Genomic DNA, 50,509 nt, shown 5'->3' with positions numbered 1-50,509 from the left:
AGCCTAACCCTGAGCCTGAACTACTTCTACATGTTACAAGAGGTTAAATTCTACATTTATTTTATTGTTGATTTGAGATAGATCAATGCTAAAGACACACATTAACTGTACTTCATATTTATAACATCCAGTTTATCAAAGAGCAGCTGACCTATCCAGTGTTAACATCAGCTTTTTCCATTTTTTAAAATCCATTCGTTGGTGATGAAAAGCAGATTAGAAGTGCTGGTGATGAGCTCCGCTCTCGCTCCCTCACAGCTCAGCACGATGACCCTTTGAGCTCAGACCAGCAATGCAACACCACCCTCTATTGGTTATCCACTGCCACATGCAAACCACAAGCCCCTCTGTGGCACTGAAAATGTGTTCCTGTGTGTGTGCAGACAGTAGACTCTTTTGTTCTTGCTGTCTGAGCCTGTTTGAAAGTGTTATTGAACATGTGTTCTGTGGCTCTGCCTTCATATATATTACACTATACCTACTTGGATTCACGCCCTCTTTGGCTGTTGCCTTGGTTTATTCTAACGGCGTGGAGCGAGCCTCGTTATTATTGCTTCAGATTGGAGTACTAAGTGAATAAAGCGCGACTCTGATAGTCTCTGCATGTGCTGAGGAGTGAGTGTTTGAGGGCTCGCGGAGGAGCGCTAAAGGCCTTAAGCACAATTACCAATATCAAAGTTGAAATTATTCCGTTTAAAGAGAAAATGCTAATGATGGATTTATTTAGAGCAAGTTAGCGCCGCTGAACTCTCATTACGAGTGCGCACGTTTTCACACAAACGTGCACACTCACACTTCAAGACCTATTTTCTCTCTTTTATTCTTCCCTCCTCTCTTTTCAGAGGTTTATTTTCAGAATCATTAATTCCAGCACAATTATGGCAGTGGTTAATGTATATGTTTGTCATTATTCATTCTCATATAATGAGGCGGCAAGAGAGGAAACAAGAAAAAGGATGTGCTCTCAGCCCGACATGTTCTGTCCTAATAAGTTTTGCCTTCAATTAGAATCTATTTGAGTGGACCAGCCCACTTAGGCTGTATACACTGAGTCAAACCTGGAGCTATACACACACAATGTTACACTAAAAATATTTTTTTGGGGGTGAAACAATGAATTAACCAAATCCAAGTCCTACCCCTAACCATAGATGGCAGGGTGGTGTGCTGATGGATGAGGCTGAACCGGCGAATTTCATCACAGAAACATCTCAGAAAAAGAAACGACTGCCATAGCTGTTATTTTAAATATCCGTATGAGCTCCGAGTTTCATAATGTGCACATATAACTGACAGAAATGTGTTTAAACTGTGTCTTTGTTTCTCCAGTCATCCAAATATTTTACTCTCTGCATCAGCCTCAAACATTTTCTAAAACAGCAGTTCAGCCAAATCTCTTCAAGCAGAAGGAAAGTGTGCATTTTCAGGGACTTTGGTGGTTTTAATGACTTTTTGGGAAAACAGAATGTCAAACGGTAAATTCTCAGAAGTAGGGGTTCAATAAAAGTCTATTTCTATCTCTACATGAATAATTACTTAACCTATGTGCACCGCAGCCCAGTCTTTATGGGCCTGCAGCCTTAAAATGACATGTTCTCTTGTCTCTTATAGGTGGATGTAAAGGGTATAAAGTGAAAGGAAGTCATACACACACTATAAAGTCAAAGCACCATCTTGCTCTTGGCTTTTGATGTTAGCAGCAGTGAAGCAACAGCTAACAGTAACACAATTCTGTCATTTGTGAAGCTCAAATGTGCATGTAAATCGTGGCCGAGCCCTCCAGCGGAGAACACTGTGTTGTATATTGAGGCTAATTGAGATCTAAAGCAGGCTGTCCACCTAGACCACTTCAGGACCTCTGAAACCAAAGCCATTCAGCCGCTTTTCACCAGCCACCATTCACCAGCTGTTGGACCAAACATGATTGTTTGTCTGCAGAAAAATGGCTAAATCAGGTTTGTTTGGCAGCCAGTTGACAGGCCTACTTCCACAAGAGTCTCTAGAGAAAGATGGGAGACAAAGCAAACAAATGAGTGAGGGAATGCACACACAGACACACACACACAAACCTTGGCATCTGATAGAGGATCCCTGCATTGCCAAAGCTTTGTATTCACCACAATTAGCTCCATTCTCAGACGTTTATCCTATACCCAGCACTGCTGAGCCAAGTCCCTGCTTTTGTGTTGGAGAACCTCTCGTGTCCTTTTCCTTCTCCAGTGCTGACATGACTTTTGCCTGTGTGACCCACACTCTGCCCTGATGTGGACAAAAAAGAACAATGCGTTGAACATTCAAAGCCAAATCACACAGGTCTTCTTCCGTTTTTAAAAAGACAGTGAAAACAAGCCGTCATAGTGTGAGGCTAGCTCAGCATATAAAGATGCAGAATCTGTGACAGACTGAAACAAGGAAAGCAGCACAGGTTTAGCGCTTGTAGCCCAAACACTGCAGGAGTTCAGTTAGAAAACATAATAAGATGTAATGACTCAAGTTTGTCAGTGTGAAAACGTGCAGATATACACAACAGTAAGTCTTCAGCATCAAGTCAGGGTGTGAGATACTGACGAGTGAACGATCAATACTGAAGAAAAGCAGTTGTCCAAATGTTAGACAACTCACACACACACAAATACACAATGGTAACAGTGTAACTGTGTGAGTCCACGTACATGAAGCCAAAGTTCAGCTCTTATCAGGTTGAACTGTGGCTGACTCCTGTGTCAGACCGAGCGGAGCCGGTCCATCACGACGATGCATTAGAGAAAGAGAAAGACAAAGACATCTTTTAGAAGTAACCGAGTCCTGAAGAACTGGCTTTAAAACAAAACCACAAGCTTGCACACAAACAATAAGCTCAGGACAAGATGAAGGTCATGCTGTCTCCAACAAAAAGACACTGTGAGGAAGAGTTTGCCAGATTAAAGATTTCCACTTTGAAAAACGTTGAAAAGCCATCTAGAAATGTGGATCATTATTTCTAAATGTGGCTGAAAAGTTTAATAATAACAGGATTTGTTAGCTTTTTTAAAACATGGCCTTACAAAGTGAATTATAATTTGAATACAATCCACAAATTAAAGCATATTCCAGCATGCAGCACATGTATATACAAATACAAGCTCCGCACATGCATGCCTGTACACAAACACTCGTGTGATCAACAGTCAAATGATGAGCGCATACCCAGAAAAAAACAACTATGTTAAATAAAAGTTTACCACCATAAAAAAGAGTTTCAGAAGATTTTTTTGAATGACCCACTAACTCACTACAAAACTGTGGTTGCCCGTAGTTCAGGTCGGAAGCCTGGTTGCTATTTTCTGAAGCACTCAAAGACAGGGTGCCGAGCACTGAGTGGTGCATGAGTAAAAATGTGAGTTACAGTATGTAGATGGGGAAAATGGTCATGGGTGATTTTGCAAAAGAGCACCAACACAATGCATTATTGGACTGTTCATTTCTCAGGTGTATGTTGATAATACAGAGACACATGCTGCTGCTGAGTTTGAAAGCTGAACTGGGGACATTCGAAACCTCAGAATGCTGAACTGCTCTGTGTGAAATGATCAAATGGAAACATTTATGGAATGAAGTCCGATTTTTGTGCTTTCCAGATTAGAAGCGGCAACAAGGACCAGAGTTCATGGAGCCAACACTGCATGGCTTGAGCTGGAAGAAGGAAAAATATCACCTTTAACATCATTTTGGAAAATTGTCATAAGTTACACTTCTGGTACACACCTCAGATGCGAGGCTCATCTTGGCTGTAGCTACATGGCAGAATCAAACAGAGTCTTTGTACTTTTGTTTTTAACAGCTTTTGGGAAGCATCAGTGTCACACATCTAACTGTTACATGGTTACAGGCTGCACGGCTGTTGCAACATAGCAACAACAATATCTTTTTGCTTCTGTGTTCGGCAAGCCAGCTTATGAAATGCAACAATGTGATTGTGCCTGGCTGCTATTGTAACACATTAACACACAGACGTGGCTGTCCTGGGTTTGAACCTGTAGTCCGACTACACGTTCCTGCAGCTGTTGTAAATGACATAAAACGATTAGATGCCTGATTTTTAAGATTCACTTCAATATTGCACTGTAATAACATCCTTACATGTTCTACCTCGAATAAGAAGTAAAACTTAAAGTGTTTGTGTAGTGTTAAAGCATGTACAAATATAAGACTGAAAAAGACAATGTTACGGTGCAGTATTGAAAATTAAGTAAAAAACTACATACGAAGTATCTTTGTCGGATAAGACGTAAAAATGTCTGCCATGAGGCTCGCACGAAGGAATATGAGCTTGAAGGGATTCTTAACTTGTCTGATATGAAAATGCTACAAACAGAAAATGTGACAAAAATTGAGAAAATGTGCTTCCTAATATCAAAGTGATCATTCTTTGCCTTCATATGGATCAACTACTAATCTCTTAGCTTCTCTGTGTACTGTATCCTGCTGCTGCTGAGCCTCTCTCAGGTCATTCGGCTGTTTTTTCAGTGTATTTTTCTCTTTATTATCTGTTTGCATTTCTTTCTTTGGTTTTGCATGAACCTCGTAAAATCAGAGTGTGGTAAAAAGATGCCGAGGTGCACAGTGTGCAGAGGTCGACAGTTTTCTGCAGAGTCAGTTACTACAGACCTCCAAACTTCATGTGGCCTTCAGATGAGCTCAACAACAGTGTGCAGAGATAATAGAATGGGTTTCCATGGTCAGCAGCCAAGTGTTGGATGCAGTGGTGTAAAGTACGCCACCACGGACTCTAGAGCCGTGGAGACCGGCTCTCTCGCGCTTCTCTGTCTGGAAATCTGTCGTACGAGTCTGGGCTTGGAAGTTGCCCGGACAGCGGTGCTTGTCTGACTGCACTGTGCAGTCAAGTGTAAAATTTGACGAAGGGGGAATTATGGTGTGGGGCTGGTTTTCAGGAGTTGGACTCGGCCACATCAAGGTCCATAATGACATGGATGAGCGAATTTGATGTGGAAGAATCTGACTGGCCTGCACAGTGCTGACCTCTAGCCCACAGAGCACCTTACAGAGATTACAAGCCCGACCTTCTCATCCTACATCAGTGTCTGAGCACACAAACGCTCTCCTGGAATGGTCGGAAATTCCCATAAACACTACAAATCTTTGTAGAAAATTTCCCCGGAACAGTTGAATCCACTGTAGCTCCAACGGGAGGGTGAATATATTAAACCCTTTGGATTAACAAAGAGAAGTCAGTCGAGTTCAAATGCACGTGAAGACAGATGAGCAAATACTTTTAGCAGTATAGTGTTTTACTTTCAGTTTATAAATATTGTACCATTTTTTAAATTAACACCAACACAATCTGCAGCATTAAAGCAATTTATACAATGATGAATCAATAATTATCGTACAATCATATCAGCTGTGATTCTACATGAGTATATTTTTATTTAATTTATGTGTATTTTGATGTAAAAATGTTTTGTTACATAGAAATAGACTCCTGTGTAAAGGGTCTATACATACACACATATAGATATATAGTATTAAGCATTAAAATAATTATATAATGACGTCTATATAATGATAGATACACTTACTTCCTGTGGCCCACCTTATGTGCCACACGGCTAAATCGGTTTGTTTTTTCTTTAATTGTTGCAGATGTTTTATTAGGATTAAACTCTGACTAAATAGACAATATTGCCCACAGAGCTCTATTGTAATGGTGCATCTGTTAAAGCTTTGCCGAAAAAAGATGCCTGGTGAATATGATGTTTCTTTATGTCCTTGCCGGTCTCTCTGTTGGAGCTCTGCTTGGTTTGCTGTCCTCCACTGCCCTCTCCTGTTCTGTCCTCTCATTGGACGTGTGCCGTCTCCAGGCTCTTCAGCTCGTCTGCTTTTCAGCTTCTGTTTCTTAACCTTCAGAATAAAATGGTCAATTTTGTTTGTTTTGTTTTTTCACCAGTTGTTTGATAAACTCTGGATTAAATGTATGAATACTGAGTACTGAGTTCATTTACCTCCTTTTACTTTCTTGTCCTTACTTCTGTCTTCCTCCCTGTCCCATCCTTCTCTTCTCCTCTTCAGATACTTGGGCAGAAGAGCCCATGGTGCCAAAAACCATCATGTCACACCCCCTCCGTCCACCTGAGCAACCGAGGCCACAGCTGCAGTGATCATTGACGTGGTCAGAGGAAGCACGCATGCACACACACACACACACACACACACACACACACACACACACACACACACACACAGGCAAAGGGAGCTGGAGTGGCAGGTCTGGAGGATTCTGGGTCAGACCTGGGAGGTCTGATGAAGATAAGGTGGGACACCAATACTGGGCCTCTTCACCGCTCACTGGTCAGCACACTGCTGTGCCTGGCCGTGTGTGCATGTGAGGGGATCAGGTCTGATCTGTGCTGATTTTGTCGACTCTCGGTCCCCTCAGCAGCATCTCCTGACAGGCCGTCACACCATAACCAGGACAAAGACCAGAGATGGGGAAAGAGCAGAACAAAGGAAGAGAGAAATCACTCCGAGCACCTGTGTGGCCTGCTAATAAACTCATAGCATAAATACTACATTTTTTTTGGCATGGCTTCATTTAAAATGTAGTCAGTTATAGTCAACGTAACATTTTCATTCATATTCCAAATTCTGCCTTTAAGGATACCATTTATATCCTGAAGAAGACTCTATTTTTCCCATTAGTATTTTCTAGACAGTATAGCATATTGGAGTTCTAAACCCTTAATGTCAAAGATTTGGGATAAAACTGGAGATGGCACGATACCACCTTTTTATGTCCAATAGCATAAATGTGGATATCTGCCAATACCGATATAAATCCGATAGAATCTATTTTTATAATCAATAAAGCTGTTTTTTTTTTTATATCTTGCTGCTTTTTGTATAAGTTCGCACTCAAATTAAAAAAGACAAAACACCAAAACTATTCTGTTACACTTGTATGTAAAAAATATACTGCACCCAAAATATGTCACAGTTCAGCAATACTGATGTTTTTATTGAAACTTTTAGCAGAACTTTAAATCCAAGTATTTAAAGTAATATTCAAAAGTAATTTAAAATGCAATTTTACGCAGATTTAAAAACTCTTTGGTTCTGAAAAATAAGTGCAATATCAGCACAAAATAATGTTTATATTCAACAGGTTCTATAATGGACCCTTTTATACTTAAAGCTGAACATAAACAGACATCCACAGTGGAAAGCAGTGCAAATAAATGCAAACACGGCTTCATGACACTCTACCTGAGACTGAATTTTGTGTAATGTTTACACAAGTATGAAAAAAAAGAGTCTTTCATAGTCTTTTCTTTCAAACCATGAAACTGTTGAGCCTGCAATGCAGCGTTTTTCAAAGTAAAACTTGAGTCTGTTCATTGTACGGTCAGACTTAGCAATGACAACACAGACGTCTGAGCTCCATATATTGGGTGTTAAGCTTAACGTGAGAATGCTTTACATTCAGAGATGAACTTGCTTTACTTCTCTGGGATAGCCTACTCAGAGGCTCCGGACGCTTTCACTGTGAGCTCCAGACCGAGCTATGAGAAGCTTCTTCAGTTCTAGAACTGAAGAATTCATGTTGACTCATTTTTTTGTTCTAAATAAAAATGTTATATTGGGAAATTTTCAGGAGACCTAATCTAGAAAAATGCAGTGCAGTTGGGGGTCCTTTAGGCTTGCAGCCAGAGAATCCAGTGTAGGAATTCTATTCTATTCTATTGTCTACTGGCTGTTAGTCTCTTGCAGCTTGCTGCACTCCTCACAGTTGTTTTCACCTTTCTGCACTCATTCCTGTAACATATCTTGCACATCCATCCCTCTGTTCTCTTCATAGAGGCTAATCATAGTAGCCAAGTTAATCAGTTGGAGAAAACTTGTGCATTGCAACAATAAATCACCATTTTCTAACACAAGCTCTAGTTCTACCACTAACTAATCTTAGAGCAGTGAAAGCAGAACCAGCGACAGCTTGTCTAGCATGCTGAGTCTGCTGTCAAAGACCGGTCGATCGACATAATGCGAGCATAAAAAGCCAGAAAAAACGTATGGCCTTCCAGCTTGACAAGCTTAAGCCATTGTTAACTGAAGATGGACAGGCTTGTGATATGCAGAGACACTACAGGTTCCAAGGAACCATTTTCCAGGAATCCAAGGCAAGCATGCTTTCAGTGACAATGGCCAATTGTGCTACAAGATGGCAACATTGGATTTATGATGGTTGAAAACAAGCAAGCAGCTTAATGACACGGTGCCTTAAACGGAGAGAGATCACTTTGACTTTGTTGTTTTAATTGTCTATTTTTAGATTTTACTAGGCAAGCGCTGCTTGCCTTGCTTGTCCTGAAGGGAAAAAACTGTGACAGAGGTACTGTGAGACCACAATTTTAAGAGTTTTAATTTGAAAATCATCTGTTCAGGGTTTTTTTAAATCAACAATTCACAGTAACAGTTGTCTCAATGTGCTTTATGTATTATAAGGTAAACAACACAGACAGCATAAAAGATGGCTGTAACTTATGGGTCTTATGGGTGCCTTAAACTTGGATTCTTTTTAACAGCCATGACCAGGCAAACCTGGCAGCCGCAAAATGACTTTCGGTTGTATCAAAGTGTATGAAAAACTTCCCTTAGCTTCTTTTCGCTGTCACTTCTGCAAACACTTTATTGATAAGGTTATAGTTTCTGTTGTTATATTCAGGTGATATAGAATTTATTTTAAAAATCATAGTAATTCTAAGTGTAATAAATTGGGATTATTAGCCAGTGAATGTGCAGTTTCTCTTATCACAGATGGTTTCTTTATACTGTCTATGGTTAAGATCTGACAATATTAGAAAGAGGAACCAATCAGATGATCCCTCTGAGGAAGCACTTGGCTCTGATGGGAAGACTGAAGATGCTTGTGGTCAAAATGTAACTTAATGCTCACCCTACCTCTAAGGGGTGATATGATGGATGATAAAAAACGTCACCACACTCCCACTCTAGCATGGAGGTGGGAGTGTGGTGCTGTGAAATGTTTTGCTATTTTGGGGAAACTAATAATAGTAGAAGAAAACGATTTCTACTCGACCCAGAGGTAGAGCAAAGCGGAGAGAGTCTAAGGAGCTTGGAAAGAAAAGCGTCTGGACTTCTTTAGGTTGCTTGAAGACGTTTCACCTCTCATCCAAGAAGCTTCTTCAGTTCTAGGGTCAAATGGTGGAGAGTCCCAGATTTAAACCCAGTGGGAGTTTCCCACCAAAGACCCCCTGATGATCCTCCACCTAATCACATGAGCCAAGGTGTGAAAACGGGTGTAGGTCACAATCAGCCAGGGTTTCGGGTGGGCTCATTGTGAAACCTAGCCCCACCCTATCATGTGATTTCCCGAGGTCAGATGGCCCAGGATGTGAGTGGGCGTTAAGGCGTCTGGGGAGGATCTCAAAACTGGATTATAGATGGCAGACAGACACTTACAGGAGCAAGTTAGTGTGGGCAGAGCACAGGGACAGTTTAGGGGTTGACCCAGAAGAGGAGGAGAAGCTGAGATGAGAAATCCTCCAGGCAACAACTCAGCATCAGCTGTTAAGTTAGGTGCTGGAGGTTGACATAGCTTGGTACGGTGGCCCCTAGAGACAAAGCACGTACAAACTCCAAAACACTTGCAAACTCCAAAACACTTGCAAACTCCAAAACACAACGGAAGTGCTCCAGGACGCTAGGGGCAGTGTTGAGCTTTTGTTACCTAGTAACTACACAAGCCAGGAAGTACCAATGACCGGATTTGGGCTGTATCCCAATTCAGGGTGTGTTTGAACGTGTGTTTGAACGAGCTGACGGTTCACTCGTTAAGCTGAAAGAAAGATGCTTTAATCACAGCAGTCACACATGTGTCCACTGGACCATCTGGGAACTCTTCTTGTTTAGCACTCGTAATAACACAAACACTAAATCCTCCTTCTCTTGTGCTGTTTTGTAGCAGTGTGTACACCTGAGACTGTCACCTGTCTGTCTGTCCTGCACTTTCTCTCTGTTTCTTTCTCTCTGATTGTGTAATAAAAGTATGAACATGTGTTTATAAGTTACACTTGTGTTTGAATCCTGCAGCTTATCACACATTTGATTTCCATGTGTGACGACTGCAAGTGTCCAGAGTGAGGACAGACTGAGGGACCCACTGCTGCACATCATCTGTGAGGCTTTGCACCCCTGATGATCCACCAGGACAAACTCAGCAGTGTGTGAGGAAGAGGAGGAGGAAGAGCCAGCAGCAGCTGACAGATGGAGAGAATAGACAGACTGTTCCCTGTTTGTGAAGGACTGCTAGGAAAGTTTAACATAACTGTCTGTCCTGAATCAGTCTTATTAGGTGATGTTAAAATAATGTTATCATCCAGTGTTTTCAGTGTGGGAGAAAGTACTCAGGGCCTTCAAGTTACACACTATGAAAGGCAGCAACAAGTTTAATGTTCAGAAACCTAAAGTATGTATCAGCAGCAGAATGGAGCTAAAAATAAATGTTTGTTTCAGTTCTATGAAGCTTTGAGTATTTTGGATCAGTAGCTGCTGTGTTTGTTGCATCATATTGTTGTAATTGTTTATATGCTTTATATATTCTGAGGTAAGTTGATCTATAGTGTTACATCATATTCTATAAGGATGTTATGTGTTTGTAGACTTTCTGCCCAGTTTGACCCATTTAGCAGAAGTCAGCCTGTTTAAGGCTCTGATATCTATTCTGTATGACTTAAAGCAGTTATGACATGGTCTGATTTTCTCACCCAATAAAGGAATATTCAATATATCAGTCTACTCTTCATTCTATCAGAAACAGTTTTCACAGCTCGTACATTTTCTTTTTATAAATATATGTAAGCATCCATCCATCCATTCGCTACCGCTTATCCTTTTCAGGGTCGCGGGGGGTGCTGGAGCCAATCCCAGCTGTCATAGGGTGAGAGGCGGGGTACACCCTGGACAGGTCGCCAGTCTGTCGCAGGGCCAACACACAAGGACAGACAACCATTCACACTCACATTCACACCTAGTGGCAATTTGGATTATCCAATTAACCTATCTTGTCTTTGGACGGTGGGAGGAAGCCAGAGTACCCGGAGGGAACCCACGCAGACACGGGGAGAACATGCAAACTCCACACAGAAAGACCCCGGCCTGATGGTGGAATTGAACTCAGGACCTTCTTGCTGTGCGGCAACAGTGCGAACCACCGTGCCACCGTGATGTAAGCAATGAGCCAAATTTAGTAATGCCAACATACTGAAGGAACAACATTTGTCTCTTATATATGATACACCTATATATACACTGTCAAAGACACTTGTCTTTGAGTGAAGATTTAAGGTGATAAGACATATAAATAACTGCAACTTGAATCTGTACTGAGGCTCAGTATTTGACACAGAGTTCATGTTCACTGCTGTAATAGCTAATAATGATTAATATAATAACTATAATATTGTCCATATTATATTTACATTACCAAAGTGATATGACTTTAGTCTCATGAACAACATTAGCTAATTGTTATTTACTAACTAATCTTAAATGACTGTTCAGTACAGACATGAAGCCCAAAAATCATGTTTTACTGTCCTGTGGTCTCAGCCTCAGATACTTATCAAATCACACAAAGCTCTTGTAGAAACAAACAAACAAATGAACAAAATATGTTCTCCTTCATTTCTGTCAAACAAAGTTGTATGACACATTTCCAGCAGTTAGTATCATGGTTGCTAGGCAACCTGGGAAGCGCGACGGCGACTAGACCGTCCCATACAGACAAACTTGCCGTTTATTTTGCAAATCGAGCTCAACACTGCCCCTAGCGTCCTGGAGCACTTCCGTTGTGTTTTGGAGTTTGCAAGTGTTTTGGAGTTTGCATGTGTTTTGGATTTTGCAAGTGTTTTGGAGTTTGCATGTGTTTTGGAGTTTGTACGTGCTTTGTCTCTAGGGGCCACTGTAGCTTGGGTACTTGGATGCTGAGTTGCTGGTTTGCAAACCAGATAATCACGATGAGATTTGACTGCTAGGTTGTAAGTTTGTGGACCAATTCAATTCAATTCAATTCAATTTTATTTATATAGCGCCAAATCACAACAAAAGTCGCCTCAAGGCGCTTCATAGAGGCAGCCATGACAAGGCTTGGTTACTGGTCCTTAGTGTAGCCTCATGAAGCATGGAATTATTACCCAACGGAGGACTCTGAAACAGGCTGGTGTTAACACAAGATGCACCTTTTGCTAGGTTTACTGAAACACCATGAAATACAAAACTCCACAAAGCAAGAGGAAAAAATGAATCCAGAGTTTAAGGTCGATAAGCAGATGCTGAGACAAACACTGAGTGGAAGACTGTATGGGCAGTTATGGCAGTTATGAGAAGTGAAAGCACCTAGGAAACAAGAACAGCTGAAACTAATCAAGAATAGTGAGACAAGGATGGAAAACAAATACAAGGCGCAACAGACAACAGTGTATAAAAAGCAAAGAAACAAAAAGGCACTGGAGACGCTATATTAAACTGACACAATAGACTCGGGGTAGAAACAGAACCCAGATTACAAAAGTAAGAACGAAAGATTAAAAAGCCAATAAATAACCTAAAATACAAACATTACAAAAATGAGAACCTTGGGAACCACATCCAGACACAGTGACAAAAATATTTACAATTTTCCATTAATGGTATTCTACTGAATGCTCACAAATGCTGGCAGTTTCCATTATTTAAATATTTTTTGTGCAGGATCTATCACTGAATCAAATAGAGAATAAAAACAATTGATTGTAGTCTATGGATGACACATGCATGTATGCTTCCTATTGCATACATACAGGCAGCATGTATGTTTATGTACACATACATGCAAACAGAGTACATGAAGCAGAGTGGAGTGCTCCTGGCTGTGATCATCAGCAGGACAGCAGATCTGTCGATCTCTCAATGTAAGCATTAACTACACAGACAAAACAATGACAGCACATTTTTGGTGACTCAGATGTCCTCCACTACAAACTTACCTTGTTAAAGGTATTGGGGCTCAAGTAAGTGACCAATCTACATATCAGGTGACTAAGTAGTGCATCTATCCACACCTTAAGTCAGTTAAGACATCTTTATCCATGTGTGTGTTGGGGAAGGGAACAATGGCAGAGCTGAATAAGATATAACAAGAGAAGAACGACAACAACAGGCAGGCCGTAGCCCACAGACAGACAAGTGGAGGAGCTGATGGTAACTGACAGAAATGTAAATTTTATACACACACACACACACACACGCACAGATAATATTACATCTGTTGGATGATTATTGGTAATTTTTTCTCTAATGCATAAAATTTTATTTGTGAAGAAGTTCATGAAGTCATTACTAGTTAACGTTAAAGGGATGGTTGGCTCAACAGAGCTCTGACTGTTTGTCAGCCTGGCTACAGTGCTGAAGAGAAACCTGGGGTTGTTCTTATTTTCTTCAATCAGTGACGAATAGTAAGATGTTCTGGCTTTAAGGAGGGCTTTCTTATAAAGCAACAAACTATTTCTCCAGGCTAAATGATGATCCTCTAAATTTGTGACACGCCATTTCCTCTCCAGTTTATGAGTCAGCCACAGTTCAGGAGGCCAGCCACGTGGAAGGTGGCGGCGATAGAGCAGGTCCAAAGGTTGTCTGCGCCAGCAAAGAAGTCCAGTCAGCAGCCTGGAAGGTGGCCACCGACGCCGAGCCAGACGTGGACGAGGTTGAGCAGGCTGAGCCGCACGTGGACGAGGCGGTGGTATGGCGACGAGGCAGGATCAGATGACGGAGTGGCAGCCACAAACGATGGAGCAGGTGGTGGCGCTGCAGGCTGGATGGATCCCTCTGACCCTCCAGCGGAGACAGGCTGCTGAACGGGCCCCTCGGCTCTCCAGCGGAGGCAGGCTGCTGAACGGGCCCCTCGGACCCTCCAGCGGAGACAGACACAAAACCAGCAGGGCATTGGCCAGGTGCAGTTCTCAGTGGGCTTCTTGGCCTCCAGGGATCCAGAATCAGCTAAGGGCTGAAACCCAGCTTCTAGGGAGGCCCTGGAGGAAGTAACTGTCTCAAAAGCAGCCAGTTCACAAAACAGCTAAGGTTGGAGTGAGACTTTCTCCCTGCGTAGAATCAATGGGTGAGGATGGTGGCAGAATGGGTGAGCAAGTGGCAACACAGGAGGCTGAATAGCAGGCTTAGCTACGGGCGACGGAGCAGGAAACTGAACTAGAAACGACTGGGCTGAAGGCCGGGCGGCCGACTGGGCTACGGGCTGAAGTGGTGGTTGTGGTGGAAGCAGAGCAGGTGGTTTATTGGCTGACTGAGCTACAGGGCGGGTGGCTGACTGCACAGGGGCCTGAGCTAGTGACCGCACAGACCAAGCAGTGAGGGTTGCCTTGCCTGGACTGCCCATGCAAAACAGTTCAAAACAGAGCCTCGCTCTCAGATCCGTTATTATTATTTTTAATCCTTTAATGTCCAAAAACCTGACGGTACAGGTAGTGGATGACAGGAAGTGCTCGAAAAACACTACCTGTTGAACTCTCTTACAATTGTCCGTGGCATGGATTACGCTCCTGCTCAAGCATTTCCTCCTCCATGGAAAAACCTGAGTCCGCTGGGTCCATTTTATGGTGGCCTTGTTCTGTCATGGTGTGTGCTGTACAGGCAGGAGAAGAGAACCCAAACGCTGGACTCATTGAGGAAAAACGTGAACTTGAAAGCAGCTTTATTGCTGACCAAGAAAAACGAAACAGAAAACCTAAACTGGAAAGCTAGAACCGAAATACACGAAAACATCAGGAGAGACACAGCACGAGGGAGAACTGACGTTAACGACGCAACTCTAAACAGAAGAAAACACAGACAATAAATACCGGAGGAAAACAAGGGAATGAGGACCAGATGAGGAACACAGCTGATACAAATTAACAGGGAGATGCAAAACTAGAAACATGACATGAGACACAGACTTTCAGAATAAAACAGGAAATCCATAGACCAAACCTCAAAGGCACTGAACTAAACTTATATTAAACACTAGAAATAACAAATTACAAAAACAGTACACAAAACACTGGGTCACTGACCCAGGACTGTGACACATACGTAGTGAGGAGGTAAAATTATTAACAAGATGATCGACCTCTGTTGGAGTAGCGTTCAGGTAGCTGCTCTGCTCTGTGTTGGTACAGGGCATTGAAGATGATAACAGTGGGTGGATTATATTCTTAAACTTAGTTACAGCACAGTCAGAAAGACATCTACTGTGATAAAGTCTACTCTCCACTGCTGTGTAATCAATTATTGTAAATGTAAATGTTATTAGAACAATTATTATTACTTTTTGAGAGAAGCCAATTGAGTCTAATAACAGATTAAATGCCATGTTGAGGCTGTCATTTTTAGCATCTACATGGATGTTAAAATCACCCACAATAATTATTTTATCTGAGCTGAGAACTAAATCAGATAAAAAGTCTGAGAAATCAGACAGAAACTCTGTGTAAGGCCCAGGTGGACGATAGATGATAACAAGTAAGACTGGTTTCTGAGTTTTACAGCTGGGGTGGACGAGGCTAAGCATCAGGCTTTCAAATGAATTAAAAGTCTGTCTGGGTCTTTGGTTGATTAATAGGCTGGTGTGAAAGATTGCTGCCACTCCGCCCCCTCGGCCTGTGCTTTGAGGATTCAGATATTTATATAACTCAGAGGTGTTGATTCATTTAAGAGAAGGTGCAGGGAGGCATGTAAGACTGCAACTCTGCTTCCTGGTCCCAACTCTGGAAGGTCACACTTTGTGGGGTTTATTAAATTTGATCAGATTTCTAGAAATTAGAGCTGTAAAGTGGGGTGGATACCATCTCTCCTAACAAGGCCAGGTTTCCCTCAGAAGTTTCCCAATTTTTTATAAAGCCTGCTTCAGAATGCCAAGAAGACTGGGTACTCTGAACTACCATTCAGCACATAAGCACAAACAACAGTCAGGACCCATTCTCCAACCCGACTGCACAGGAAGCCAATTCACACCAAAAGCATCTGTTTGAGGTGCAACATGTTAAGAGACATTTAACCAAATGTCAGTGTGTGTGTGTGTGTGTGTGTGTGTGTGTGTGTGTGTGTCCAGGGACATCCAAAATGAATAAAAACCTTTGCACTCAGTTCTTGTTTTTTAAAGTCATTAAAGATGCATGATGTACAATCATTCCACAGTAGAAAAGAAGTTATTATATACACGACATTCATGCCCAATATGAATCGACTGATCTGGTTGTTATCCAAGTGATATGAAAGTGTAGGTAGAGAAGATGGATTTAGCGACATCACCGGCTCATAAAATCCCATTCTGATTTTAATCCTAGTTTCTTAGGATTAAACAGAGACTGTATATAGAAGGTGGGAATAACCATTGTTGCCATAACTCATTGGTTTCGGACATTTTGAAAGCAGAAAGTTGGTGTTTTGGCAGCTGTCAAGTTATATTTGTTTTTCAATGAAAGTGGAGTGGGGTGCTATCTGAGCTCAGGGGCGGATCTAGAGAAATTTTCTTAGGGTGGCATGAGGGTGGCAAAATCAAAGCCTTTTTCCCAAACACATATGCAGGTGGTTATATATGGTTAAAATGATTCAAATGCAGTAAGTATACACGTTTTTCATATAAATATAGTTTATAACTTAATTATTGTCGGTAGCCCACATAATTACACACTTTAGTTACATAAAACATGTGAGTTTTGATGTTATGTACTGTACAGCCTGTATAATAAATAAATATGTAGCCCAATAAGTATAAACTCCAGAAAGCTACACAACATGGGGCGGTTCATTTACAAACACAAGTCTAACTTAAGTTTCACAGTTTTTTGTTAGAAAACAATCACATTGTTACAGCTTAAATTACACAAAATGTCAGAAATCTGCACTGTCATGAACAAATATTTAAACCTAATTTTTCATGATTTGTTGGATTAACCCTCTGAGGTCTGAAATACAACCGGACATTTTTGACTCCTTTTGAGTTTAGGTTTGTATTTCACCCTCAGATTGTTTCATTTTATTTTCCTCCTTTTGTCTTGTTTGGTATCTTTTCAGCTCAACTGAATTTAGTTGTTTTTTTCACTGACATACTGCATTAGTATTACTGATCTGAAATCACACAAATAACTTAAAATCCTAGTAGTATTTTTTTACTGTAAAAAATTCTGAGCGCATGTAAAACAACATTGCAGGTGCAAGTGTTGTATTTTGAGGAGAAATTTATTTTGAGCGAAGAAAAGCTGAATTTGAGTGAACAAAATTCATTGCTGCGTGCAAAAACTGTATTTCAGTGTTTGCTATTATCCACACACACAATAGCAGCCCCTCTCGCTCAGTTTTTGCATTGTGTTGCTCGCGCTCTCAACATTTCTGCCCGTGCGCGCTCAACTCTTTCTCTACACCGTTATATTTGTGCCACAAAACCAGCCAATCACAGACTTGGATGCAAAAAAACCTGATTGGCTGTTCTGGTCTCCAATCAGCTCGAAATGACGAAATGCAATATCCCAGAATGCATTTCGTCCAAAACTCAAACGAGGCAGTGGCGGAGGAACACAGAGTGGCGGAGTTTGAAATATTACTCTTTCTGGGTCACAAAATAAACTTTAAAGATATTTTCATGTGAGAATGTAGCTGTGTAAACTTCAAATATCTGCTTGATTCATCAAGACATCACATATTTGCATAAGAGCTCTGACGTTTTCGGAGATGCCTGGAAGTAATAAATGCATGAACTAGTTTTTCAGCGTCACTCTGAGACAGGATATTTCTAACTTTAGAGATGTTGCGCAAATGGAAGAAAGCAGTCTTACATATTTGCTTAATATGTGCGTTGAAGGACATGTCCTGGTCAAAAATGACTCCAAGGTTCCTCACAGTGTTACTGGAGGCCAAGGTAATGCCATCCAGAGTAAGAATCTGCTTAGATACCATATTTCTAAGCTTTTCAGGGCCGAGTACAATAACCTCAGTTTGATCTGAATTAAGAAGCAGAAAGTTAGCGGCCATCCAGGTCTTTATGTCTTTAAGACATTCCTGCAGTTTAACTCATTGGTGTGTGTTATCTGGCTTCATGCACAGATAGAGCTCGGTGTCATCTGCATAGCAGTGTAAATGTATGCTATGTCTTCTAATGATGCTGCCTAAGGGAAGCATGTATAATGTAAACAGAATTGGTCCTAGCACTGAACCCTGTGGAACTCCATAATTAACCTCAGTGTGTGAAGAGGACTCTCCATTTACATGCACAAATTGGAGTCTATTAGATAGATATGATACAAACCACTGCAGTGCAGTACCTGTAATACCTACAGCATGTTCTAATCGCTCTAATAGGATATTATGGTCGACAGTATCGAACGCTGCACTGAGGTCTAGCAGGACAAGCACAGAGATGAGTCCACTGTCAGAGGCCATAAGAAGATCATTTGTAACCTTCACTAAAGCTGTTTCTGTGCTGTGATGAGCTCTGAAACCTGACTGAAACTCTTCAAATAAGCCATTCCTCTGCAGATGATCTGTTAGCTGTTTGACAACTACTCTTTCAAGGATGTTTGATATGAAAGGAAGGTTGGAGATTGGCCTATAATTAGCTAAGACAGCTGGGTCTAGAGATGTTTTTTGAGTAAAGGTTTAACTACAGCCAGCTTGAAGGCCTGTGGTACATAGCTGATTATTAGAGATAGGTTGATCATATTTAAGATCGAAGCATTAATTAATGGCAGGACTTCTTTGAGCAGTTTTGTAGGAATGGGGTCTAAAAGACACGTTGATGGTTTGGAGGAAGTAATTATTGAAGTTAACTCAGAAAGATCAATTGGAGAAAAAGAGTCTAACTTAACATCAATGGTACTAAGAGTAGCTGTAGATAATATTACATCTGTGGGATGATTATTGGTAATTTTTTCTCTAATGATAAAAATTTTATTTGTGAAGAAGTTCATGAAGTCATTACTAGTTAACGTTAAAGGGATGGTTGGCTCAACAGAGCTCTGACTGTTTGTCAGCCTGGCTACAGTGCTGAAGAGAAACCTGGGGTTGTTCTTATTTTCTTCAATCAGTGATGAATAGTAAGATGTTCTGGCTTTGTGGAGGGCTTTCTTATAAAGCAGCAAACTATTTCTCCAGGCTATTAAAAAAATAAAAATCAAGTTTTTCATTTTTTTGTAATCTTCGTGATATTGAACATATTTAAGTAACAGGGAAGTTCTTCTTCCTATTATTTTTGGTGTATATGAGGCCTGCAATGGGTTTATGCAGCCGAGCCCAGCACTGGGCCTAACTTTAACCCTTTCAACATAATCAACATAATTCATAGTCAACATCATTTGCTATGAAAGCAGAAGCAATCTAAAAGGGGGAATAATCCAATAATCCAAAGTCTTCTTGTTTATTGCTTAAAATTCTGCATTTCAAAATGAACAGCAGTGTTGATGTTAAAACACATCTGTCATAATTTATGATTGACTGAGTTGAGCCCTGGTGCTGACCTCACTGCTGCACGAGGCTGTTGGTCAGCACAGTGATGTGATGATGCTACCACGCTAACTAGCCTGCACTGTATTCCCCAGGGCAGCACGCTGTCTGGAAGCCTCCATCACCCCTAACAAATGAGCCTCTCTGCTGGGCAGGTGGCTCGCCTCCCTCCTTCCACTGGTGAGAAATGATCCTGGAAGGGTTAACCCCCCCTCAGCACCATCACTTCTCCTTCTCTTGCCCCTGAGTTTATTCACTTCCATCCACCACCAAACACTCCTACCCCATCCATCCTCCATCTCTCCGCATCCATTTGCAAATTATCTAGCTTGTCTGCATATTGTCAGTTGCAGCCAGCTCAGCCATTCATCACCTGTCACTGACTCCCAGTGCCCTCCACACTTAATTGTTCCCTCTCTGACCTGAAGAATAGAGAATGATGTTCCCCTCTTCATGAGAGGAGAAATGGATAAAGAAAGAAAAACGAAAGCTAATCTTGGTTTGTGCAGTCATATTTTCTGTTTCTAGGTCACATGAGAGGAGGACAAAGGTAGAAAGGAAAAGGAGACAAGGAGAGAAGAATAGGAAAGATAAGCAGTCCAGGCTGTAACTGCCTATCCACTGCAGTAAATGTATTTTAAAGGCCTGCTTACTTAAAACGACCACAAACACGAATCATGAGCCCTTAAAAGAATTCCATCTCTACCCTTTTACCCTCCTTCAGTCTTCTTTCGTTTCCACCCTCACGTCTGTTCACACATCCCTGCTTTGTCTCTGCGTCATTTAGTCTCTCTTACTATCCTGCTTTAAGATGTGATCAAGGTTCCTGAATGGCAGTATTTATTTAGGAGTACTTCTCCTAAAACCAGTACTCCTCCTGGTTTTCAGGGTTTTTATTGGTATTTTTTTATCGTTTGGATCGTTTACTCGGTTTCCCTGGGTCTTTTCCTGTGTGTTATGAATAAATCTTTTTTTTGGGTACCAGTACTGGTTTTATTTTGTTGTATTTATCCGCGACACCTTAAAGGCCGTTCCGTTAAAATATTGTCGGACCGTAGTGGAAAAATGGTTGGGGACCTCTGCTTTAGAGTGCCTTCGATTTGGCCTGTGTACTGGCCTATACTGAACACAATCCAAACTACCCGAGCTGCAGGAGAGACACGTCCAGTCGTCATCTGGTAGCTCAGGTCTAGTAAGACTGCCACTGCAGTGCTTACACTGTGCAGGCTGTTCTTTCATACGCTGGTGCATTCAAATTTCATTAGGTCAACAGAGGGCTGCAAGTGTGAGTATGTTTTTATCAAAATTAAATATGATGTATGTCTGTATGTTACTGCATGTTGTGTACATGTTGTCTTTTTTTATAGTGTAGTGTGGTCAGACTGAAGAAGGGCCACAAACACAGTGAATCCACTTCCTTCAACAGCAAACAGTTCACAGCCAGCGTTACACTGTAACATTCATGATCATTGTAACAGTTGCTATTCTTCCCTTTCCCAGGCTGCCATAAAAAACCTGGTGGTATCTGAAGTGCCAACAGACTTTTATAACACGTTAATGTCAGTTTTGTCTAAGCTGTTCTTTCTAAACTGCTGTTTTAGAAGAAACGATGTTATGTTTCTATGAATGGTCTAAATAGACACACTGACAAAGACATGATGTATATGGAAATGTCCCTCTAAAGGTGTAGGGTTCAGTCGTTTGGTTTAAAAAGACAAGAAAAAGAAAGAAAACAGCCCCTTTTTCTTGTCTATATATTCTCTCCAGACCACCCTGACCACCTCATCCAAATCCTGTGCTAGTTTAAACAAAGCCTTGCTTGCAGTCATTTTAAACTACCTGTCCTTGCAGTTAATCATTTCAGGCTAAGTTCCTTTTTCCTCTTCAGCGAGTGCCATTCGAATGTAACCAGCACCCACATGAGGAGTTTGTTCAGAAAGCTCACCTCACGTGCTTTTACTTTTCAAGCAGGACACAAACTTCCCCTCTCATCCACTCGCCTCATCACATGGAGACAAAAAGACAGCCTATATACAGACAACCATTTAAACTCTTGTGATTGAGATTTTACAAAGTTCGTGAAAACATTAGACGAGTAAATTTGGACCTCTAAGAAAAGGCCCTGCCAACTGAAAGGCTTAATATGACCAAAACTCTCAGACACGGTGAGGAAAAACTCATTTAGAATAGTTATATTCAGCACTGGCCATCAACTAAGGTCTCAACCACAGAGTAAATATGAAGTTCATGCTCACATTTTCTATTTGCGGACAGCTGTTTCAAAGAGGCTCATCGTACAACCACAAAATGTGAGCACATTGTAGTGTGTACAGTAGCGTGGCTACATTTAGGAGCACACTCGATGCCCTGGTCTTTCCAGGAGGTTGAGATAAGCTCGATGTACGAATATATTTGACTCACTTGTTACCACAACTGTCTTCCTGAGGGTTGAAAAGACAGAGCCTTGGTCAGTGGCTCAGTGAGTTAAATAGCCCACGAGGCTGAGAAAATTAAAATGCTGTTTATATCAGGGGGGTGCCTTTGCATGTTCAGATTGCACTTCTGACTTGTATTAAAGTGAACTTATAATCAAAAACCCACAGCTTATGGATTTCTGGTCATTTTGAGGGGTTTATTTCCAATATGTTTGCTTTTTTTTCTCATTAGTAGTGAAATAATCAGAAAGCAGTTTAAGCAGCAGCTCCCTGACAGCAGTTAATCCAACCACCACAAATCCACAACAAACCACTTCTAATAACTTTACAGTTTCTGTACTTTGTGATCACAGGACGTGGACAGGCTCTGTCTAAAGGATAAAGGAAGTAAAGCAGTCAAAGAACTCGTAAACACTTGCACTGTGAATTAATAGGCATGGTATTACATAATTTACAGGTCCAGATTAGTTGGGAGTGCTGTTCCCAGGTCAGCTCCCAGCATTTACACCAAACCAGTGCCCATAATAATACTAAATCCAGTGATTAAAGGGTTTTTAATCTTAGACAGACATGAATTATGAAGGAAGCACATCAGAATGTAGTTGCCTTAAATTTAATGATTCAAGATAATGCTACTTTTATGAATTCCTGATATATCCAGGGGCAAGGAAAGAGAGACAACACAAGCAAACTGAGGAGTTGCTGACCGTGTGTCTGTGGAGGAGAAGATGATGCTAGAGGAAGAACACTATTCCACACAAGAGGTGAGAAATGGAAGTTTAATTTGTGATTCCTGGATGATGATGACGGTGTTTCCCTTTCTGTGTAAAGTGAGAGGATGAGCAGTGTGGCTCAGATTGAAAACAACATACCCAGGCAGGAGACGATTAGTTGAGCCTATGGTTAAAGCCGGGACTGTGCTCTCCCACCCTCAACCAGCCACGGCAGATCATTACAATAGCAGAGAGTACATATTAATAGCTGTAAATATGATAAATAAATCTGCTTAAAAATAAAATCACTCACGTTCTGTTCATTTTATATATTAGCTAACAAATTCAGTCAAGCTCAAAAACCTCTGGTCCTCTACTGTCTCCACAAGCTTGTATCCTTACAGACTCCAGTGTTAAAACCACCCACCGTTACTGAAGACATGTGACAACCACTGGTCTCTGGACTCAATGTTAGCATTTTATAAGCTGTGCTTTCTGTAGCAAACCAAATTCATACGCTGTACAAGTGCAATGCATATACACACATAAATGCAATCAGTGCTAAATAGCACACCAATAAAATATAAACTGCACCAATTGCAAAAGTGTCTTGGACACTCTGTACCTCACAGCAGCTGATATTATTGGTCAGTTCCATTAAATGTAGCTCAACACAACAGCAGACACGCAGGTCCAGTAATGTGACCGGAGTTTTTGGCATGAACACGTTGGCTTCATTTTTCATTCCAGTGTATTTATCCTTTTATTCATAAAAATCAATGTATTCACCAACCACACAGTTGGTTTGAAGAGGCAAACTCTCCACGGAGGCCAAAATCAGTTTTTGTACCATGAATATGATTTTTATTTTATTGCAAAGTTGGCCATTTAGACAGGATTAGGAACTGTTGTGGAAGCTCAATGTTGAAGGTTGGTGCTTGCATCAAATATTTAGCTACAGCGAAGAAAATGATGTGTTTATAGCCTGAAACAGCTGTTTTATAGCTAATTTCACTCTTCATAACTGTTACAGTTCATTAGATCAACTTCTGGACACTTGCAGCTGCTCCACAGGTTAGTATTCAACAAGTTAGGAGCATGGCCAGTTTGACTGATAGAATCAGGCTGGCAGGTCACCTACTAATCGGAAGGTTGGTGGTTCGATCCCTGGCTGCTCTAGTCTGCATGCCAAATATCCTTGGGCGAAATCCCAACCCTAAGCTGCTCTATGATGCATCCATTGGAGCGTGAGGCAAGTTGTGTAAAGCGCTTTGAGGACTATTTAAGAACCAGTCCATTTACCAATTGCTTCACCTCGACTGATACCAGTCACTGAACCCTCTCCACAGTGTTTCTGCTGATGGAGCAGTTTTTTTCATCCAAAAGGTTTGTTTCAGTTTCTGTTAAATTCTAGAATTTGATCTGTTTGGCACTGATTAGCAGACATTTGTGTCTTGCACCTGTACAATTAGTGACTGCAGGAGACTAAACAAACCAACCAAAGGCGATAACTCAGCACCCCACCCTACGCCAACATTTTCACTTCAGTTTCTAGAAAATCATGATGGAAACAAATGTAAAGCTAAAGAACTCCAAAGGCAGAGTTCCCCAACCAGTGGGCAACATCATGACGGCTACGCCCGTCCTTTAAATCCAGACTTCTGTTGAGCTGACATGATTAGTGACTCAGGAAAAAAAAGCTGGAAATGCCCAATCAACACATTTCAAAGGGGTCTGGTGCTCATTTTCTCGCAGGCTCACAACATACCAACTGTAGTGCATGTACACAGTGGTATGTATGGAGAGGCTTTAAGGAGCTCAAATCTTTCAGATACAGCTGCGGTCAGCAGGTTACATATATCCATCATGGGCGTGAGTGTCATGGTTATCTTTGAGCTGGTTTTGTTCAGGGCTGGAATGATCATATAAAGAACATCTTTAATGATTTTGAAATGAGGTTTGAATTTATTTAGGCTTTAATGGCACAAAGCCTCCCAGGATGACGGCGGCACACATCATCTGCTCCCTTAACTGTGTTTGCTTGCTAAATATAAACTTGGGTGGGATCCCCGAGTATATGTATGTATATTTTGCAGTTACTTTAGCTTTCAGAAAGGATGGTGCTTTTGCTTTTTGAAATTTGCCACTAACCAGCTCATCGGTCTGTTTCTCCAGTGTCAGGCTGATCCTCTCTTTAGCTCTGCTGATTGTAACAGCAGAACCTGAGGCTAATCTGGATCAGAGAGGAGCCAATATTGTTCCAAAACTCTTTGTAGTAGCATGTATTTCTTTAACAAAGTGGGTGTGTCCTGTTGGTCTCTCCATCACAGGTATAACTTCAATCCAATTCTGTGGTAAACACTGACAAGCTATGTTTAGTCTGCAACTATAATAGCGCTGTTAACTCTAACAGCATTTTATCTTTTTCCACTTCCAAAGAAATGACTGAGAAAAACTGTATGTGCTTTAATTTTTAATAGGAACCAAGAAATGTACTGAGGAAGACATGTTGAAAATAAGATACAATTGCCAGAGCTTGATGCAAAGAAGTTCCTAGGTAACGTCCAACATCTTTGGTGCAGCGTTTATCCAGAACGGATTCATTCAAACAGGTTCTGAGGCCTCGGTCTGCATCCCTGTAAGATCTACCAAGCTGCCACATTCAGTCAGCTTGAAATCACCAGTGTGGTAAGCCCCGACGTCCAGTGTACAGCAGGTAAACTGTTACACTGCAGGCCTGTCAGACTTTCAGTCGTGACCAGCGCAGACACAGTTACTGAGGCCACTCCTTCAATCAATGCCGACCTAGAGAACGACACACACTTCTTCGTTTCCACGTGTCACGTGTCAGTGATTGGACGAGCACATTTTTAAGGCGGGTGAAGAAAAAGCTTCCAAAGGCGTTCCCTCCGTCTCACCGAGTCGCTGCTGCTGTACGGCTTCATCATGTAGTTCTCACTGCAGCCACAACTACTCCTAATCAGTGCAGCTTACACTACAGATTACTTAGTTACTTCTTAAAATGCTAAATAATATTCCAATGCAAAAACTCTTCCAGATCAGCGTGTTATTTTGAACACCTGTGACTGAGCTACAGAGCATTCTGCGTTCTTCCATTAACCAGAGAGTGGTGCACACACACACCAACACATTCACATCACAGGGAGATTTTGGCTTTGTAGAGATATTCAGCTAAAACCTTTTCCTCCTTTTTCTAGAACCTGTTCAATTTTAAATGGTGCCAAATCAACAGTCGCCTCGAGGTGCTGTTCTCCCTTTGGTTTCTCCCCACATGCACTTTCCGTTTACACCTGTGTTTCAAAGGTAACTAAAACTCCAGTGTAATAAAAATATCTTCTGCATAGAAGCCTGGAAGGCAATCAAGCACTAACAAAAGCCACACTAGATGAACACACACAGAAGTTCCATAACTTTTAATTCAATTTCTTTTTTCAGCTATTTTTCTGAGTCCTTGGAGAGACACAAAAATAAATAAACAGCATGGAGTGTGGCAGTTACTGGAATTATTTAAACAGTGTTCTCTTTGGGTTCGTCTTCAGTTCGACTGGCACTTAGGTTAGCTTCTTCCCTTTGGCTCGAACCTCCCATCGAGGCCAAAGCAGAGTTAACATCTGTGCTGACATTATCGTCCTGATCTCGCTCTCCATTAGCCTCTGCATTAGTCCCGTACACCACCTTCATCCCATTCAGGAGAGGACTGTCCTCATCCACCTGGATCTCCTGGCCTTCCTCCACCTTACGCAGGATAACTGGAAGTTTTGCATCCGCTTCAGTATTCTCCAGCAAAGCGATATCACTTTCCTCATAACAAGGCAGCGACGCCCCCTCCTCCAGCTTTTTCTGGAAATACAGACGTTTGGCTCGGCCACAAGCCAGCGCCTTCTCTAGGATCTGCTTCTCAGCCAGGCGGAGTTGGATAGCCATGCGGGAATGAAGAGACAGATCAGGCTTCTCCAGCATGGAGCGGTCCTCCTGAAAAACAGGAGAGAATAAAAATACACTTTAACAGTCACGTCTGCTATTCAGAAGGCTACACAGGAAATATTTTTGCCTTTGAAATACGGAGAAGCTTTAACCTAAACCTCCACCACACTGACCTCTGACGTGGTCTTGTATGTCTTGAGTAGAAGAGCAGCCCGAGTCTCGAGGAATGTCCACAACTTGATCTCGTTCTCCCAGCTCACAGGGAACTCGCTGTTGCCCAGGGTGAAGATCTTATTGATGGCACGCTCTCCGAGCAGGTAGTACTTTAGTTCATCTGAAATTACACACGTTAGTATATGCAGGACCACAGAAGACAAGTAGTAAGAGGCAGGCTCCAAAGGTCAAAGGATGTCTGAGTTCATCTCACTTTGGGAATGTGTCGGCGCCTTACCCTCTGTCATGCAGAAGACTCTTAGGAAGGCGAGGAGCTGGGCTGAAATTGGGGGTTCATTGCAGTGAAGGGCAAAAACATAGGAGCTGAAAGACAGCAGAATAAAGAGTTATTAAACCATAGCAACACCACAGCTCTGCACACAAGTTCTTAAAGCAACAGTTCGCCAGTCTGGGAATGTACCATTTGCTTCCCAGAATACGGGACAGCTTCCACAGTACAAAATACCATTTCATGCAGTGGTAGGTGATGAAAAAACAAGAATCCTGATTCTTATTTTCCACAATTTAACCGGCAATTTAATTAATTAAGAGTGTTTTTAAATTAAATGTTAAAAAATGCGTATATATCTATAAGTTCCTGTATGAAACAACCTCAACTACAAGAAGAGAGCACATGACCTGGATGGTGTAGTGAGAGAGGTACTGAGCTATACATCATGTAACTTCACTGCAATGACACAAAACGAAAAAATGAAACCAACACACAAATCCCACAAAATTGCAGTGAACTAGTAAAGATTTTCTCATCCAAATCAATGTCATTAACAAGACAGTGAATGAAGCAGCATCGTCTTGGGCTGAAAAACATAAAACCAACACAGAAGTGCCAAAAACTGTTCACCCAAAAACACAGTGGGACGACAGAGCTGCCCCTGAGCCTTCCAGCAGGTTCACCGGTGGTTTTAACATCCCTCTCACTCACATGACATTCAGGAAACTTAGACACACTTATGGTATCAATTTGAAAACCATAAGTCATGCGTTTCATGTTCACATATGATCAGAATTAACCTTGGCTAACCATTTCCTGATGCTTTGTATTTGACACTTCAGACAAATATCCATCTGAACATCTGAAGCTGTCCTGATAATAGTGCAAACCACAGAGCCAGCCTGTTTAAGTGTGAGAAATATTTCTGCATGCCTGTCCACGAATGCCTTGTTGAAAGTGCTAAGCAGACACAGCTGGTGAGACAGCTTACGTAAAAATGACCAGCAGTGGCTCGTTCAGGCTCCGGGGTGTACAGCTAAAGATCTGTATCTCATACCCAGCACTGATGTATCGATGCAGCCTTTAATTCATCCACTGTCTGTTAGCTCCCCTCCCTTTGAGACAAATGTAAACCAAAGGTTTCCAACAACAGGTGGGCTGGGCTACCTGTTGTTGAGCACCTGAGGGGACCACATCAGGGATAAACTGAGTATTTACAGCACTCTGTAACCTGAACTCTTGGTGGCTTCACACTGACCTCACTCTTTGAATCTGCAGCCATGTTTAACACAGACCACCGTGAGAACAGTTGGACAGAAAGGGAAAAGTAGAACAGGCTCCTTTAAAAACTAATGGATGTCCACATGTGAGCCTTCACAAAAATCCTGCAAGCCTGACATCTGCCTGCAGTTCACCTCATACTCGCAGATCTGATTTTTCCATTGGCCTCTGAACAATAATGTTAATAACTGCAATTTCCAGTATTCCTGTGGATTGTGAAAGTCAGCAGGAGGCCAGAAAACACGGGATATATTAGACCTTAAGTGACAATATTTCCCTGCCTCAGCAAAGTGATCGATGTGGCGATCAGAGCAGCACAGGGTCAGCATTATTACAACCAACAAATGCATTACAGCTGCCTCCCTACTCTTCCTATTAAATTATCCCTTTGTCCAACGTTGCAGAAGCAGGAGTGCAGCCAGCTAAGGAAGCTTCAGTCTGCGCCCTGCAGCGTGTTTAAAGGTTGTTATTGCCACTTAAAATACCCGCTCAGACTGATCTTCATGTTGTAGGAAAAAGAGTGATGACAGCAGCGACTCCACATGTCACCGAGGTCCAACACAAAATCTGTGACTCGTCCCTTTGAAAATCCTCTACGAGCACATCACCCCAGCAACAACGTGGATTGTTTCACTTAATTTCCACTTTTGAGATTTAGGCTGTCATCAATAAGAGATTAAAGGCGTCTGATTAAAAATGCTGCACTGAGAATGCTGCATAAAATTAAGAAGCTAATGATAAACTGATTAAGCTTCTTGGTGATGAAAGTGTTGGGGTGGATAGTAAATTGAAACTTGGTGGGGGGGGGCTGCAACATTTACATTATGTGCTTTAATTATACCAAAGAGGAGCCTAATTGGTGGAAATATCTACTGCTGGAAGACAGAAGTGCATCTACATGAGTTTATAGTGAGCCCGGAGCTCTTCTTGACCCATATTAAAGTGTGCAGAGATCTGCTGATCGAGCGGTTGAACCTACGCTGGGATGCCGGCTCTCGCCAGAACTTCAGCCTTCATGGCGTAAAGGCGTTCACTTTTACTAACACCAAGCTTGATCTTCACCCGGTCGTGGGCGTTGTCTTGGAAGAAGAAGCCATTGTGGATCACAAACTCGGCATTGGATCTTGTGCCATAAAAGATGTAGATCTGTGGAAAGAGCATGTGGTCAGATTCTACAAAGTACTTGGGAGTCCTGCCCGTAGTGAGCAGGATCTATACATACTGGCAGTATGAACGCAGTATATCCAACTTGGTATATATCTTAAGGAGTTCAACAGTTTGTTTTAAAACCCCTTAGAAATATGTTTGCTTTAGTCAGCTTATTTCTAAGCTACTTGTTTGCTTGTAATTCTTAAAATTTAAGTCAGTTTCACTTGTATTGCCCCAAATCACAACAGCAGCCGCGTCAAGATGCTTTATATGAATGCTACGATGAAAAAACAAACACTGATGCACCTGTGCTATAAATGTCAAAATCCTCGGTGTATTCAGAAAACTGCCATTCTGAGTTCAAGGTCACCGAGATTCAAACTCGCCCGAGACTTTTGGTAGACGACATGAATGTCAGATGACTATGTCACCTCGTTTTTGCATTCACACTATTGGGTGTCCACGCTGCCTGCCCGCCTGTTTGCTCACCCCTCAGCCATAAAAATGGCAAAAACCATCCATCTTCTTATCCTCACCAGGGTCGCCGGGGCTGGAGCCTATTCCAGCTACCACGGGGCGAAAGGCCGAGCACACGGGTGTGTCGCTGGGCCAACACAGAGACAGACATTGGCTGAAGACTAAGACTGAAGCATGGCACTTGATCCGATCTTAAATATGATCAACCTATCTCTGTTATTGAGTGACAGCTCAGTCATTCAGGCCGGTGGTAATTAAGCCATCACTTGACCTGACCTGTCTTAGCTAATTACAGGTTCATTTCCAACTTTCCTTTTAAGGATTCATGAAAGAGTAGCCGTAAAACTGCTAACTGCTCATGTGCAGAGCAGAGCGCTTGCTCCTATGGGCTCATCCATTTGTTGGAGTGTTCTCTGGTCATTAACTTACAATATAACGAGCCTTGAAGCAAGTGTTGTTGTCATTTGGTGCTGAACTGAATTTAATAACATAAAATATACTGTTAACATACTATTTTCAGAATATTGAAACAATGTGCACACAGGATTGTGGCTGCATGACTGACAATCATCATCAGACGCCTTCTTGGCAACAACTCTCAGTCACATGTTGTTAGCGTTCATTTCCAGACTTCAGGTGCTGTCACTACACAAAGAAAACTAAAATATTATACAAGAGTTACCAAAGTGGTTAAAATCTCTGCTGATGGAAGATAAAATGGCAGCACAGCGATATAAAAAAGGCACATAGAGTTTGTACTGAGTCTAACTTAAAGCTTAAACAGTCACCTTAATTAGATTCTATTACTGAGGCTTTCTTGTGCACATAGACACGAGACACAAAGACCAAAGTGATGATCTCGTCACCTGTTCGTTCTCCTTATAGTCCTGCAGTGCCACACATTCGCAGCGATCATCCTCTAGGTTGTATCCGGTGGTGATCTGCAAGTTTAAAAGTAATGTCATCAACGCAGCCCAATGGATCCAAATGGATTTGCAGCAGGACGTATCCAGTCAGAGCTTTTGCTGTGGCTCCAAATGTCAGTAAGCTGCAACATATTTGACTGAATAATCTCAGTTTAGAGAGGCAAGTCTGACATGTGAGGTCCCACAGTCCACACTCTGGCTTCCCAAGCAGTAATGTTACACTGCCACCACACACTGTAATGCTAATCTACAGGTCATAGACGAATGCAGGAAAGGGGACATGATACTAAAACTGAAGTTTGCCAATTTGCATTTAAAGGTAAATATAAAGGAAAAACCTTCAGTTTGATGTAAAAAAACTTCAGTAAAATGTGATTCTGTTAACATCATGCTATTGGGTTGCTTCCCATGAGCTAGATGGATGTAACCAGAGGTCCTTCAAGGAAAAGCTCACTTAGAAATAAAAATTAAGAGACAATACCCCAATAAACTGACATCCAAGACTGAATATGCAGTGAAATGAGAAAGTATTTTCCACAACACTCGGGTGTGGGAGGAGTTCAGTGGAACTACGGAACAAGACTTCAGCTGGCCTCAAAGTGATTCTGGCAAACTTCAGACAAGTCGAGAGGGGGGAGGCGGTATTTTACACACTGTTTACAGTAGTAGTGGGACGCTCCACTGATGATAGTCGGGCCGTGGAAGGAACACTGAGGATCTCCTCAAAGTCTGAGGAGTGGACTTGCCCGTCACGGAGCTGAAATCACTAACGTACTGAGCCACCCCGGGGGCCCTGCCACTGTGCAACTGTTTGAGATTCACCCCTGAAGCCTTTGGATGCTGCAGGCCTACCCTGGCTGGCACTCCTCTGCAACACTACATGTGTTTGTCCTTTAGGACTGGCAGACGGGGGTGGTGGTTACCCTACTTAAGAAGGGTGTGTGCTCCAACTGTAGGGGGGAAAAAGAAAAGAAAAAAAACGCTTTCACACTTCTCAGCCAACCTGGGCAAGTCTATGCCAGAGTGCGTACTTATTCAGGTCCTGTACGAACAAAGCTTCATATTGTCGGCAGTAAGTCAGACTCATTTGCGGAGGGTGGTGGACGTTCTGTTCATAGTTTTTAATGGACAGAATATATAGGCGTGGCCAGGTGGTGCATCGTCTTTACTTTGGTGGTCTGGTCTGCTTGCGGACCTGGACGACTTGCTGTAATTGATGGAACCGTGAATTCTGCTCGATACCAGATAATCCTGAAGGAGAACGGCTGGCCATCGGTTCGTGCCCTGCTGATGTCCAGTCAGACAAAGACTGAACAAATTTAAGGTTTTGGAGTGGTGGAGTAAAAGTCTTGTTTCAAATCACATTGAGATGCTTTGGCATGATCCGAAAAAGGTTATTCATCCTCAAAACCCTTCCACAGTTTGTCTGAATTTGAACGATTCTGCAAAGAAAAGCGGGTCAAAATTACTTCCCAGCGATGCGAAAGACCCGTTGCTCGTTTTCGCAAATACTTGTTTACAGTTTTTGCAGCCAAGGGCGGCACCAGCAGTTACTATGTTTAAGGTGCAATTACTTTTTCATATAAAGCCAGGTAGGTCTAGATAACATTTCCTTCAATAAAATTATTTAAATCTCCAGTTTTTACTGTAAAGTATTTATTTGGGTTATCTTGGGTTATCTTTTCCAATATTACTCATCAAACAAATATTGGAAATATTTGTTTGATGACCTTAAATATAAAAAAAAAAAAAAAATGCAAAAAGAAATGCTTTAAACACGGCATCTCTAGTTTTTCATTTCAGCAGAATGTTTTCCAACTTGCTGAAAATGAAACCACGTACTGCTTATAATTGTATCACATGAGGGAAGAGCATAGAGTGTTTCGTGTCAGAATATTTACCTTGTGCTAAACAATCAGGTTACAACACTGTATACAAGTGTGTTGATGTATCCTCAATCATCCAGGTAAGAAATCCCAGAAAGTTGATTCTGTTTATCTGGATGTGTTTTCAGTAACTCTTCAGTCTCAGCTGACTGCAGCTGTCCCCAACCTCATCGACGGTACATTTGCATGATGACAAAAATAGCACCACTGACTGAGGTCAACTTCATAAGCATTAATATGCAGATTATTCAATTTGATTCCATGTATATAAAATCAAATTGCCGAGAGATGCTACATATTTTAAGGTAAAGACCCTTCAATAAAACTTAAATGCAGAGTGGTACTCGCAGCCACTGATCAATGGCTATGAGCACCATTCTCACAGAATTGGGGAATAGCTGCACTTAAAGCATCGTACGATGGTGACAGACACTCTGCAATTCAGAGATGGCATCTCCCTTTTCACATGAATGGTAACATCCAATGGACAGAATCAATTTCCTGGAAAGTATACAAGTGTGTGTGTGTGTGTGTGCGCTCACCAGTCCATTTGTGTGGTTGCACATGTCCCAGAGAGGAATGAGGGCCAGGGTGACCCGGCTGCCATCCTCAGTAGGGATTTGATTCTGACGGGTCATCACAGAGGATACGGCCCACCTGTTAATCAAACAAACATGTTTCTCGTTCTAATACGGAGATCAGTCAGACTGTCAGTTACATAGTGCTTTACTACTCCACTAGAACAATTCAAGTGATTTACATACAACACGCCTCATTCCCCCATTTATACAAACACGTTTTTCTACACCTGATCTAACATTCACATACATCCACACTCCAATTCAGGGTCTTTCCCAAGGAAACTTGAGCATGCAGGAGTAACCTGGGATCTAACCACCAACCTTCCAATTAGTAACTGGCCTGATCTACATCCTTAGTGACAGCCATCCTATTTGCCACAAAGTACTTTGATCATTGGCAGAAGAGAACCTTAAAACAAGTTATATGACATTAAATTAAGCCCAGGATGGATTTGATTTTTATTTTTAGTTTATTTATATAAAGCCAAGTCTCAACAACAGTCACCTCAAGGCGCTTTGTATTGTAAGGTAAAGACCCTACAACAATACAGAAGAACCAAAGACTATGGATAGAGTGGGAAGGAAAAACTCCCTTTTAACAGGAAGAAACCTTTGTCAGAACCAGGCTCAGGGAGGGGCGGCCATCTGCCACAAGGGGCTGGGGATGGGGGGAGGGAGACGGGACAAAAGACATGCTGTGGAAGAGAGCCAGAGATTAATAATCACTCACGATAAAAATGCAGAGTGGTGTATAAACATACGGTGAGTGAGAAGGGGTGAGAGAAGAAGAAACACCCAGTGCATCATGGGAATCCCCCAGCAGCCTACGGCTATTGCAGCATAACTAAGGGAGGATTCAGGGTCACCTGGTCCAGCCCTAACTATATGCTTTAGCAAAAAGGAAAGTTTGAAGCCTGATCTTGAAAGTAGAGATAGTGTCTGTCTCCTGGATCCAAACTGGAAGCTGGTTCCACAGAAGAGGGGCCTGAAAACTGAAGGCTCTGCCTTTTAAATATCCTAGGCTCCAGACGTCAGTCAGCATTCAGTGCTCTACTGGGGTGATATGGTACTATGAGGTCTTTACGACGGGGCCTGATTATTCAAGAACCTGTATGTGAGGAGCAGGACTTTAAATTTGGATTTAACAGGGAGCCAATGAACACAGAAGCCAACATAAGACAAACAAGCTCTCTCTTTCTAGTCCCTGTCAGTACTCTCACTGCAGCATTTTGAATCAACCTCATAATAATTCATTACAATTGTCCAGAAGTAGTGTTTAGGGTTACAAGTGGTTAGGACTGTGGCTTCACAGCACGGAGATCACTGGTTCAAAATACAGTTGGCTGGGTCCTCTCTGTGTGACGTTTCCATCCCTTTGCATACATAGGTGCTCTCTGGGTACTCTGCCTCCCTCCCATTGCCCAAAGAAATGCATATGAGGTTAATGATTGTAATTCTAAATTTAATGTGAGCTAGGTCAAGCAATTCAAATGGTCAGAAAGATTATAAAAGCCCTATATTCAGCCCATTACTATAAACATGTCCACCTTGACTGTGAGTGTAGTTATGTTACAAGCCTGCCTGTGGATCTCATAGTGATTCTCTACCACCAAAATGAAGGTTAGTACGTAAAAGTCACAACAGAGCTGTAATAAAGCTTGTTATTCACAGGCTAGAGCCTGGAGAAGGTAAACAAACATGTAAAGTACTGCTACGCACTGACCTGTAGTCATCAAATGTGAAGCAGTCCTTCAAGGGCAGCTTGCTGGCAGTGGGATGAGTCTGGGGAAGGTGGACACGATGGGAATAAGAACAAAATAATCACAAACTGTGTGTGTGTGTGTGTGTGTGTGTGTGTGTGTGTGTGTGTGTGTGTGTGTGTGTGTGTGTAGGCCTGTCAAACAATACATGGCTACAACAGGGGTGTGTGTCAGTGTGTGGTCTCTTAGTGGACACTTGACCCCACACATATATCTCTGTCGGCCTAATTTGGTGTGGCCAGCAGCCGTCATAAGTCTGTCTCATCAATTTGGGTAATTTGAATCAGTGCCTGTCTAAGTGTCTGTGTCCATGGATGCCACAGATTCCTCCACCAAAGCCACAGGCACCACCTGCACCACCTGCAAACCGTTCAATTCAGTGGAGTTCATGACGAAAATGAAGAAATACGAACGAAAGGCCAAAGAGTAAGAACAACTCGCAGACCAAACAGCTGCTCAGTGAGGGGTGGCTCTGCCGATTCCTCGGCTCTGATGTTTTACCAACAGTGTGGCTTACAGTCCAAAGAAACACAGTTTGAGGTTACAAAGTTACACATTCTAATCAGTTACCAGTTTACAGTGCTGCTGAAGAACGGACCAAGCACACGACTCAGCACCCTGCGGTCTGCTGTCCAACGTGATCAATAAAATATCCATTTGAATACTGAAAACACTACGTCAACACTTTCGGGGCATTTTTAACACCATTTTTTATTTATTTTAAAACAGGAAAGTGTGGTGGGACGGTGGGACGGTGAGACAGTGAGACAGTGAGACAGTGAGGGGAGACAGCAAAGGTCTCTGGGTCAAACTGAACCCAGGCCACGGCATTGAGGCCTTGTGACATACAGTCACCTGCTCCACCAGGAAGCTAAGTGACACCAACATACAGTATACTTTTTTGTAATATTAAACAACAGATAACATCAAACTAAAAGTGAGGCTGGCTCCAAAAAACAGAGCCAGTTTCTACAGACTCACATGTTAAAAAGGTCCAAAGTAGCATTAAAAAGCATGTTCACATCCTCTTTGATGATGACCTTTTCATAACAAGTTGGTGCATTTGGATCTTGTTAAAGTGAACATGAAACACTACAGGCATTAAGGCCATTGTAAAGCATGGAGCATGGCTTTAAAACTGTCATAGACTTCATGCTGTCTGAAGTCAAATAAATGAAGTTTTTACAGGATGTGTACTGCAGTACAGACGGTACCACACCACAGTTTTCTGACGAGTAACAGAACCGATGACTTGGTGGAAAATTAGGACCTAAAGATCAGTCTAACAGGGATCACTTTGGAACGTCCCGGGCTGCAGCAATGACTTATCTTACAAAAAGAACAAACCCCAAAACAAAGTATACTGTCCACTCTATTAAGCAGTCAGTAGTTTTGCTGTCGTTGGCTACCTGCACTGATACAGAAGAATCCACCGGTTAGCCTTAACGTTGAAATGTTTCTTGAAAATATTTTTACTTATTAAAACAGTTTAAATCCTTGACAATAATGAATAATGAAACTGCTGTGTATCTTTGTTCCTTTTCATTCCTGCTCACATAAACATTTGTTCCATTTCCGTTTTGAACCACATTTTTCACGATGATCAACATTCACGTGAACTCAACATCAACCTCACACACCGTCATGATTCCATCACTGCAGACAACATTACATAGTTTCACTCATTTTCTGACAACTACCCTCAATACTAGGCCCAGTTCTTTAAACCTCAGCCTAACTATAGTGTAATCCAAGGCCAGTTTTAATAATTAGGGCCTTAAATTTCTTTGGAAACAAAGTCCCTGCGATGTAGCGGTGCAAACAGATTAGTGTCTCTGCAGCATAACTAAAAGAGCAACAGCTCTGGTTCCTTTTGGCTTGACGATTGAGCTAGGATGGCTCATGGAGGTGTGTCCTCTCATCTGATCCATCCTAGCACACCATGCACCACACACACACTCCCTCCTCCTCCTCAGATGACCGGGCTGGAAAATTAGCTTGTCACATCGGATTTGAACTGACCTGAATGTACCTTCCTCAATCCCAAACCCCCATCCCCCACAACACATACACCGCCCACATTCACCCCCACCGTCCCTCTGCCCCGCGTGTTGGATATATGCATGCGCATATGTACTAACTAATGTCAGAGAACCTCTGCTAACATATCACCAAATACAACATTGGGCCTTGTCGAGGGTATCCCTGAGCAGGCCTAGGACATGGGAAACATGGGAAATATCAAAGATACTGGTGTCACCCTCTTAGTAGATACACCTACACGGGCGATCGTGGCTCAAGAGTTGGCAGTTTGTCTTGTAATCGGAAGGTTGCCGGTTCGAGCCCCGGCTCGGACAGTCTCAGTCGTTGTGTCCTTGGGCAAGACACTTCACCCGTTGCCTACTGGTGGTGGTCAGAGGGCCCGGTGGCGCCAGTGTCCGGCAGCCTCGCCTCTGTCAGTGCGCCCCAGGGTGGCTGTGGCTACAATGTAGCTGCCATCAGCAGTGTGTGAATGGGTGGATGACTGAATGTGTAAAGTGCTTTGGGGTCCTTAGGGACTAGTAAAGCGCTATATAAATACAGGCCATTTACCATTTACACCTGGTATCAGTTTCAAACTCCTATGTTGTTCTGCAGTTATTGCATTCATGAGATTTTCAGAAAACTTGACCTCTGACCTTGACCTCGAGGTCACTGAGATTCAAACTCGTCTGACATTTTTAGTAGATACACCTGTAGTATCAATTTAAAGCTTCTATGCCACTTTGTTGTCGAGTTATCACAAACCCAGGTGAGCACTGCAGGGTAATGACAACACTCCACGGCTGATATGAAAAGCACAGTTTTCATTACAGATGTGCTGGAATGATCTTAAAACTTGGAAAGTGTGTGTTTACTATTATACATACAGACACATATCTAAGCATGTATACACGCAGGCACACTAATATAATTAGAGTGTGCATGTGTGTGAGGACCAACAGCAAAGATGGTGATAGATATAAATTTCCCATTGCAAACAAAAGCATCTTTTTAAATCTTAATTTAACTCAACACTTACTTACAACTGTGATTCTACATATGTAGTACTTCCTTGCAGTGACCACTAAAAATAAAGGTGGTGATGCTTCAACACAACCACCAACAGCTGGGCAGCACTTCACAATGGCGGCTAAAGACTTGTTTGTAGAGGGACACTGGCTGTTTCAGGTAAACTCTATAGACAAACTGTGATACTAACAGTATTTATGAGCATATCCGTTTGAGCTCTACGCTCAGACTGATGTATATGCAAATGGCTAACACTGGTCAATTTATCAAGCTGGCTGATTTATGAGGAGCGGCTGGGAAGAACTTTCTGTAACTTGACAAGTACGGCTCTCTGAATTCATCTGTAGGGATGAATCAGTGTCACTGCGTGCAGGGTAAAATGGTGTGTGACCACACACACCATTTTACCCTGAGGCAGGCGTGCATGCACAACCTCTCCTCCTGATAAAGTCAAGTTCAGAGTAGCTCCAGCATTTCCCCCCTTTTCTTTTTTTAATACAGACCCTGCAGTTGTACACTGTTGCTCTGACCTTACAGTGCACAGAAAAACCATACCATACATTTCCTTTCATTTAGCACCAAATCAACACAACTATGGCCTCAAGCCACTTTGTATTGTAGGGTTAAAAACCCTAAAACATAAGAGGAAGAACCCCAACAATTAGACCAGCCCCTGTGACCGAGCACCTGGTGACAGGAAAGCCTCCCTTTGCACAGGAAGAAACCAGGATCAGAGAGGGGCAGCCATCTGCCTGTGACTGTTGGGTATGAGGGAAGGAGAGGAGAAGAAGGGGGGATATCCTGCCCCTTTCATGATTTCTCAGTTTGTTGCATGTTTGTCACACGTTTTAGTCAAATAAAGAAATAATTAAGTAAATATGAAATGCTGTTTTCAAATGATGATTTCATTTATTAAATGGAAAAAGGCTGTCCAAGCCTACCTGGTCCCGTGTAAAGGACCTTTTTACTTGCCAGGAAAAGATCGGCAGGTCCTTACCAGAGTCTACAGTTAGGTAGATACAACCTCAGATCAACCACACATGACATTGGACCTCATAGTTTCATGCCATTATTTAACAGAAACCAAAGTAAAACACAGAAGCAGTGTGTGACAAACCAAGTTCACCCTAAACTCAACAACTTAAACGATAACCTTTAGTTACTCTGAAGTGGTATTTCTTAATGACTTTAATCAGTCTCTCTCATCAGTGTGGAGGAGTTTTCATCTCTCCTTCACTGTGCTCAACAATAAAGTTATATAGTCATTCTAACAGGGACACTCCATTATATGTGCATCTGAAACAAATGATTCAGCCACATATAGCTCTCATTCATACCTGCTGTCGTTATGCAAAATGAACTGTATTTCCTGTATGTCATCCAATTTAACACACACCTCAAAGAAACGTTTGAAAAAGTGGTCTTTTGTTGCCTTAAGAAGAAGAGGCCGACTTCAGAGAGAACTGTGGAAAGTCCTGATCAAAGCTGAGCTGGCATTTCACCATGATTGAGATTAATAATGGAACATTAGCATATTTTCAGATTAGCGTCCCACTATCTGTTGTCTGAGGCTGTTAAGCAACATTTCATCATATAATCACTCTCTACATCTCACTCAATTTGTTGGCACATTAAACTGGACAGAAAAAGCCAGTGTGTGATCTTCACAAGTTCACACACTGAATCTTTCTCCTAACTGTAAAAAAAGATTGTGCTGGTTTTGATTTATAAAATAAAAAAATCCTTCTCCACCCATCACAGTCTGATTAGAAGCTCATAAGCCAATTGAATTCCAAAGAAGGGAAAATATCAGATCATAATCCGTAGTTCATCTGTGACGGCAGGAGCCCATCTGTGGTTCGGCCCCATCTGGAACTCCTTTGCTAATTTTAGATGTTTGGGTTTGTTCTCCATGTCAATCCTGACACAATGCCTCCCTCTCCTGGTCATGGTGGGGACAGCAACATGACAAGCCTGCTATACTCAACTGGCACTTTGCTGGGACACCTTGGCAAAAGGCCGTCCGTCCGTCCCCCCAAAGTAAAAGACAGTGGATATTGCACCTATCTATGCATCCAGTTATCTCTGAGCACCTCCATCCCCGTCACAGCCCCTTTCAACAAACGTACTACGGCCTCCACACCTCCTGTTATAGAGGAGATAACTGGGCTGTATCATGGACATCACAGGTCTCCCATAGTTCACTGGGTCGGTCTTGTTATGGAGGGGGACACATTCCCAAACGTAGATAACCGTAGATTTGGTCAAATAATTAGTAATGACAGCCAGTCACGTCCATCGGGGGGCACCAAGTATGACACACAAAACAATGTCAGACTCTGCACCTGGTCCAGTTGGGCCCCCTCCCCAAACGGAGCAGGTGAACATTTCTTTTTGGCTCTTGCTAGAGGAGACGCCGCCCATCCCACTTTGGGTGGAGCGGCTCTCATTCCCAGCCAAATTCATTCAACCCTCTGAGAACATTTTGAGTTGAGAGGAAGCAGAGCTGCAGTCTTAAGATTTGCAGCTCAAGCTTCTGTAAAGTTTGTGTTATTACAGTAGATGTCTCTTTGAAAGTGCTGTGCTCAAGTTCAAGGATGCAAATCTTTGACTCCATGTGTCATCACAATAAGAGCAGCTACCCAAACTCTGCTCCCACAGAGTAACTCATTAATAATGTTCCATCCTCCCTGTGCGTGACCCTGGACACTGTGGCTCCTCTGAAAACATGAAGCCCATCTCACCAACTTGGATCTTCATTTAACCTGAGAAATCATTTGTTAAGTAAGCTCTCAGCAACATCGTACTGGCTGAACAACTTTCCTCCCATCACTGGAGCCAGGCTGGCAAAGAGTCCAAGCGCTACTGAGCCAAGCATCACCTTAACCTTAATCGGTAATTACTTCATTTTCACAATAACATTTTAACCATTAGAAAAAACGAAAACATTCATAATCATAGGCACATTGCGTACAGCTACTTGTAACACTACTGGCATTTAGTCTCACTCCAGCTGATTGAGAATTCCTTCTCCGTCTCTATTGGACCACATTCCCATATGATTGGTCAAAGTTGTCCTACAATTAATTCATCTTCAGTCTTTGTCTACTGATGGGCCTTCAAACTGGCAGTAATAAAGCCACCAGTTGACCCAGTTATCAACCTCCAACCTTCCTTTAAAAAATAGCAAACGTCACCATTTACCAGACCTCAGGCTTTAATATCAGGTTAAGATTCAATTGTGTTTATACGTCTTATGTTCAGAGTGCCCACTGATACTTGCTGACAACCTGTGTTTTGTTTCGTGTCTCTGCCCACCTGTACCAGTTTGTAGAAGTAAGCATACTGGCGTGCAGTGTTTTTATACTGGCTGAGGACATCCTGCACCGCCTGTGTGCCCAGTAGGAGCTGCACATCCTCTTGCTGGTAGTACAGAGGTATGTCATATTCTTGAGGAAGACTGCGGATGTATGGTAGCCAGAAGGAAGCAGGGTTGGCTCGCTCACATAGCAGGTGGAGGGCCAGCGTCACATTCCCCATGGCCTGCAGGATCCGATCCTGGCTATACAAAGGACCTGCAATAAAGAGGTCACAGGGTCATATGACCAGAAATCATATTTTTATGCATTTATTTATTCAGTTTTTAAAATTCCATCATTTTTAAAGATTTATAATAATATAAGTAAACTACCGTGAGATTAAAACACGTTACATTGTGATTTTTTTCCTCTTCCGTAACAACGATTTAAACATTGCTGCATCTTGACGGAAACTGTGGCTGAACTCCAGTGAGCAGCACCCAGCAATGTGCTTTGGTGGGTTTGATGCCAGTGAATACAAGGAGCAAAAACTTCTTGTTCATGGTGTTTTAAGGTGTATTCAAACAATGAGCCAGTTTCAGAGTGCTTCAGCTCCACAGCCGTTTACCAGTAAGGACCAAAACAATGAGAGAGAGAGGGGCAATCTGACGTCGCACTCTGCTGACAGCAGCGATGGCTGCAGTGACTCCACAGCATGGGACGAGTCTGTCACACGGACATGTGCCACGTGTCTGGAGGGCCACAGCATATAACTTGTGTTTTAAATGCACCGCGAGCTTTGATGGCCTTTAGTTAAAAAGGATACACCCTTCATATCACAGTGTTATTAAAATTATTTCTACATATGTGCACTGATGTTAGAATAAGTAAAATAAAACACATCAAAAAGATCTATGAACGTGGCAAAAATGAAACCTGACTAATAAAAACCTTTGTGTTGTTCTGTCTTCTGATTACAGATTGTATAAAAGTATTTACTGCAGCAAATCAAACATGCATCGTCTCTGCGACATGTCTCCTCGCCACTGCTGGACCTGTCCAACAATGTGTTTGTTTTCTCCTGTTGCACTGACCCAGCACGAGTCCTGCAGCAGCCCCACAGGCTGACTGCAGATTACTTTTCAGAGGAAGAGATCTGGCGTGCTACGATGCCCTCTTAATGTGTACAACTGTATGGAATGAGCTATGAGTTGTAAATAACATCATTTCTTACCCAGTATAGAGTTCTGTGCCGATTCCACTGTCATCAGCATCTTCCTGGGAATCCACAGGAATAGTTCCTCTGCCTGTAAACCACACAGTAAATAATAGTGAGCACAACAGATCACATGGTCAGCCTCTTCCAAGAGGTCAGAGTATTTATCAACTTCTGATTTTAAAATGGATTTGACACTGATGTACTGAAAGCCTGTGGGGTGCAGACAGGTCGGCCTAACCTGCTACTTTCAGGGATATCTGTGTCTGCTGCACAGTTATCCAAGTAGCACCATCTCCCTGGCACTGACTGGTCTGATTTGAGCAGTTGGTAGCTTCCAGAGGTAGGTGTAGTTTCAGGCAATACGAGTTTGCTAAACAAACCAAGTGTGGCATAAAGATGTGAAGCCATGATGCCATAAACACCTTTTGCATAAAAATGATGGATGCATAGCCAACACTTGCCCCAGATAAAGGAAACAGTAAAGGCATGCTAAAAACAAATACAGTCATTACCAGCAAACTGTCATAACTGACTCTACTGCTGTGCTCTGGAGTTCACCTTTACTTGCTCAGATTCCTTCTCCACACTCTGGACAGCCAACACGCTCCCATTGCTCTGCACAGCCAGGAACCAGCAGCCAGCTCTCCACTCATTTGTCAACCCCCTGTGATGTGGTTCAATATCAGCCATGTAATAACTACAGTCTCCTATATGTTCATCCATCAATCTCCATGTGCTAACTTTAGCCATCCTGACCCCTGTAAAATGACACATTTGATATGAAAGCTGCTGTGAGTAAATATGACATGTTACTGGGTAACCAGTACAGGGATGGGAAATGGTATGAACTGAGCGATGCTGATTCGGGTGGGTATAGCTTTAAAGGTAGAGTGATGAGTACTAATCAGAACTGTTTGATGGTGTCATGGTTCGATCTCTGGCTGCTCATGCACATCGTCTCATAATTACCACTTAACAATATAAACCTACAGCTACAGCCTCACACACCAACACAAATCTCTATGCTAATGAGGACACATAAACCATCTTTCTCTCAGTATTTAGGTATGAAAACAAAGATGAAAACCAGCATAAACAGTAAATCGATTCTACTTTAGAAACATGAGGCTGCAGCCTGACTGCTCATCAGTTTGTCACCTGTTAATGGTCTGAGCCCTGGGCTGGAGTCGGCACTCACTCGCCTAACATCGCTCTGGCTTCTTGACCAGCTTAGCGTTAGCATGCCATCTGTGCAGGGCTTTCAAAGAGCTCAAGTTGCACTTTACCACAGCGCTCTGTCCTTTGTGCAAGTCGAACAGATAACCAGGATTGATGGGCGGAATAACAATTCCAAGGAACTGAACTACTGGGAACCGGTTCTCTAGAAGAACTGGTTCCTTTACAGAACCCTTGTAGACCCAGTTTTTGCAAAACCTACAGGTTTGCAACAGTTATTATTTTCTATTATAATATTTTACATTGTAATTGCACACAACCCAAAATTATATGATACATTTTAGGAAAAGTGTTCAAAAAAGACACTATGAAGTTTTACTTTTGAGTTCTGGGACTCAAAATGAACTCTTTGGCAGTTCTAGTATAAAAAGCTATTCCTCTATCAAATATCCCATGTTTGGTCATGTGATGGTGAAGCAGGAGGTAACTTCAAAATATTTTCTAAAAATCAAAGTAGAAACCTTGATGTCTCTGGTGGCCCTCAGGCCATAGCCTTCCTTCCCAAAGTTGGCCACAGTGAAGCACTCACAGGAGGCCCCGTTTTCCTTAGCCCAAGACATCAGGTCAGGGAAGTGGTCCTCCCTGCTGCCCTCAAACACAATGGACATGCCTGAACACATACACACAAAACAAACATTATTTAGTCCAATGGGATGGGTATGGTAAGTCTCAATCATGTGTTAACATAATACTATACATGTACTTACCCTTTTGCTTTTTGCGGATTCTTTCCACCAAGCCTCTTATTTGGAGGTACTCCTCCCACTCTTTACCAGCAGAGGCTGCTGCACTGCTGCATTCTGGGAAAACACATTGTCAACACTTCAACTATACAGCCACCTTATCCAAGAAACCAGAAGGAGCAATAAATACTCAAGCACAGAGCAGAAATCAGCACGTGAAGGCTGCTGAACATCTGCAGAAAGTCACTGGTCTAATGCCTGCTGTTGATGCAGGATCAGGGCTACTTTCTGCATCTACCATTATGCATTGAGCTATCAGGACTTAGAGCAGCTGAACAAAACACACAACTAAGCTAGTATTAGCTAAACAGCTTGTCTGTATGCTAATGTATTTACTTTTGACGGCACCTCAAAAGTCCCAACATTGCAGTGTAGAATGCAGCTCTGATGATGCTTACGACTGTATCTCCATTTTTACTTTATCATTTCCCACCAGGGCATAATGAGCATTTCATAGTTTTGCCTGTTAAAATTTAACACTTAACGCATAACATCAACTAGGGTCAGTCTCACTGACCTCTTCTCTACTTTTATTGGTGTGTAAATCAAAAATATTATAATTTACGTTATTATAGCCTGATTTATTGGTATATTTGTTGTACTCACAAAATAATGGAGCAGTGTACGTGCACATAATGGTTTTATTTTAGCACTTTGAATGGAAACATACTCTGCAACAGTTCAGCAATCAGGCTCATCATCTCCTTGGGGGAAACCACAGCCATGGCTCCTGAGCCTGACTTCTGAGTCTTCACCCGACTCTTCTTTCCCATGATGCTGGATGGACAACCAGGCTGAGACACAGAGAGAGCACACCATTAACCACTGTTACTCTGCTCCACAGTATCGAGACATCAACACATTACAAATCAGTTTTTTAAGCTAAGCTTGAACCTCAGTGAACCATTACATAGACATTACTTTTCACAATACAAATTGATTACAATAGAAGAGAGGTTTTATCAATCTGATACCTTCACAATCCAAAGACCTTCGTGACCAGGAGAAGGACAGAGGGAGCCATCCTGCAACGGCCAATTCAACATACACGGGACAGCTTGGAGCTACGTGCTGCCAACAACCAACAACTGCGATATGCAAGTGATGGTGGTTATCAACTTGGTAGGTCAGTCTAGGTTTTTCAAATCTAAAGTCAGGTAGGGCTGCCACGATTAGTCGACTAGTCACGATTACGTCGACTATCAAAATCGTCGACGACTGATTTAATAGTCGACGCGTCGTTTGAAGCTTTGTAAGATCACAAAAGACGCAGGAATAAGTAGTAGGATTTAAGAGTGTAATAACGGACTGAAGCAGAAGATGGCAGCACTGCATGTACAAGGATGCCAGCTGCCGTTAAACCCCGAAGAAGAAGAAGAAGCTGTGTCCCAGAATTCACAGCGCAGCCCAGCTCAGTTTCCAACAATGGCGGCAGCTAGTTAGTGTTAATATTACTCTTATTATTCTTTCTGGGTCACAAAATAAACGTTTAACATATTTTCAGGCGAGAATGTAGCTGTGTAAACCTCAAATATCTGCTCAGTTTATCAAGACACCACATATTTTCAAAAGCGCTCCGACGTTTTCGGAGACGTCTGTTACCCACTAGCTCGATAGCTAGCCGGGGGCAAGGCTCACTAGAGCCGTGAGAACACCGGACTCCCGGCAAATCGTTTTCAAACCCACCGCCGTCTTTCGCTACTCAGGTTAAACATATATAAGTCACTTAGATAACTTAAAAATGTTATTGTTTGGCTTTTTTCAGTATTTTATTTGTTCCTGAGTAAATCGGTTTGGCTGAGATTAAAGTTATAGTTTTTACACAGCTGAATAAACGTCAAGCAGACAGCTGATTATCAGAAGTGTGAGATCCTCGAGAATATACTCCGGTGTCCTGTTATATTTTAGATAGCAAGGAGTTTATTAAACTTCACCGAAACAATCTGCAAATTTCATTAAAATTTAATAAACTATCATCTTGTCTTTATTTTTAGTTAGCACATACCTTAAACACTTAAAGCTGTAAGCTAATGATAGTTATATAAGAGCAGATGCTGCTGGTGCAGTAAGCTGTACGTTTTACGTCCAATGGATGATGATCTGATTAGTCGACTAATCGCAAAATTAATCGGTGACTAGTCGACTATCAAAATAATCGTTTGTGGCAGCCCTAAAGTCAGGTGACAAATGACAAGCAAAAGCCTAAACCTGCAGGGCGAGGTCTCTATAGTGCTGTGGGGGGGATTTAGCTTCCACGGTTTGGATCTACTTTTCCCACTGAGAGTCACTGCTAATCAGTCCAGAATTGTTCTAAGTACTCAGTTTCATTCTATGATGGGACATTTCTTTTCTCCGTCCTTAGGGCACTGACTGGTGTGGTAGGGATTAAAAGGATGTCAGTCCCACATTATGCAGTCAACAGATGCTAAACCAAGTGAAATATTTCAGACCAGTGTGTTAGAGTGGGTTTTCCACCACCATCATTCAGGGAATGTCTTTCATCCAGACTGTTTTTTTTATTTTTTAAATACTCTTTATTTAAATTGTTTATTAAAATAGTCTGTATGTGTCCCAAAATGGCTCTATCTCGCTGTTATTATGTCATGTTCCTTTTTGTTTAAACCCTGGGGGCTGAGCGGGCTTAATGTGATGCTTTTTATTCACACGCTGCTCCTAGATACCTTTCTATTGCAGCTCTATTTTTAGTCGCAGTGCAATACTCACACTCACAATGGGTTCACAACAGAGCACTACAGAGCTGTGCATTAAATGAAGCATTGAAGAAAAAAAATTAATCAGTAAAATATTGTCTCGAGCATTTGTCAATATATCAGTGTATTTAGCCACCAATAGAGCACCAGTTAGAGTCGGAGAACAGGAATTTATCAGAAAGACAAGTTGACAAAAAAGCAGTGAACGCGAGTACAACAAATCTGTTACCAAAGCTGCTGATAAAGGGCGTGCTGCTGTCACCATGAAGAAATGGGATTATAAAAACCTCAAGTGCATTTCAACGAGCGACGTTCCTGCTGACTAGTCTGGCACTAAGAAACACTCAGATATCAAGTTAACTTTGAGATTTGCTTAATGTGAAAAACTCTCTAAACAGAGGCACCATCAGTCACATTCTTCAAGAATGAATCACGCTGGACGAACATTTTTGACAACCACTCAATCATAATAAAACGATAAATCATCCACGCATTTTCTTCCACTCATCTGAAGTCAGGTCGTGCAGACCGCAGCCTAAGCAGGGAAGCCCAGACCTCCCTGTCACCGGCCACATCTGAAATGAAATTATCTACATTTGTAAAATGAATCAAATCTCTAAACTTGATCTTAAATTCTTATTTGTTAAATTTTACTTATAAGTGGGAAAATTAACTGACTGCTTTGCCATTACTTCCATTGTTGCAGCATGGAGCAGTCAAAATCTTCCCAGTGGTATTGAAAATGTTTGTATTGTAACGATAGTATTGTGACTCTAATGATTCTATTTATTCTACATTAGGATAAAAAAAATTTATAAATTAAACTTGTTGTAATAAATATGAAGCTATAAATAAAGTTGTCAAGAAACTGGTTTCCGAGGTCTTTCATAGCCATCTTTAATATACAGTCTATACTCTTAAACAATAGAGAATGCATTATGGGGTCAAGACTTGACCCAAGTATGGCCTCTCAGCTAAATTTTACTTTTCCAACTGTAAGTCATATAATCAATAATCATCACGTCAGACATCAACAGTGTAAATCTCTGTCCAGCAGATAACTTTATGTGCACTTTATACACATCTGTACTTAAACGCTGCTGGTGTAATAGAAATACTGAAGTCTTTGAAAGAAAACCGGTGATGTGACAAAAAGTGATTCACAGTATTTGCATGTTTTAATGAATAATATCAAACCATTTGAAGATAGACAGAACATTGTAGCTTCTACCTCTTGACAGCAATCTGTTTTGGCAAAGCAACTTTTATATATCCATTATTTATGAATTTAAAAATCTCACTGAAATTAAAAATGCCATTTTCAACACAGAAATTGTAACAAATATACCATGACAGTTATATAAAGATATTTTAAGTGCCAAAACAGTACTGGATTGACTATAATGTAGAACACTTAAAGATACAGGAGATTTCTTTATTTTTAATATAACCGACATCTGAAGTCCTGTTGCCTGCAGAATATGTATGAATAGAACCAAAGACTTTAGACATAAACACAAAGAAGCACCGGAAATCACTTTTTGGCACAACACCGGAACTAAACTGAAACCTGTAAAAACGGTTAGTGAACGCAGTTGTTTCAAATGAATTATCTGTCGCTACATCAAAACTCCGCTTCCTCGCTGAGGACACTTTCTGAGTGAGCTGCAGGAAACACCCACGAATTATTTGGTTTTCAGCTATGAAAAAAGGTGAAGCTTCTGTAAGCTAACGGCTGTGACAGCGGTTGAGGCTTGCTGTGAATAGTATGCCGTACAGCGACATATCACACACTTTCCCTGCTAGAAATAGAAAATAACTTTAGGGGCTTCGTTTAAAACGAGACACAAGTAGAGTACTAGCTAAGCGTTAACCCTCCCACCAAATAACTGGCTCACACGACTAGCTGGGTCTCGGGTTGTTTCGCCTGTGTCACCAGGCCAGCAGCTAGCTTATGACCATAAATTAAGCACGCCAAGACGAACAGAGAGGTAACTGGAGCGGGGCAGCAAAATAGCTCATTCATTTCCCACTAGCTGCTCTCTCTGAAGGCTAGCGAGCAAGTTGTGAGCTGCTTAGCTGGCAACTAATGAAGGGTCATGTTGGAGTTATAGCGTGGGCTAACTTGCAGTGCTGGCTAATTTTAGCCTTGGCTGTTATAAACACAACGACTTCCGCGCCACACACGCGCGTTTATAGAAAAGATCCACTGAATCAAACAAACTACATTCGCACTTTGTCTCAGGCACTCATACCTTCTGAAGTGACAGCAGCTGTTCCCTCTGACCCTGCACTGAAACCAACCCTGACTTTGTGGCGCATGCGTTTGAGCAGTCGCGAAGTACGCCTCACGCCCGGTCCACGCCCACAATCACAATGCTGGTTTCTGCCGTTCTAATTGGTTGATGGAGACCATGATCCAGGAAGTTGAACGCTTTATAATGTAAATTTAAGAAGAACCTCTCCTGTCTCGCACTGCAATTGGACGCCTACTTTTAGAAAGATTAAATCGACCATAAATGGTAATGTTGAAACTCTAATGATTGGCTGAAAGTTGTGCCTGTCTAATTGTGCCAACGTTTTGATATTAGAGTGGATTTGTTAGGAGTTAATGATGAAGTCCATCTACAGTGAGGCATCATGGAGCAGATTACATACATTTTGTTAATACCAGCAATGTCACACTAAAACCATGCAATCAAATCAATGAAAATAAGCTAAGGGTAAAGCTAAGGATGTGAATGGCCCTGGTTCAATCATGCAACATTTCCACCCTTGTCATTTACCATTTGCTGTTTTGATCCTGGCTGCTTTAGTCTCTGTGCCAAATCCTTGGGCGAGGCACTCAACCTTGAGTTGATGTGTTCATCAGAGTGTGACTGTTATGTAGAAAGTACTTAGGCATAGGGAAATAAACTGCTTGTATGAATGGGTGAATGGCACATGCTTTGAATTCTCACATAGAAAAGTGCTGCATATTTACCATACAGAACTAAAGCTTTCTTTAGTATTATATGAAAACGAGGAACAAGCTGCCTTTGGTAACTAAATGATACAGCCTATTTTCTTTTTAAAATAGAAGCAGTTCTAGGTACGTTTTAGTTCACTAG

General features: G+C 42.0%; 1 protein-coding gene across 1 annotated transcript; it reads right to left on the bottom strand.

The window, feature by feature from the left end:
• Positions 1-26,109: 26,109 nt before the first annotated feature.
• setd3 (SET domain containing 3, actin histidine methyltransferase) lies at positions 26,110-49,762 on the bottom strand. Its single transcript, XM_084914631.1, has 13 exons — positions 49,655-49,762; positions 45,359-45,482; positions 44,653-44,745; positions 44,407-44,555; positions 42,725-42,797; positions 41,510-41,766; positions 35,104-35,162; positions 33,342-33,456; positions 30,854-30,928; positions 29,341-29,507; positions 27,087-27,172; positions 26,809-26,969; positions 26,110-26,683 (listed from the first exon to the last, which is right to left on the bottom strand). The coding sequence occupies exons 2-13, from the start codon at positions 45,459-45,461 to the stop codon at positions 26,219-26,221; spliced, it is 1,803 nt and encodes a 600-aa protein (XP_084770757.1). The 5' UTR covers positions 45,462-45,482; positions 49,655-49,762; the 3' UTR covers positions 26,110-26,218.
• Between the last annotated feature and the right edge of the window lie 747 nt (positions 49,763-50,509).

Source organism: Perissodus microlepis, chromosome 19, assembly GCF_051167445.1.
Source record: "Perissodus microlepis isolate ML-2025 ecotype Zambia chromosome 19, ASM5116744v1, whole genome shotgun sequence".
Classification (NCBI taxonomy): Eukaryota; Metazoa; Chordata; class Actinopteri; order Cichliformes; family Cichlidae; genus Perissodus; species Perissodus microlepis.
Note: the sequence above shows the minus strand (reverse complement) of the source record. Positions and strands in the feature narration are given on the sequence as shown.

Coding starts and splice junctions, on each gene's coding strand:
- setd3 (XM_084914631.1), bottom strand. CDS start 45,461: ATGGGAAAGAAGAGTCGGGTGAAGACTCAGAAGTCAGGCTCAGGAGCC. Junction 42,798..44,406: donor GGGCCACCAGAGACATCAAG/GTTTCTACTTTG, acceptor TGTGGTTTACAG/GCAGAGGAACTATTCCTGTG. Junction 30,929..33,341: donor GCAACCACACAAATGGACTG/GTGAGCGCACAC, acceptor TTAAACTTGCAG/ATCACCACCGGATACAACCT.